The sequence below is a fragment of the Cardiocondyla obscurior genome, linkage group LG27 (genome assembly GCF_019399895.1).
Source record: "Cardiocondyla obscurior isolate alpha-2009 linkage group LG27, Cobs3.1, whole genome shotgun sequence".
NCBI classification, from domain to species: Eukaryota; Metazoa; Arthropoda; class Insecta; order Hymenoptera; family Formicidae; genus Cardiocondyla; species Cardiocondyla obscurior.
In genome coordinates this window covers 450,179-522,267 of record NC_091890.1, presented here as the reverse complement: position 1 = coordinate 522,267, position 72,089 = coordinate 450,179, and the positions used below count along the sequence as shown (strand labels likewise).

The 72,089-nt window shown below is 41.3% G+C and overlaps 4 protein-coding genes across 4 annotated transcripts; all 4 read right to left on the bottom strand.

Annotated features, from left to right (window-relative positions):
• Positions 1-21,279: 21,279 nt before the first annotated feature.
• Positions 21,280-23,223, bottom strand: LOC139112221 (uncharacterized). The gene has a single exon (XM_070673094.1). The coding sequence runs from the start codon at positions 22,251-22,253 to the stop codon at positions 21,330-21,332; it is 924 nt and encodes a 307-aa protein (XP_070529195.1). The 5' UTR covers positions 22,254-23,223; the 3' UTR covers positions 21,280-21,329.
• A 15,285-nt stretch (positions 23,224-38,508) lies between these two features.
• Positions 38,509-38,973, bottom strand: LOC139112150 (uncharacterized). The gene has a single exon (XM_070672965.1). The coding sequence runs from the start codon at positions 38,971-38,973 to the stop codon at positions 38,509-38,511; it is 465 nt and encodes a 154-aa protein (XP_070529066.1).
• Positions 38,974-39,105: 132 nt separating this feature from the next.
• Positions 39,106-39,780, bottom strand: LOC139112149 (uncharacterized). The gene has a single exon (XM_070672963.1). The coding sequence runs from the start codon at positions 39,778-39,780 to the stop codon at positions 39,106-39,108; it is 675 nt and encodes a 224-aa protein (XP_070529064.1).
• A 138-nt stretch (positions 39,781-39,918) lies between these two features.
• LOC139112148 (uncharacterized) lies at positions 39,919-41,862 on the bottom strand. The gene is made up of 2 exons (XM_070672962.1): positions 41,729-41,862; positions 39,919-41,644 (listed from the first exon to the last, which is right to left on the bottom strand). The coding sequence occupies exons 1-2, from the start codon at positions 41,860-41,862 to the stop codon at positions 39,919-39,921; spliced, it is 1,860 nt and encodes a 619-aa protein (XP_070529063.1).
• Positions 41,863-72,089: the final 30,227 nt, after the last annotated feature.

Below are 72,089 nucleotides of genomic sequence, written 5' to 3'. Positions count from 1 at the left end.
AGTAACTGACTTGGACGAGTTTGACCGCTCGTGCATTATTTCGATGCAGCTTTGAACTTATGAACAGTCAGAGAATTTGGAGAATGCGATAACTGGTTGTCTGAGTGTCTTCCGCTGATCGCACGGTGTTGCGAAAACGCTAACTTGATGTCAGCGTAGGCTCATCAGATTTCATGAGAATTGGTAATCTGCTGAGCTTCGATTTTTTATTTGGCATATGATGTGCCAACAATTAATTTAGGAGCTTGAGTTACAACACTCTCAGAGAATAATTTAATATAGAAATATCAATTTAGTATAACTTGATATTTATTATCATTACGATAAAGACATTGCAAAACATGTGCCAGCCTTTACTGTTACTTATAAGTACGATGTTTACTGGAAATAATTTGGATATTAAATAATTATTAAAAACTTATTTAAAGTTTTATATATGCAGTTAAGTTTTAATATTATTTCATTGCACTTTACTATCTTTGCTATAATTAAATCTTCGATATATTTAATTTTTTTTTAATTATTTCTATTATAATGCAGATTATCATTTGTCATAACATATTTATCTTTTAGACTTGGCTTGAACTTTGTTACTATTGCACTTATGATATCTATTGTATTACTTATGTTAAGTTTAATTACGTCTTTCTATGTTAATTATATATTTCGTGACGTCAGTACAGCGTGTTTGTTATTTTGCATAACAAGCTAAGTAGATACATTTGTTAACATTATTATTTCTTGTTTTGTTTATTCATATGTATGTGTGTGCGTGTGTGTTCCGCTATCTCCTCTTTTTAAGCGTGTCTACATGTGTGTTTATCTCTTTCTCTCTTTCTTTCTCACTCCCATACGTACAAACAAGCAACGCTAAGTTTTCTAAATTTGTAATTAAATATCTCTTTGTATTAAAAAATATATTTACATAAAAGTAAACTTTATATTGTGATATTTCCGTTCGTAGAACATATATAGCCAAAAAATAAAAAACACTTTTCTGATATAAATTGACCCCAAGCTACACGATGAACCTATTTAGAAAGCGATAGGTTTAGCTGTTGTTGAGATCCAAAGATCTATGGATTTCTCATTCGCGAGAAACTCGACTTCATAGTTTTTTAAACGTACAATATTATTCTGTGCGTTTATTCCTCTTGCGCACCGACGTGTTGCATCACATTTACATTTCGAATAATTGGTGCGCATAATTGGCTTATAGCATCAAGGATGAAAAAGTCTATATCTCCACAGAATTATCTCTTTCATAGAAATCAGCGAATATAATTTGTGTTGGATTTTTGCCGTTACGTAATTCCATCCACCACGGATTCTGCCTCGTGGTGAAGAGAGAAACGGTACTACGGCACGTGGATGAACCGAAACGAACATCCTTGGCATGTGATGCCGGTCAAGTGGCCGGCAACGATCCACGTGCTTTTGCATCTTGTCATGCGGTTACGTAAATATGCAGCTTGTAATCGCTGACGCACTGCAACTGCATTTTACGAATATTAATTAAAGACTAGTAATAGCCGTTTCTACGTGCGTTTTATTTAATTAATAACGGTAAACAAGAGCGCCGCGCACGGGTTTACCCTTTGTTATGTAATGTCAACGGCGATGGCGTTGACGGCCAACAAGAATTTCACAAGCTTTACTTCGTCGCTTCAGTTCATCTATTAAAACGAGGCCGCTGTTCATTCCGCGCGATTGAGCGTCCATTATTAAGCGTTTTTAGCGTATAGAACAAGCCGCGCGGGATTCTTAAAAGATTCGTAACGCTTAAAATATAAAAAGACGAATGTGATCGAATAAATTGCATAATAAATATGTGGTGGAAATAAAACGCGAAGAGTGATTCGTAATATAATTAATGAACCGGTATATGATTTTTGCGGAAGATGTTATCTCGAGCATTTACTTAATTCCCGAAGTGTGTCTATAATAAATATATGCGATTTAGTTACATAGCGCATTAGAAAGACACGTGAACTGTTTTGATAACCGGATAACCGCTGAATCCAATTTTTGCGGCTCGTATTTGCCTCATATAGCGCGATTAACAATCTGCGTATTTCTAAGTTAATTCTTATGTAAAACGGGCTGCATACATTTGCAAAAAAAAATTCATTATTTTCCTTTTTTGCAGCACTAGAACTTACGACTTATACTACATAACTCTTGCATCTGCAACTCTACTATATTCAATGTTAAGTTTTTTCATATCTTTTTATATTATGTTGATAATTAAAGTATAATTAATAAAAAATGACCGCGAGGGCAAGAGCAAAGGTAACTTACTTCTTATCATTTTTGAAGCTTTAAACGTGCTCTCGATTATTTAATTACTTCATCGTCGTCGCGGCTATGAGAAGTTTGTTATTATAGGCGTAAAAAACATACCTTTATCTTTCAAATAAGCAGCATCCTGAAAATTATTTTGTACAACGCACGTTTCTCGTTGGCCTCATTAGTCCACAGATTTTATAGAGTTACACAGCACTCCCTTTCTTTACAACAAGAAATAAACCCCCGAAGCGATATTTTGTTACACAAGAGTGAGTACACAAGCAAAAGTGGAAGTATAAGCCGTAGGCACGTGCAGAAATATGTTACAATCCTTTATTACATATTCATGATATTCTTGCACAATTTTTTGTAAATTTCAAAAATATATCAATCTGTCTTTCGTTTTGTAATTCAAAAATTATCTTTACCTATCATATATTATTTAATTCAGTCGTTAAATTAAAAGAAAAAATTTTTAGAACTTTTTAGTATTTATAAAAAGTTTCACTAGATGCCAGACTTAAAATCTTTCAGTTTATGAATTTAATATAATTTTAAATTCTGTTAAAATGAAATACTCGAATACGTAATGCATTGTGAGGAAAGGTTATTTTTGCGAAAGAATTTCGATCGCGAAAGAAGCGGTGATAGGGGTAGTAATACGAGATTGGCACTCGGGTGGACCAATAACGAAGAAGGCTGCGCGGAAGTTCGAGTGGTTGCGAGATGTGATTCACAGTTGCAAATGCGACACAGTCGGGACGCATCCCTTGAAACGTTCGCGTATCTTTCCATCTTCGCGGAAGGATCTTAGTTTCAAAAGTTATTGTATGAGTTATGCGCAAGTTCCCAACTCCGTTTTTAATCATTCGTGAAAGCTAATTCACCGACTTTTTAAAAACTGAATTTTTATTTTACGAAAATAACATACTTTCACAAAAGTAAAACTTGATTAAAGTATTTATTTTGAATTAATTTTGTCAAGGAAACAAAAGTGTCATTTATTATTTTGAATCAACATAAACATTTTAGAGATTTTAGTTTTTAGAACGTGTTGTGCACAATATATAGAATTTTTTTTTTTGTGAAAAAAGTTAAAATTGGCTAAGAATAATATAAAATTGTTTTTTAATTGTATTATTTTATGTATATTATTTTACGACATTGATGTAGGCTTTAAAATTTATACTTTACATCTCTTGGAGTTTTAAAAAATGAAGAACTTACGAACGCGGCTGACTAATCCTGAGCTTATACTACTGATGGGAAAACAAACGGAATGATACTGGCAAGTAGATGTATATGGAGCGGTTCTGGATCACTACATGTTAGTGTAACAGTGTGACCTATGGCGAGGGGTAATGACGTCATGCGGGACGGGGGTGGATATTTATAAATCGCCCCTGTGTCGGCGATTCTAGGAATGAAATGTTTAGAAAATAATAATAACATGGAAACTCTGAAATGCAATATTTTTTTTAAATGATAAGCGCGTTGTCGCGCAGCGGTATGTTTATGCGGTAGCAAGTAGCAAATAAACACGGGTTCTACTCCGGAAGCGCCGTGGGGGGCGCAGGGTCGGAGGGGAACCCGTGTTGTCAGTGCACCTGTTATCGGTGCACCTGTTATCAGTGCACCTGATTTTAGTACACCTGTTATCAGTGCACCTGATTTCAGTGCACTTGTTATTATTGCACCTGTTATCGATGCACTTGTTATCAGTGCATCTGTTATCAGGGCACTTGTTATTATGAGAGGAGGGGGAGGGGAAGGAGCACCCATGTTTGTGAGAGAAGGGGTAACATGTGTCACCAGGAGAAGAGGGAAAGGGGTAACAATGCGTTAGACGCAATACGTCATGCGTTCTCCACGTACGTGTCGAGTTACGCGAACGTTATCATCTTGAAGGTAAAAGATGCGACGATGAACTGCATAGAATGCTGTGAGAAGAAGATAACACATCGCACGTCACTGCGAGTGTTATTCATCTCACGATTTTTTTTTTTTTTTCTTGTTTTCCGTGGGTGGAGAAAATGCAACTTACGCACACCCAGAGCCCGATTTCTCTGGGTAGTGTGGGACTCGCCGTAAAGCGGCTATACCGCACTAAAAACTCCACCGCAAATGAATATTGACGATATGAGAAACGAAAATCGCGAATGCTACTCTTACGCGGTCTCAACGCGTACTGACAAAAAATCGCGGTCTCGAAAACGTACTGACAAAAACGCGGTCTCGACACGTACTGATGAACACGTGTGAGGAGATAAGAAGTATCAGATCGCGGACCAGGCGTTGACACCTCATATCTCCTGACACGCGTTCTCACACACACACGCACACATTTATTCAATTTTTAATATTACCTTTTATATACAACCTCCTCCTCCTCCTCTCCTCCTCTTGCTCCTCCTCCCTTCTCCTTCCTCCTCTTCCTCCCTCCTCCCTCCTCCTTCTTTTCACTGCATATTAGTAATAAAATGTGTATGAGAAGATGCGAAAGCGACGCATCTTATCATACACACGCGCACTTACATTTAATGAAGACTGCCCCGTTTTAAATAAATAGTCTTCTTCTAATTCGATGCTCTCATCGGAATCAACATATGATTTTAACTTTTTCGCGAGAGAACCGGCATTATCATCATCAGAATTTTCCACAGTTGTGCATTCCGAGTCTTCTACTGGATCGCGCAACCACCAGTCACCATTTATCGCACATAGTTCACTCTCTTCTTCTCTTTGACTCCAGAGAGAAGAGGTGGAACTAAATGATGAACGTAGTTTAACGTTCATCTCCTCAAGAGGAGGAGGGGACCCTGGAGGCGTCTGAGGTTCACATCTTTCCTCAAGAAGAGGAGGAGGTGAACCAGGAGGCGTCCGCGGCCATATTCTTTGCTCCTCTAGTGGAGGTGAGGCAGGACTCTCAAGCGACGTCAATGAGCGTGGTGGTGCGCAAAATCCCACATTTCTCTCCTCTAGTGGAGGTGAGGCAGGACTCGCAAATGATGATAAGCGTGGTGATTCGCAAAGTATTACACCTCTCTTCTCTAGTGGAGGTGATGCAGGGCTCTCGAGAGGTGGTAATGAGTGAGACAAGTTTTCACACTTAAAATGCTGAAAAATAGTTTTTTTTTTACGTCAAAATTTGTATACACAGTTAATGCGAACTGTATGACACTAAAAACGACGAACGCGAATTACCGAACTGCATGGATCCATAGCTAACGATGTACTACTGGTCGTGAGCTGGAGAACACAAAAACGTTTTATAAAAAAAAAAAAATGTGGTGGGGGTGTTTGAATCATAGTTTGAATTATAGTTTGAATCATGCAACGTAAAAGATAATAGAAGTAAAACGTTTCGCACACGCAGGTAATGTGACCGTTCAAAGAAAAACTGTTACACACCTCCGTGTAGCAAAACAGAAAGATTGATTGCAAGTATGTTATAAAGAATCGTGGGAGCGGTTACAATGTCTGCAAATCAGAATGGGAATAAAAGAACTATTAAATGTGATATAAATGTTATATATATTTTAGAAAAAAGAATCATATTACAATGGTTAATATATATCAGTTTAATCTCTCCACAATGGCTAGTATATAGTATGTGGCAAGGGCTTAGGCCCCGCCACTAGACGGCAGACGCCGTCCCTGAGGGGACCCGGGCAGATACCGACCCGGACAATACCGAACGCGCCAAGCAAGGTTCGTCGGGCGACCACCGGCCCGACGATGGCGCGCGCCGCCGAGGTAAGAGTGGGAATTCCCTCATTCTCATTTCGGCGGCTATATAAGCCGAGCTCGCGGCAGAGCCAGTACCTTGTCTGATCCGAATCCTAAGACCGATCACATCCTCCAGCTCCGATAGGCTTCGGGCGCTCCCAAAGCCCTCTCTAGTACTCTCCGACTCGGGTGCTCCCGAGTCGTCCCCGGGCGCTTCCGGTGAGAGTCTTCCGCTGCTTTGGGCGCTCCCAAGGCAGAGTAACTTCAGGTTCCTGGAGATCTCGGGCGCTCCCGAGGCTCCACCATCGAGGGGACCGGATACCGCCGGCGCCCCCGGCTAGCCCGGGCCACCGAGATCCCCTGGACGGGCGCTCCCGTCCAGGTTGTAGGATCTGTCATACGGCACACCGCCGACAATCTGAAGTACGAGGGGGGCAGTGTTACGCCCGATATGGAGAACGGCGCGAAGCCCGCTATCTTGGAGCGGCGCGAAGTCCAAGCTCGGCGACGTTCGGCGTGAAGAGTTGTGATATGGATATTCCGCGAGTTTCAAGTTAGCTGTCACCCGTTGCTAGGGGACAGCTTGTTGTTTAAAAAGAAAAGTCTTAGTCTTACCCGTGACGTTGACGGGCGCTGTTATTACGTCGAGAGGTTATTACATTAAATCCGTTTTTTTCTTAAGTATTGTGTTCTTTTTTACGGCGGGAGTGACGCGGAGTGAGAGAGAGAGAGCGAGAGCGCTGCAGCGGAATGTGTGAGAGTGTGAGAGAGGCCGCCGCCTGAATCTTGCCGCCGTGCGTAACAATAACATATCGAGGCTTCTCAAGTTGCGTTGCAGCTTTAACTGCCCATGAATGTTTTGTTGTACTCTGCAAAAGAGGATATTCATACAAGTCCCACGAGCGGAAACTCATACTTAAATATTGTCCACGGTCCAAAGCTCGCAGTAACGATAGTTTATTGACATCATTTAATGTAACATGAGGCATCCGCCACTGTACTTTATGTAACTCAATTACAGGCTCAAGCTCAAAATATCCTTTTATTGAATTATTATCATTGCGGGCACGTATCAAAATTAATTCGTGGCGAGCGTTGATAACCACACGTTTATAATCTTCACAGAAGCCCAATAATGCGCGAAGGAGTACGCAAAAATTAAAGAATCCAGATTTAGGTGTTGGGCCATCCCATCCAGCATTTTGCATCAGCATAGCACTATCAGATGTGAGTGATACATAATTCTTCAAAGAGCATGTTATTCCAACATTTCTGTTGCGATCAATTTCAACACCATTGAGTTCGTAACGAAGTTCATCGAACATAATGAGTTTCAATTTTTACAATACTACTGTCGAAGATTAACGCACCTTCAATGGTTAATATTTCAGCCATTTTAAACGTTGTGTACAAGGAAACCTAATGATTTTAAAAATTCAATGTTCGATGTTGTAAGTTTCTTTTTTGGTAAATGAGTTCCTCTGTTGTAAACTATATTACTAGGCTGCTTCACTCGCGGAGTTTTATGCAAAACGAGCATTACTGGCTACACTTGTTTTCGCACATGTAGTCTCACAGTAATTTCTTCACCACGAAAATCTAGCAAGTGTCCGTACTGATCCACAATGCGAATCGTCAAGTCCGTAATGCTTTGTACGATCGGACGGTAAATGATATGTGTTGGTGTTTCCGATATCTTATATCCTGGTGGAACGTTGGGTGAAAACTCATGAATTGCGTGTACACGTGTGGCGTTGCTATACGCACCTCCAGTCACATTACATTCTATGCGAATAATGTTAGTATTGATGATATTTATCGGAGCATCAGACTCATGCCAACGATGAGGTTCGAGTATACGATTAGATGAGAATCCTAGCAATGAACCAATAGTGTGAGATTTAGTGAAATTTAGTCGATATGCACACTTGATTTCACTCTTCAACGTATTGTTATTAGCTCGAATTAATAATGAGTTATCATTATCATCATCAATATTGCGTACTATAGTTTTTTTCACAGCATCAACGGAATGATGTTGTTTGAGTGCCCGCCGCAAATATGTAGCAATGTCATGTAGCTCATACGACCCGTCAGAAATAATTATCTCCGTGTCATTATCAGTTGTAACGACCCTGCGTTTACGTATGCCGAATCGTCGGCTCGAATGCGGGACGCGCCCGTGCGCTCGTCGGTATTCCGGGATTCGGATAGATAGGGTCCGTAAATGCAGCGAGCCTGGTATTTAAATATATGAACAAAGGTTTATTAACTGAGTAAGCATATAACGCGTATTTACAATATGTACACTAGGCGCGAAATGGCCGCGCGAGCGGCGATTGAGGTTTGAAAATAGCGAGCGAAGCACGCGGTGTCGGCGTGTCCGCGACGCGCGAAGTTTCCTACGGCCACGCGCCGTACGGCGGCACGTGCGAATGCGGTATGCCGGCGCGGGAATATATCGCCGATGATCGCGTATTTCGCCGAAATCTCTTGGTATTTCGCGGTATCGCTGACGCGGGAATAGATCGCGGATGTATGCGTATTTTCGCCGAAACCCTTAGGTCTTTCGCGGTATCGCTTGGCGGTTTCGCGGAGACAGGAAGCGAAGCACCGGCTTGGTGTCGCGTACTCGAGAGCGCTCGAGCGAGACAGAGATCTCTCTACCCCGTGGTCGGCGACGGTGCGAGGGGAACTATTAAGTCGTGCTTGGCGATTCCACGCGCCCGGTGGTCGAGGTCCGAGATGACTCGGAGGAGGCAGAGTGCGCTCTACCCCTCGAGCTGACCGTGCCGGTGCGTTGGAAGTTGTGAGCACAAAGTTAGGAACGAGCCCCAGGATCACCTGGTGGAGACAGAGAGCGCTCTACCCCCGGATCGGCTCTAGGATGTCGGAGATGCTGCTCGCAAGCGAGCGGATCGGAGACGGTCCCGCTGAGCTCCGGCATCGCGGTTTTATACAAAAAAACGAGGGCGCCGGGCTTGCGGGGCTCAGCGGGGGTACGGATGATCCTGCCGTGGCGCCGAGGATCTCGTGACGGCGCGATCGCGAAACGGTGGTCCTCGCCGTCGTTGGCGCGTTCGGTGGCGTTCGGCGGAATTCGGCTAAGCCCGTGCGGGGACTTAGCCGCGAGACGATAGCTTAGCGCGTGCTATCGCCTATTTAACATATAGGTAATATAAGTTTGGGGCGCACCGCGCCGGGTCCCGCCAGCGGAGTTCTGCCGACGGCCGGCCGTTGTTCTGGCCGGGACGGTGCATTTCCTGGGTGCACCGTTACATCACCCCCTCCCCTCGAAGTGCCTGAATTTCGAGGCACTAATTTTGCTGCGACTTTTCTTTACACGACCGTAATCGGCCCGCGTTGTCGAACCGTAGGTGCCATCGCCGATTCCCCAGTCGCGGTTTGTACTGCCGCGAAACATGGACGGCAAAATGCGGCACGTCCACCACGATGCCTGGCTCCACCTCGACCGGGATGGGGGGCGGCGGTATTGGGCCCATTACCCGAAGTGGCTCGAGTGTTGGTCGTGCGATGCTTGGCGTGACGATGGCCCGTTTCGGCGGCGGCGGTGGCGGCGGCGGCGGCTCCAGCATCCAGGCCCTTTTCCGTGCGTTGGTTGCGTCGGATCTTTGTATCAGCGTGCCCACGCGTGGTACTTGCGGTTTTACCGCGGTGCTGGTGGTAGCCTGGATTACCGCTGGGGTGGCCGGTGCGTCCGTGGTCCCGTCTGCTGTCCCTCGATAAACGGTCCGCCACTCGGTCCCGATAGCCGGCTCCGCGGGATCGTAACTTTCGCTTAATATCGCGTTTATTTCTTCTAATATGTCTCGCTCCATGGCTGGTTTACGATTGACTGATACAAACGTCGTCGTCGTGAAGTTGCGAGGTTCGGTTATTATTGCTCTGTTTCGTTTGTTATTCCTCCCGGAGGTCGAGGCTGGGGAACGGTTCGGTTGGGCTGAGTTTTAAATCTTTCACGTGTATATGCCGATGCCATTTCCCGCGTTCGCTTCGTAAGTCCACGATTACTGGCGAGATGATCCGACGAACTTCAAGCGGTCCGATGAATTTCGGCGCGAGTTTTGCATTGAACGCGGCCGCCTTACTCGATAACGGGTGGTCGCGCTTCCAGACGATGTCGCCTAACTTCGGTTTCCATGCCCTGCGTCGGAGATTATAGTGGCGTTCTTGTCTCTGGAATGCTCGCGCTAATTGCACGCGTACGAAATCGAAAGCCTCCTCTAATTGTTTTTTTCGCTCGCTCGGAGGTATGGCTTTTCCCGGTGGTTCTTCTGGATGTCGGAGTTCGCGACCGTGTTCTAAAAATGCCGGCGTGTACCCGGTTGCTTCGCTGCTTGCTGTGTTAAATGCGAACTGGAGTTCGGGTAGGAACGCGTCCCAGGTACGATGTTTTTTATCGACGTATTGGGAGATCATCGTTTTCACGGTACGATTTGCCCGCTCTACCGGGTTACACTGTGGTGTATACGTGGGCGTAAGTCGGTGTCTGATGCCTAATTCTTTGAGCATTGCGGTTACTTTCTCGGCTTTAAATTGAGTGCCATTGTCTGACAGGATTTCTTCCGGGCATCCGTGCCTCAAAATAATCGATTCCCGCAATCCTCGCTTAATTTCTTCCGCGGTGGCTCGACGTAATGCCCGCAGTTCGATCCATTTGGTAAATCGATCTTGCATTGTTAGTAACCAGACGTGCCCTTGCCGCGAGCGTGGCAGTGGCCCGATTAAATCTATCGCGATTTGTTGCCCGGGGCGGTCGATCGCGGTGCTATGAAGTATACCCGGTGGCTTGGTTTGTTCTACTTTATGCGCCAGACAATTTTCGCACTTCCGAACGTAATTCGCGATGTCTCTGAACATTCCCGGCCAATAAAAATGCTGTGCGATTCGAGTTATCGTTTTAGCAATCCCGAGGTGCCCGGCGGTTGGCTCGTCATGGTATTGTTTTAATAACGCGAGTCGTTCGTCGGTGGGTACGCATTCTTTCCACTGACTATCGGCCGGTGTATCTTTAAAATCGAGTTTATGGAGCACATGTCGGTATAGCTTCCCGTTTTCGATACGGAAGTCCGGTACTTCTTTCGGTTCCTCCCGTGTTTTTTGCCACATCTTTCGGTGCCAGGCGCATTTCGGGCGGGTCATACTATTAACGTGTGCTTGTCTCGAAAGGGCGTCCGCGACTCGATTTAATGAGCCCTTGCGATATCGGATTTCGAACGAATACTGCTGGAGTTCGAACGCCCAGCGTCCAAGTCGGCCGGCGGGTGATTCAAGTTTTTGAAGCCAGCGAAGGGATTGGTGGTCCGTGATAACGAGAAAATTATACCCCTCAAGGTACCCGCGCATTTTCCGGATTCCCCATACCACCGCTAAACATTCGAGTTCGGTCGCGCTGTAATTTCTCTCGGCATGGTTAAGTGTTCGGCTTGCATACGCTACCACCCGCTCCCCTTCTTCGAAATGCTGTGTTAGCACGGCCCCGAGACCGGTGTTACTAGCGTCGGTTTGTAAAATAAATTTCCGTGAAAAGTCGGGGTAGGCCAGAACCGGCGCGGTGGTGAGAGTTTCTTTAAGTTTGTCAAACGCGACTTGCTCCTCGTTTCCCCATTTCCACTTTGCGTTTTTCCGTGTTAGAGCGGTAAGCGGTGCGGCTACGGTCGCGAAATTTTGTATGAAACGCCTGTACCACGAAGCCATTCCCAGAAATTGCCGAATCTGTCGAACTGTTCGTGGTGCGGGCCATTTTGTGACTGCGGCCGTTTTTTCCGGGTCCGTTCGAATTCCCTCTCGATCTATAATATGGCCCAGGTATTTGATCGTATTGACGCAAAACTTGCATTTCTCGCTATTTAGTTGTAACTTAGCCTCGCGTAATCGCCGAAAAACTTCGCTGAGCGTATTCAAATGTTCGTCCAAAGTCGCGTTGCATACGATAATGTCGTCTAAGTACACGAATACGTTAGGTTCGAGCGCGGGTCCTAATACGGTGTCTAGCAATCTTTGAAACGTTGCCGGTGCGGAATGCAAGCCGAACGGCATAACCTTGAATTGCATTAACCCCCTTCCGGGCACGGTGAACGCGGTAATTGGTCGGCTCTCGATGGCCAGGGGCACCTGCCAATATCCGTTTTTAAGGTCCAGCGTTGAGAGAAATTTAGCGCCCCGCAATTTGTCGAGTGTCGCGTTAATCTGCGGCAAGGGATACGCGTCGCGCACGGTGACCTCGTTAACCCTGCGGAAGTCTATGCAGAACCTCTGTTTGCCGTCCTTCTTCTTTACCAAAACGATCGGCGAACTCCACCCGCTGTCGGAGGGCTCGATAATTCCGTCCGCGAGCATCTTTTCTACCTCTTTATCAATGATTCCTTGCATCGCGGGGTTACGCGGTCGGTATCTTTGTTTAATCGGTTCGTTGGACGTGAGTTTAAGCCGATGCTCGAGTTTTTCGGTCGGGCCCTGGATATTTTGAAATTTTTCTAATTCCTGTTTTAGAAACGCGGTTAGCCGTTCGTTTTCGGTAGCGGTGGTATGGTCCGGTTGATCGGTGTTTTCGGTTGCCCCGGTATATGTCACGCGCGTTTCGGTTTCTGTTGGGGTGACGGCGGGGGGCGGGATGGAGAAACGCGCACGCGTCCATAAATCGACCCCGATAAGTACGGCGCTTTCCATGGTCGGTAATACCTGGACCGTATGAGACAATGAACGTCCCGCAATTTCGAGTGAAATTTCTATTTCCTCCGTGACTCCGGTGGTGGACCCGTCCGCAAGTCGCACCTGTCCCGCTGTTACTCGGCTCGTGAGTCCGGCGGTTTTCAGGCGCGTTGCGGTGTCCGCGTTAATGTACGAGGCCTCCGACCCGGTGTCTAGGAGAGCCTCAAATTCTAATCCGTGAATTCTAGCGGTCAGGTGCGGTCGCGGAAGGTATTTTATTCTGGGGACCGGGGCGCGGCCGCTGTTTCCCCGGCCCTGGCGGCGTTTCCCGTGGGATGGCATTCGCGTGTAAGAACGCCATCCTGGCCGCATTGTGAACAGAATTTTCTCGGGATACGTTTGCAATCAAAACGCGTGTGGCCGCGTTGTTTACATCGCCAGCAGCACTCGTTCCGATCGTAGGCTGCGGCGATGGTAGAGGCGGGGCGGGCGGGAACAATTCGCGGTTGGCGGTCCAAGCTTTTTTCTATTTCCGCGGCCCTCCGCGCTAGTTCTGCTGGAGTACGTATTTTCTCGCCGTTTATGAAAGGACGGAGGCGCGGATCCATATTTTCTAATAGAATCTCGGTTTTTTCTTCTTCCGTGTAGCCCCCTGCCCGGCGCATAAGTGTAGTAATTTCGGTGGCAAATTTTCGGTATGGTTCGCCCGGCTTTTGAATTCGCGCGTCGATTTCTCGCTTCAATTTCGCACGATATCGGTATGGTAGAAATTGCTCGCGAAATTCTCGCTGGAAATCGGACCACGAGTCCCAGCCGGCGCGTTGATTTCTAAACCATTCTAAGGCCTCGCCCCGTAACAATTCCGGTAGCCCACGCAACATGTGCTCGGCCCTAAATCCGTAAACCTCGGTAAGTTCATCGATCCGTTCTAGGAAACCGGCCGGATCTCGCCCGTCAAAATGACACCCCCACTTGCGAATTTGATTCATTGTTTTCGCAATATCTTCGGTCGGCGCGGATTCGAGCGGATACACGGTGGTCGTGCGCGACGTACCCGGGAGGCTTAACGTCGCGGGCGAGGTGGCTTGTGCGGCCGTTATCTCGATCAGTGGGTTAGGCATTGGCTCGGTAGGTGTATTCGGCCGCGGGGAGAAATACGTGTCCGGATGATCTCTTACGTAGATACTAAGACGTTGTCGTAAATCGTCTATGTTCCCGTCCGCGTCGATTTGCAATTCCTCCAGTTCGCTAATTAATTCTGCTTTAGATAACTTATATATCCAGGCTCGCGGCATGATCGGTTTCGGTCTAGTGACCCTTAGGTCCCTGTTCGGGCGCCATGTAACGACCCTGCGTTTACGTATGCCGAATCGTCGGCTCGAATGCGGGACGCGCCCGTGCGCTCGTCGGTATTCCGGGATTCGGATAGATAGGGTCCGTAAATGCAGCGAGCCTGGTATTTAAATATATGAACAAAGGTTTATTAACTGAGTAAGCATATAACGCGTATTTACAATATGTACACTAGGCGCGAAATGGCCGCGCGAGCGGCGATTGAGGTTTGAAAATAGCGAGCGAAGCACGCGGTGTCGGCGTGTCCGCGACGCGCGAAGTTTCCTACGGCCACGCGCCGTACGGCGGCACGTGCGAATGCGGTATGCCGGCGCGGGAATATATCGCCGATGATCGCGTATTTCGCCGAAATCTCTTGGTATTTCGCGGTATCGCTGACGCGGGAATAGATCGCGGATGTATGCGTATTTTCGCCGAAACCCTTAGGTCTTTCGCGGTATCGCTTGGCGGTTTCGCGGAGACAGGAAGCGAAGCACCGGCTTGGTGTCGCGTACTCGAGAGCGCTCGAGCGAGACAGAGATCTCTCTACCCCGTGGTCGGCGACGGTGCGAGGGGAACTATTAAGTCGTGCTTGGCGATTCCACGCGCCCGGTGGTCGAGGTCCGAGATGACTCGGAGGAGGCAGAGTGCGCTCTACCCCTCGAGCTGACCGTGCCGGTGCGTTGGAAGTTGTGAGCACAAAGTTAGGAACGAGCCCCAGGATCACCTGGTGGAGACAGAGAGCGCTCTACCCCCGGATCGGCTCTAGGATGTCGGAGATGCTGCTCGCAAGCGAGCGGATCGGAGACGGTCCCGCTGAGCTCCGGCATCGCGGTTTTATACAAAAAAACGAGGGCGCCGGGCTTGCGGGGCTCAGCGGGGGTACGGATGATCCTGCCGTGGCGCCGAGGATCTCGTGACGGCGCGATCGCGAAACGGTGGTCCTCGCCGTCGTTGGCGCGTTCGGTGGCGTTCGGCGGAATTCGGCTAAGCCCGTGCGGGGACTTAGCCGCGAGACGATAGCTTAGCGCGTGCTATCGCCTATTTAACATATAGGTAATATAAGTTTGGGGCGCACCGCGCCCCGGGTCCCCGCCAGCGGAGTTCTGCCGACGGCCGGCCGTTGTTCTGGCCGGGACGGTGCATTTCCTGGGTGCACCGTTACACAGTAAAATAAAACTTATTATTCGTTGAGTTTACATTAGGTATCGTGTAATACGTTTCAAAATCTGTTAATCCAAGCTCATAGTCACCATTGCTTAAATCCACTGGAGGAAAGTAGCTCACCGCCAGGATGCTACTCTTTCCCGAAAGCGTGAACGTCAGCGACATGTTTGATACTGACTGTAGACAGCCTAATACATGTCTTTAAAATGTTTGTTAGCTGCTCGTAGAAAAAGAAGACACAAATGTCCACAGTTGGTTTGATTGTAACGCTGATATGGTGAGTGATTATATTTGATTCGTGTTGTATCATTACCTAGATAATGTACAGTCATCGGCAATAATGGCCTGTCGCACTGCGGCGACGGCGGCTCCCGTACGTGAGGTGGGGTAGTGTGCGTGAGGCCTCACCGCGGATCGCGTACGTGAGGCGCGGAACGCCGAAAGGAGCGAGAGCACGGGGGAAAATTTGGTGGGGGGCGTTCTCATGCTCTCTCTCGCTCGCGACTCGTGAGTGTGAGAGAGAAAGCATGAGTGAACGCTAAGGAATTATTATAGGCGCACCTTCGCTCTCTCTTTTGCACGCGTTCGTGTTTATACGGATAGACAAGGATAGAAGTATATCGCAAGAGTACGCTATTAATTCTAGCGTATACTTTAAGACATTTCGCGACTTTTAACAATCGAAATTAAATACTCATGTTACTTATATTTTAAATATATATTTTTACATTACGTATAATTTAATTTTGAGATAATTTTCGTTTTCTGTCTTGAGAAAAAAATTGTCTTTCTCAAACAGTTGTAACAGCTGCCTTTTCTCCAAAACTTGAATCTTTCGCGTGAAGACGTTGTAGCGCTCTATTTGCAAGAATATTATCAGCCACGTGTCGTTCAGCGAGTTTGTTACTACGAGCATAAGCTATATCGTGTTCGCGACAGGCTTCATCTAACGGATTAATACCTTGATCTCCCCTCGCGAGACGTTTGTCTAATCGAGTTCCCGGTCCACAAAATCGATAGCCTGGTATATGCAATTCAAAAGGAAGTAAGTTAATCGCGCTGTTTAACAAACCTCGTCCGCATTTCTTTGACATTCGACACAATTTTTTATCAACGGCGCCGGGCCGTCAATATGCGTTTCTTGATTCGGTAAATTATAATGCTTCAAACACCTGCGATATTGTTGAATCTCCACATCAGCTCTTAAATGTTCTGGAAGTTTATCCCACAGATAGTCTATATGTTGGTAAAACTGTTGTAACAAAAGAATCTTTGGAATATATCGTAGGTGTTCCGCGGTTAAGCTGCAAATATTGCTGTTGTCCGACAGGAGCAAGAACATTTTGAATACTGATCGTATTGAATGTAAGCATTACTATAAATTAGATAGCGTATGCATCATTCTTTTCATATTGACGGTAGACCACGGTTCATGCAACACGCGATTGAGTTGCATGATGCGGTTTGCGTGACAAGCGCCACCAATCAAGGTGGCTAATATAGATAACAAATTAACATCTGAGAAAAAAATTTGCAAGCATGGAAGTATGCTACCAAGTTCCATTCGAGGTATCATTTGCGGTCCATCGAACTGTGGTAAGACAAACGTGTTGATAAGCCTGTTGGAAAATCCGCACGGTTTACGATTTGAAAATATTTATGTGTATTCGAAATCACTACAACAACCAAAATATTAATACCTTGAAAAGTTATTAGCACCGATAAAAGAAATAGGTTATTATACATTTTCTAATAATAGTGATGTGATTCCACCGAGCGATGCTCTTCCAAATTCAATCTTTATCTTTGATGATGTGGCATGTGATAAACAAAACGTTGTAAGAGAATATTTTGCGATGTTCCGACACGCAAACGTCGACAGTTTTTATCTATGTAAGACGTATGCAAAGATACCGAAGCATCTTATACGCGACAATACGAATTTAATAATTTTATTTAAACAGGATGGAACAAATATGAAGCATGTATACCATGATCATGTAAACACTGACATGTCTTTTACAGAATTCAGTAATTTGTGTAATATCTGTTGGCAACAACAGTATGGATTTGTAGTGATTGATAAGGATAGTGCGATTTTAAATGGCCGATATAGAAAGGGATTTAATGAGTTTGCACTATTCTAACACAGTCAGACATCGTTGAAACGTTCATCGAGTAAGCTGTAACAATCTCGATATGAAAGACAGAATTGAACGTAAAGATCGGGAGAAGATAGTGAAGCAAATCGCCCAAACGAGTGATGCGATTCGCAAAAAGTATCAAGCTCTCAAAACGGGGAGAATGGACGAGAATATCACGTTGGAGCGACACTTTAAACCTATCATCACACCTCTAAAACAAATTGTTGAAAATACTGGCGGAAATGCTGAAGTCAAATCAGTTTTACCGAAAAATGAATCAACACCAAAACAGAAACGACTAATTACAGCGTCTCCGATATCACTATCTGATTATGAAAACGGATTATCGTCAGAACGCAAACGTCGATTAAACGCCTCAACGTTGATAACAACATCGAGTGATGATGATAATGATGATGAACACGGATCACCGCCGAAACGGAAACGTCAGTTAAACGCCTTATCGCCGATAATAGCATCGGCTCCGATGAAATCTACGGTTAAACGTTTACATACTCAACCGATATCATTATCTAAAGATGAATATGGATCAACACCAAAACAGAAACGGTTAAACGCTACATCAACTCCACTTAAATTGATCGCATACCTCATCGTCGTCATTGAATAAGGCATCAACGAGTAAACATCAACGAAATATAGCACATGATGTTTCGCATGCTCATATCATTGGCGATGTTTTTAATCATACAAACATATCGCTGATAACACTAGTTCAACGTTCAACGCATACATCAGAAGAAGTATCAGCTCTTCAAACGCAGTATGGACCGTTGGGACAAAAGTATTTAGGCGCTGTTTTAAGTGGTACGAAATCTGTCAACATAGATAATGTGTATGGAGTTTATGTCAGTGACGATGGCGCAATGATTGGTAACAAGCGTATTGATGTGGATAAGAATAATAATATATTCATAGATGGTAAAATGTATTCTGGGACGCCAGATCTATTTGAATTAATTTTCATGAAAGTTCCCGATGAGAGCACTTACAACAATATTGATAAAAAAAACTATAAAAATATACTCTTGGCAACGAACTCTCATAAACGTGACTACAACGCGCAGAATCAAGTGAAGAGTAATAAGGGTTACAAATACAAGAGTATAATCGCTCCTTTACTAGATAAAAAATTGGGCAAGGCATACCACACACTGTGACAGTCAACAACAACAGGATCGATTACGTTCATTGGGATGATCCAAACGAGCTTGTCGATCGGCTTCGATTGCTTGAAGCATCGCGTTGCGCTGTTCATAACGCTCACGATAACGAGATTCTATCTATTATCGAGGAACTTCGCAAAGCAGGACTTATCATAAATTAATACACATGTCAACGATTCATTCAGTGTGTACTGAAATGCCGATCAACAAGTTTGGAATATCGCTTACAAGAAGCGATGTGGACTCGCATGATCGATGCAGTGCGTTACTTAGAAATTACGTGCGTGATAACGCTCTGTGCGCAACAGCTACTGATTATGATGCAAGGTCATACAAAATTAAGCATGTTGCAGAACCTTTAGACGATAACGATGCAGTCAATAAACGATATGTTCAACAAAACGTACGCATTTTACAAGATCAACTGAAGGAATTGAATACAAAAATAGAAATATTACAACGTAATGTACAGGATATGCTAAAAACACGCTCCACTGAAAAAACGAAATTTATACAACAAATATCGAATAATAAATAATGTCTGCATCATCAAGTCTCAAAAAGAAGCAGTTGGTAAATGAATTGCATGCTCCAGCGAGAAAAAATTTTCCTCGAAAACATGTCATAGTGTGCGGATATGATGATCTGTGGCAAGCTGATATCGTCGAAATGCGTCCTTACACACGTGTCAACAAAGGCTACCACTATATTCTCACCGTTATCGATGTGTTGAGCAAACATGCATGGGCTATTCCGTTAAAGACAAAGAGTGGTAGCGAAGTTGCTAAGGCGATTGCGAAGATATTTACAAATTACAACAGATGTCCAAAAAATTTACAGACTGACAAAGGAAAAGAATTCTACAACGCAAATATGCAGAAGCTCATGAAAGAACATCATATTAACCACTATTCTACGTATTCTGTAATGAAAGCGTCAGTTGTAGAACGGTTTAATAGAACGCTTAAAATAACATGTGGAAGATGTTTACACTCAATGGAAACTATAAATGGATCGATTCGCTGCACCAACTCGTTTCAAATTACAATGCACGAAAGCATCGAACTATCGGAATGCGACCTGTTGATGTTACTCCGGCAATCGCGAACAAACTCTTAACAACGGTGTACAGTCGTGTAAAAATCGCAGCTCTAACGCGATTTAAAGTGGGCGATTCTGTACGTGTGAGTAAATTTAAAACGATATTTGAGAAAGGTTACACGCCTAACTGGACCACAGAAGTATTTAAAATCGCTAAAATGTTGCAAACTAACCCAGCAACATATCACCTGGTGGATTCTCTTGGAAAACCTATAGCTGGAGGATTTTACGAACAGGAGTTACTTCGTGTGAAAAATCCCGATGTATATCTCGTTGAAAAAGTGTTGCGAAAAAAAGGAAATAATGTTTTTGTAAAATGGTTAGGATTTAACAATTCTCACAATTCATGCCCAGTGAACATGCATGTCTTAAAGATGTCTTAAAGACGTCATTTTTGAGACGTCTTTAAGACTTAACCGAAAGACATCTTTAAGACAATTTTTAGACATGTCGTGAAGACGTCTTAGAAAAGACGTCTTAAAGACGTATTTTCCAAGACGTCTTAACGACACGTCTGTAAGACAACATTAAGACGACTTTAAGACATTTGAAAAATCCGCGCGATTTGTAAGTCTTATAACCTCAAAAAGTTATCACGATCGTTCGTGCAAACTATCATGTCTGAGGTAAGGAAAAATATTAATCACGTATATTACAATTCCCTCGAGCATCTTTTTGTATTTGAATTTTGCTTCCACGAGATGACTATTTTCATTATTAATACAATTTTGTAATAAATATTTTTAAAAAATTGAAGGTTCCTTACATATTCACAAAATATTTGTCAGTAATTTATGTTCTATTTTAATAGGAACGAATTATTTTTACTACGTACAAATATTATAAGAAGCGAAATATTTATAAAAATATAATAATTGTAAAAAATATATGTATAAATTGTTTTATATGTATAAAAATATAATAATTGTAAAATACATATGTATATAAATATATTTTTATACATATGTATTTTACAATTATTATATTTTTATACATATATTTTTTAATTAATGTATTTTTATATTTTTATTTTTTAATTAATGTTTTTTTATACATGTATTTTTCAAGTAATGTATTTTAAAATATATTACTCAAAAAATACATATATAAAAATACATTACTTAAAAAATACATGTACAACATAAAAATACATTAATTAAAAAATACATGTGTTAATATACTTGTATTTTTTAAAAATTGTATTTTTATATATGTATTTTTTAAGTAATTAAACAAATATAAAAACAATATTAATTTCTGTATTTTTTATTGCAATTAAATTAATAATTATTATTAATTATGGGGACGCGTAAAGTTGTCTTAAACACGTCTGAAAGTCGTCTTGCACATGTCTTAAAGACGTCTTAAACATGTCCTAAAAGACGGAATTAAGACTTCTTTAAGACGTCTTAAATGTGTCTTGAAAATGTCCTTTAAGACGTCTGTGAGACATCCTTAAGGCGTCAGAAAACGGGTCGTAAGACGTCTTTAAAACGTCTTTAAGACGTCTTATAGACAGTTCTGAAAGATGTCTTGTAAAATTTAAGACGTCTTTAAGACATCTTTAAGACGTCATAATGTTCACTGGGTGGATACATAAAAATAATGTTGTATAATAAATACAATTTTTTAATTTTACATTCATATACATTATTATATGTAATACACAAGTGTATATAAAACTGAGAAAATATATTAACATTTTTTGTTACAATTGTATTTTATAATGTCCCCATGGTAAAGTTTTCGTAGAACCGGGTACGATATATCGCTTATCATCGTATGGACTTAGAGCAATTTTCTTTTCGCGTATGGTATACACCTCATGCAACTTCGATCTTATACATGTCTGCTGCCGAGTCATTTCGATTTCCTCCCGCAAACATCGCACATAATCATCGAATGCTATCGTCTTTGCTACAATATTATTTTTTACGCCTTTAATCTTTTTCGTATTACTTTTACCATCGACTCGTAAAGCATACATTTTTGATCTAAGTCCTATGAATTCGGTCATAATCGCACCATTGTTCTCATCTTTCATCAAACCGGGCACTTTTTTATTGACGAGTGGAATATTATATACATTGTCGGGTGCATAATCGCTCGTATCAAATCTGTTAATGTCACGTTTCATAGTCTCATACACGTCATCACACTCGATATAATATATGAGACTATCTGTGTCAGTGTACATTACTTTACATTTATCGTGATACAATGGTTGCATATACTCGTGATGAAATTCATATAAGCATGTCTTGGATATGTCAAGAATGCACATACCAACATAAATCGGCTTATTAAATTTTATCTCGAGTTTACGCATTTCAATCGCCACAAGATTTTCAGCAAAAACGCTACGACTGTGAAAATTTGGTTTCCCAATCAACGCTTCAGCACCGAATCTACCTTCCCATTGTGTTATGAGCTTTACATCGACATGATTGCGTACATTTTCCATGGTTTTGCCAAATACTGCATTGTTCATTAATTTATATAAATTCTTTTCAAAATCATTTGTTGCTGCAGTTCTAAATGTTGTGTTAAGCTCAATATATGCGCGAAGCCATGACGATTGTTTAAATTTTAATACGCGATGTATTTTTGTAACGCGAAGACCATGACGCATACATTGCTGCACGTTGCGATAATGAATGATGTAACGTTTTTTATCGCTCAACGTTGCAAGGAGCTTTTCCTGACGTTTACCGGGTGGCTTATCTCGGAGTCGCTGCCGTGTACCGATGTTAAATGTTCAGCATCGACGTGCTTGCTTAGAATATGCGCAAACTTATGTTTATTGGACAGTGCGGCAACGGCAAAATGTGCTCTTCACCGACGAATCACGATTTTCGTTATTCGGTTCTGATGGACGAATTCGAGTTTGGCGTCGTCGGGGACAGCGGTATGACAGAGCGTGCGTCGCTCCTGTAAGAGGATTCAACGGCGGCTCCATAATGGTAGGGGGAGGAATCACTTGGAATCATCGTACTAATCTTGTTGTCCTACCAGCTCAAGAATGACAGTGGTACGTTATGTAGGAGAAATTTTGCGACGATATGTGTTACCAATGAGTCGTCGCATAGAATGAAATTTTATTCTTATGCAAGATAACGCACGAAGCATTCCGCACGCATTACCCGCGAATTTATGGCGAAAAATTCAATTAGACTGCTTCCACATCTTGCAGTTAGTCCAGATTTGAACCCCATAGAACATGTATGGGACATAATGGGTCGTAGGTTGCGAAATTTAACAAGACAACCTGTCGATCTTGAAGATTTATCAGAAACTCTAATTCAAATCTGAAATGACATTTCACAAAAAGAAATTAAAGCCTGTATTAATATGAGAAACCGATTACAAGCAATGATCCAACAACGCGGAGGAAATACATATTATTAAAATTTAAGCACATACACACACGCACACGCACACACTCAAAAACGGCTCTTTTCAGGGCCATATAATGTGCAAAATCCGACCGGCAATTTCCCCGTGGTGCACATCGGGTAATGCTAATGCCGGCGGTATATGCCAAAATGCAAGGGTTACTTTAAAATGCTGTATCTTTGCGAAAAAAAATCGCAGCAACCTTTATTTTTTTTTTAATTAAAGAGAAAGGTTTAGATTTTATGTTTTTGCAAACAGCATCTATCCCAAAAAATGTAGCAAGTCCGTACGTTTCGTTAAACTTTGTAATTTTTAATGCATTAAACATGTTCTTACATTTTGAGATGTTATAGTACTAAAAATAAATCAAAATTAAAATCCAACTACAGCATCTTAAAGTAGGGATTTCAAGCTTTTATTTTAAAAAAAATCATAATTTTACGAAAATTTTTCGCGGAGTTACCGTCGGTCAAAGTTTGACAATTTTTGCATAGAATTTTTCTATGCTATATCACTTTTGGGCAGTGTACATGGAGTCTACGGCATTAACCGGTGTGACCGGCCACCAACTTCGCACCATAGGAATCGCGAAGTTGACAATCCGGTTACGGGACCGATACAACAATCATATCATGCACGTCGTGCCCGATGCATTTCTCATAAATTACGAAGGGATCTTAGACATGGACTTCTTGAAGGCACATCCCACAGTATACGACGTAGAGAAGAGACAATTGATAATTCTGTTGCACCCGGAGCGGTGCACGGGGTCCATCCTCCGAATATTCACCTTCCAGTGTAATCGGTGTACGGGTGTTATAAATAAATATACTCTTAGTTGTATAAAGTATATTGATGGATTTATTTCTCCTTGATCTTTCGGTGATAGAGTTACGAGTCGCTACCTCGAACTCCCGAACTGACTTGCACGAGCTTCGGAGCTCATGCATTATATATTATTATTTTTGGTCTTGTCAGCGAAATAGCAGAAGGAAGTGGCCGCGTGTCCTACTGCCTTCTGCTGATAGCGCGTGATGTCGAAAGGCTGACAAGACGGATTCTTGAGCTCAGCAGATTCCAACAGTTTGGTAATCTGCTGAGTTGTGTGTAAAAATGTGTCGCGCGTGGTGGTCAATGACTAGCGTGCGCTGTCGGGTTACAACAATTCACAAGGTGCCGATCAAGTTACAGCCGTACACGCAAATCACGTTATCGCCACGAATCGAAACGTTTGTACAAGCCGTTACGAGCCACAATCAAATAGGAATAGTCTACGCAAAAGAACCAAAACCCGGAGTTTTATTGGCAGCTGCCTAGTAAAACCGGAAGAAAATACTTGCAAAATTAGCGTATTAAATATTACAGAAAAGCCGATAGAATTAAATACTCCACTCGTACAGATAGAAGCCGTGCCATCCGAATGCTTGGTCAGCACGCTCGCGATACCCGACACGTCGCGAACGGAGAACGTGCTGAGGCGACAGGAATGCGTACGCAAACAGCTGCGAGTAGCGCATCTAAATAAAGAAGAGAAAGATAAGGTAATCGAAATATGCCAAAATTTTTGCGACATCTTCTACCTCGAGGGAGATCATTTATCCTGCACGACCTCCGTGTCGCACGAGATTGTAACAGAAGCAAACGCCCGACCAATCAATTGTAGCCCGTATAGATTACCGGAGAAACATAAGTCGGAAGTAAAGGAACAAGTGAAGAAGATGCTACAAAACAACGTTATACGACCAAGCTCCAGCCAATGCAATGCACCGATACTGGTAGTACCCAAGAAAATTGATGCTTCCGAAAAACAAAAATTACGAATCGTCGTTGATTTCAGGAAGTTAAACGATATTACTATAGGCGACTCCTTCCCGATCCCAAACATGAACGAAATCCTTGACCAATTGGGCAACGCAAAGTATTTTACTACACTGGACCTAGCGTCCGGTTACCATCAGATTCCAATGCATAAAGATCATCGAGCGAAAACTACATTTTCGACGCCTGAAGGCCACTACGAATTCAACCGTATGCTATTCTGACTGAAAAATGCACCGGCCACATTCCAGAGGATGATGAACTCGGTGCTATCGGGTTTACAAGGAATCAAATGTCTCGTATATTTAGACGACATCGTCGTGTTCGGGCCTACGTTGGACGAACATAATAAAAGATTGGAAGAAGTATTTAAGAAATTACGCGAAAATAATCTTAAATTACAGCCGGACAAATGCGAGTTCCTGCGCAAGGAGGTACTATACTTGGGACTTTTAATAACTAAGAATGGTGTCCGATCTGACCCGTCAAAAATTTCCGCCGTAAAAAATTTTCGAATTCCCAAAAAAGTAAAAAACGTACAGTCGTTTATAGGGTTGGCCGGTTATTATCGCAAATTTATTGAAAATTTTTCGAAAATTGCAAGACCGCTATCCGCACTTACAAAAACAGACGAAAAATTCAAATGGAATATCGAGCAACAAAACGCATTCGAATTATTAAAAGAAAAGCTTACGACAGCACCAGTGTTAAGTTATCCGGACTTCACACAGCCGTTTATTATCACGACGGACGCGTCAGATTACTGCATAGGAGCAATAATTTTACAAGGCGAAATAGAAAAAGATTACCCGATCGCGTTCGCAAGCCGTATATTAAATAAAACGGAAAGAAATTATAGCACCACGGAAAAAGAATTATTGGCAATCGTTTGGGCCGTAAAACATTTCAGACCGTACGTTTTTGGCACATCATTCACGATCGTAACAGATCATAAGCCTTTAACGTGGTTGTTCAACGTAAACGACCCCGGATCAAGATTAATTAGATGGAGATTACAACTCGAAGAACATAATTACAAAATTGTACATAAAGATGGGAAAAGTAATACCAACGCCGATGCTCTGAGCAAGAATCCACCGAATCAAGAATGCGAACGTCAGGTGAACACGTGCCAAGAAAGAAGAGAGTATACAGAAGAAAAAAAGACAAACTTATTACGCGAGTATCACGACATATCAACGGGCGGCCACCAAGGTGTCAGTCGCACGTTGCAACACATCAAATTACACCACGACTGGCCGGGATTAAGCAAGGACGTGGAGAACTATATTAAGAAGTGCGAATATTGCCAGCGAAATAAATTAAGTAAAAAGACAAAAATGCCACTGGTAATGACCGACACACCGAAGAAACCGTTCGAAAAATGTGCCCTAGACATAGTAGGTCCCCTATCTCTGTCGCACAACGGGAATAAATATATATTAACTTTTCAAGACGGACTAACAAAATTTAATAAAGCAATTCCCGTACCAAATCAGGAAGCAGTAACAGTCGCGAAAGCATTCGTAACTAAAATTGTTCTAGAATACGGATACCGGAGCGACTTCTCTCCGATTAAGACACAAACTTCATGAGTGAAGTCTTTAAAAATATGTGCAAATCACTAAAAATTCATAAGATTCAAACAACAGCCTACCATCCAGAAACTAACGGAGCGTTAGAGCGTTTGCACCGAACATTAGCCAAATATTTGCGTCACTACATTGAACAAGATCAAACGGACTGAGACGAGTGGCTGCCGTACGCAATGTTCACGTACAACACTACGTCACATACAGCCACAGTATTCACCTCCTTCGAGTTAGTATTCGGACATCTAGCAACAATACCTACAGCTCTAACCACCGCACCAAAAACTACCTACTCATACGAAGACTACGCGCAAGAACTTCGAGAGAGATTGCGGGCCACTAACCACCTAGCGCGCGAACATGCCAAGGGTGAAAAAATTAAAGCTAAAATCACATACGACCGTAAATCCCGCGGACACGAGTTTCAAGTAGGGAATTTAGTTCTTTTATATGACGAACCCGTTCGCCGCGGACGCTCGAAAAAACTGAACGCGTTATGGATAGGTCCGTATAAAATTACGGAAAAGCACAGCAACGTAAATTACAGTATTAAGAAAGGACGAAGAACACTTAAAGTCAATGCAAACCGCCTAAAAGTGTTTATAGAATATTAAAAAAAAAAAAAAAAAAAAAAAAAAGAACAACAACAACAACAACAACAAAGCAAGCAAAAACCAAGCAATACAAAAAAAAAATGAAAAAAACTTATTGGTGAACTCGTCAGGAATAACTTCCACACAACGGGACTCCAAATCCCGACTGGTCTGCATTTTAAGTTTTGGCTCGGTCCGCAGCCAGAGCATTCTACGGGATCTCAAAGCGCTCCTGGAAGCGCATAGAACGCAGTTTCCCGGCTCATAACGAGCAGAACACTCGACACAGTACATATCCACTAAAATATTAAAACACATAATTAAAAAATTAAAGTAACAAAAAAAAAAATTTTTTTTAACCAAAAATCTACGCACTCTGTTAATGCGAACACGAGAGCGCGAGTGCTGGGAAGTTTTTGGCAATTATTAAAATAAAAGAACTGATTGTTTTGTTCTTGTCTTTGAGATGAAATTTATTTTGCTTTAATACACTATAAGAATCTAAGCTGATTTGCGATGTTCGTCGTCGAATTAGCGTAGTGAGACTGACGCTGGGTCGGAAAAGTCGCAGGGATCTGCAGCGAGATCCTTTGTTCTAAATGTTATCTTCGGGGGTTCCCGACGCTCGGGGAACCAGACAGCTCAATTTTCATATGCGTTTGCTATCGCCAGGCCCAAGGTAGGGCACGCAATAAAGATTTAAACGATTTCTTTTGTTAGCGAGATCCTATGCCGAAGATCTCATATTAACGGCGCGTCGCGAAGGCGCCAGAAATATTATACAAAATTTTATGCTCTTTTTCAACACACTCGTTAACCACACAAAAGAAAAAATAATATGTCCGTTATATACTAATTCCAGTAGCAGACTGAAGAAACGTCAGGCGATAGCACCGGCGACTATTCAAGAGAATCAAACCTGACATAAAATTAGCTAAATTGACACATTTTAATAACTTATCAGCGATCAGATTCAGTTCACGATACACTAGCACATAAACCAACTCACATATAAAATTACAAATTCTTGCTCACCATGACAAAAGGGAAGAGTGAAATCGCGCCATTCGAAATAAAACCGTTCACACACGAACCCGAGCTATACTATGAAAATTGCGGACAACTTCAACTTTCGGATTCATCCTGGACAATTGCGATAATAACGAACACAGAAGATTTTACTACTAGATATCACAAAATACAACACAAATGACAGAAGCAGAAAATATGTGTATCAAAATCCGCGAAAAAGAAAATGGTGTAGTATTACAACAAAAATGTCACAATTTATTCTCTATAGTTTGTAAGCAAAATAATAAGGTTACGACCGCATTAAATGCATTAACATCTCTGTACGAAAACCAAGGGTCAAAAAGTGGCCTACTAGATATAATAGGCTCAGCCGCGAAAACATTGTTTGGTGTAATGGATGCAGAAGACGATAAGCGAATTACGGAACAATTACAATTATTAAATGCAAATCAACAGACAATACAACACGTAGCAAAAAACCAAATTAAAATTATCAACAGTACAATTGGTCGAATACAGAAATTAGAAACTATACTCGAGCACCACGATCGCATTGTAATGAATGCAACGACATTCTTGAGTCAGCAATTAGATACAGTAACGCAACAGCTAGAGGTAACCGAATATATGAACAACCTAAGAATACTGACAAATGATTTACTGACCGACTTACAGGACACGATTGACTTCATTACTCACGCAAAAACAGGAATATTAAACGCTCGATTATTACCGATCAACGACATAATCTTAGAATTATTAGAAGCCACTTCGCATTTATCAGGAGGAGCCCATTTCCCCTTCAAAATAAATCAAATAAACTGGAACACCATTGAAAAATATTGTTCATTCAAAACGTATTATCAAAGCTATTATACACTCGTAGCAGTGTTAAAATTTCTAATAGTAAACTACGTTAAATACAGCCTAAAAAAAGGTTACCGTATTCCCTGTACATGACCACTTGAACTTATTTAAAATAATTAAAACCACCGACGAATATATAGCAATAGATAATGATAATAATAAGTACATAATACTAAGCGCAGAAGAACTTAAAACCTGCAGAAATAATCGCGATAACTTCGTATGCGAAAATAGCTACTCATCATATCAAGTATCGAATAATGCACCATGCGAAATCACCGCACTAATAGAACCAGAAATGCAACCAACGTCATGCGAAACGCGATATGTATTATCAAACGTAAGCTTGTGGATAACATTAAATGAACCCCAAGCATGGATCTATTCCACAGTAGACATACAATTAATAGAAATACGCTGTAAAGATAGGCCAGTAAAAAGGGCGAAAATAAGCCACACAGGCATAATTAAAATAAACGACGTGTGCAAATTAATCACGCCAGACGTCACCATACAGACGCATTCCTCGATGAGGGGAAGGGAAATACGCACGCATATTCCCACCTACAATTTCACACACGCATCAATACGTACGAATAACACCGCAGTAATTACTAATGCACTTAGGCAGATTCAGCTTGAACCTGTCATAAGAAATCAGCGCGAATTATTACAATTAAGCGTAGATTTAGACGAAATGAATAAAGACCTAGAAAATAATTACCACGTTGCGAATACAAAAATATTAATATATTATATAACAGGAGCAAGCGCAATATTAAGTGTAATTACGATAATTGTATTCGCCGTTGTATTAGTTTTAAGAAAATGTAAAAAACGCGAACTTCCGGCCGAGCTGCAACCAGTGATGGGAATTTTAGCTCCGAACAACATCGATGTTGCTGGAGTGGGGAACCACGCACACACGCCGACGTCCTGTCGGTGAGCGCGCCTCGCTTGGCCACACTCGGCCTCGCTCGGCTTGCAGAAGAGGACAGATATATATATGTTCCGTCTTCTTTGCACCGAGGCAGCTACGAGTCGTAGCCTACGTCGGCCTACGACTACGATGAGTGCACACATCGCGCGATGCGGCCCGCGTGAATCACGGGCACTAAGATACATGTTTCTCTTTGCAGGTTGTATATTAGAATACGATGTGGTCTTCCGCACTACTCAGGAGGTGCAACTTACAGTGCGTTAGGTTTTTTAACGTGGACCTTCGCCGGTAGCCATATCATACCACATTTCTTAATATCTTTACCAATTTTAAATTGTTTAACACGCAAAGTGTTCGACAAACTTAATATTAAATTGTTAATAAATAAACTGTCTAACACGCAAAGTGTTCAACAGATTGCGTATACTATATGTCGGAAGGATAATTTTTTACGGGAGTAAATGAAAAAGAAGAGCGGCAATATTAGTTATTTAAATTTTTATTTTAATTAGAAATATTATTAAAAAATTGATATTTAACTAGGTGTCCGCCCCGGTCTCGTCTACCGCCTCGGCCTCGGCCACAGTTTATTTATTAACAATTTAATATTAATTTGTTAATAAATAAACTGTGGCCGAGACCGGGACGAACGCCTAGTTATATATCAATTTTTTAATAATATTTCTAATTAAAATAAAAATTTAAATAACTAATATTGCCGCTCTTCTTTTTCATTTACTCCCGTAAAAAATTATCCTTCCGACATATAGTATACGCAATCTGTTGAACACTTTGCGTGTTAGACAGTTTATTTATTAACAATTTAATATTAAGTTTGTCGAACACTTTGCGTGTTAAACAATTTAAAATTGGTAAAGATATTAAGAAATGTGGTATGATATGGCTACCGGCGAAGGTCCACGTTAAAAAACCTAACGCACTGTAAGTTGCACCTCCTGAGTAGTGCGGAAGACCACATCGTATTCTAATATACAACCTGCAAAGAGAAACATGTATCTTAGTGCCCGTGATTCACGCGGGCCGCATCGCGCGATGTGTGCACTCATCGTAGTCGTAGGCCGACGTAGGCTACGACTCGTAGCTGCCTCGGTGCAAAGAAGACGGAACATATATATATCTGTCCTCTTCTGCAAGCCGAGCGAGGCCGAGTGTGGCCGAGCGAGGCGCGCTCACCGACAGGACGTCGGCGTGTGTGCGTGGTTCCCCACTCCAGTAACATCGATGTTGCTCGGAGCTAAAATTCCCATCACTGGCTGCAACCATAAAAAGAAAGGAGTCGGGAAAAATACGAACCCCGACCCCTTTCTCCCCAAGAGAGGAGGAATTTTGTAACCTGAGCAGCATTCTGAAGAATGCGCTCTGGTTGCAAACCATTCCGAAAATCGCCCTGCACTTTCGCCATCGGGCAAGGACCTCGGGATTATCGCCCGATGTCGAAATAGGGCGATAAACCTGTATATAATAATTAGAATAAGCCCGTGCGGTTGACGAACCTCTCCGGTCAACCACCGCGGCCGAAACTCGCTGAGATTGCAACTCGGCGAAGTATATGAGCGACGGCTCGGAAGCCGTCGCGGGCATTCTTATCAGAAGTAACGCGACGCGTATCAAGTGTAACAACAGGAAAATAAAAAGTGCAACACATTTATAAAAGAAGATTTATTTCACCCACACCCGGCTCCTCTCTGGTGTGGCAAATGTTCCGGCGAACGAACCCGCAACCGCACCGTACCACGGTTTAACACAGTGTTCATTATATTTTTTAATGAAATTTTAAAAGAACAGTAAATGAATGTTAATATACAGTGTTCATTACATTTCATTTACGGGAATGAACACATGCTTCCATTACATGTTTATTAAAATCACTAAGAAATTTCTAACAGTGTATAGCACACAAATTGCATAAACCGTAAACTTAAACAGTAACGTAAGAATAAGTTAATAAGAAAGTGCATAGAATAATTCAACCAATCATAAAATATCCGATAGATGTCATCAGTTATTTTAACGCACACAAAGAAGTCAACCAATCAAAAACAATCTTTAGACTCGTAGAAGTCGTAGACTGAATTTGTTGTATGTATGTATGAACATTTATATTTCGGCATTGTATAAGAAAGGTTAACATAATCTCATATACTCTTTTGCATTGTAAGATTTAATAATTTATTGCAAGACAAATTCTAAATAAGAAAATAAAGAAAAAAGAAGATTTTTGAACGATTAAAATTATATACGTATGATATTAAATCCACTCTTTTTATGTACGTTTATACAATACATAGTTAATACATAGTGTATATGTTTTATACATTCGGACTTTCGTCTCCTTACAATCTTTAAATCTCTACAAACTTAACCATACTAATAACATTTCTTTATAAACATCTCCTTACATATAACATCTCTTCCTTACATTTTAACTTCCACCAACTCTTTTTACTTTACATATTTTTTTTTTCTTCCTTCCTTCTCTACCTTCCCCTCACTACTGACTACCTTTATCACCACTATTTCCTTCTATCATTTTACGCTTCTTATCCATTCCATCTATTACATCCTCGCCTTATAACATTTTCTTATCCCTATTTTTTTCTTCTCTTCTTTTTCTTTTATCAACTTTACACTCTTCTGTCTTTTTTTACAATCTTCTCTTACTTCTTTTATCCTGCAAATAAAATAAAAAAAAACAACAAAAAACCACGGTTTATCTCCTAGACGCTTTCTTATTTCTACCTTATTCTTTCTTATCAATCTTCCATCTTCTTTTAATTCCTCTTCTTTCTTATCCTTCCCTGCAAATAACTTACTTCCTATTTTTCGCTTTTCTTACTTTCTCTAAACACCGCTTAGCACACGAGAGAGAGAAAGATACCCATACGTTCTTACACTCACACCGCCAAAAATCATTCTCTTACTCTACTTCTCATTCATTCTCATGGACCCCCGCTTCCGACGCTTTTAAATCTTCATAGTCTACCTCATTCATTCTTCTATTCTCTCCTATCCCTTCCCTTACCCTTTCCAGTATTCTCAACCACTCCTCCCCATTTCCCTCCCCTCCCAATACATCTTCAACTGCCTCCTCCCAACTCCTCCCGTCCCCCCAGTTTACACACTCCTCCCAAACATGTTTCCACGTTTCTTCCTTATCCAAACACATCCTACACTTTTTTATCTATTTCCCCTCATATCATCCCCCACTCTAAACCTCGCCACCCTTTGCTATTTCTTCTCCTTCCATCCCTTCTTTAAATATTCTGGTACTCCTTCCTCTTTTATTTTTCCATAATACTTATTAAATTTCCCCATTCTTATTTTTTCCCATCTCTCTTTTCTTTGCAATTCTTTATCTTTCACCACTATCTCCTCACCTCTCAGTCCCTCTTCTTCTCTTCTTTCTTCTATCCTCTTCAGCGTCCACCCTAATCTTTCAAAAAATTCCTCCCTTTATTTTTCCCATTTCCCACTCGTTTTTCTTTTTCTCGCTCTCCTTTATCTCTTCCCAGCATTCTCTTGCTAAAACCTCCCCTCTTCCTTCTTCCAATCTTTTCTCGTACTTCCAAGCCCTCATTCCCGCTTTCCCAGACAACTTTTCCCTCTGAAATTCCTTTCTCATTATATACCCCGGCACACTTCTACTTACTCCTGTCACATGCTGACAAATTCATTATTTTAATTATTAAACTGTGGGAATAAAACTTTGGAATGTAAAGAAATTTAAAACTTATTCTATTTAAAGAACGACAATAAGCAATTGTTACCGGGTGGGACCTAGCCGGGATAACTATATGAAACTATTGATTTTATCGATCGAATAACGACGGGGAGAACAGTTACTAATTAGCTGTATTTAATTATCGATCGAATAACGACGGGGAGAACAGTTACTAATTAGCTGTATTTAATTATCGATCTTAAAGTACCCTTCCTCCTTGATTTTTGAAAGAGGTGGTGAACCAAGTCTTTAGCGGGGACAAGGAAAACCACATCCTATAAAAGAACGTGCGAAGAAGCGCGAGCAGTTAGTTCATCAATCAGTTATAAATTAGTACGGAGTAATTATTACCATAGAGCATTTATCATTGCGAACAAAGCGATTGATGGTCAGAAAGAGTTGTTTGATTCCGATCGAGTTTAAAGAATAATTGAGCGAGAGAAACGAGGAAATTAAACTAAGATCTTGAGAGATTGAGAGTTGAAGATCTATTGGAAAGATCGTGAGATATTTTATAACTTAATTGGGAATTTAAGGTAAATATTTTATATTAAATAAATTGTTATTGTTAATTTAATTTCAATATTTTATTTCGATTAAATTTAATTTTGGTGTCGGATTTTAAATTAAAGGAAGTTGAGTTAATTTGTTTATTGTCATTATTTATTGTGATACTCCTTGGAGGTGTTTCTGTAGAACCTCGCGGACGAAGAGTGTCGCGTTTGGTTCGGTCGCTTTTTTATGGAGCGCGCGCAGAAAGATTTTCGGAGATTTTCTGCTGCCGTCGCTAAGCAAAAGAACTAAAATTTTGGAGTTTTTAAATGAAGAAACGCGCCGGTAAACGAGTTCAAATAAAACGACTCCGATACCAAGTCAAAAGAGCCCTTGAAGCAAAACAAAATCCTTTCTCCTTAATCCAGAAATTAAATCAAATAATTGAATTTATTAAACCGAAATATAAATTAATTTCAATTGATTCCCAGATCAATTATCCGAATTTTAATATTATTCCTAAAGCAGATCCGCGTTTTGTGACTTATAGAAATTTCTATTTTTTCGGTTCAGACGATTAAAAATAAAGAAATAATTTCACAATCCTTGTTCGGTCCCGGGTAAAATTCTTAGATAAATTGACTCAAAAACGGACTAAATAATTACGTTTATCAGGATGTGACACTCCCATTATCTATCTTAAATACCTCTCATGCACCATTTCAATCTCTTCCCTTTCCTTCCACCCCCATATCTCCACCCCATAGCTCATTACTGTCCATACAAGCCTGTCAAACAGCCATAATCTTCTGCCCCAATCTTTTCCAAATTTCTTTTTGCCAATATTCCATATTTGTCCCATCACCCTTGCTGCTTTCTTTACTCTTTCCTTCACGTTCTCTTTCTGATCTCCATTCCTTGTCATTACATATCCCAAATAATTAAATCTTTTAACCTCCTCTATTTCTTTACCCTTCCATACCCACTTTACCCTTTTTCATCTCCCTCCGCCTTTTCGGCACCACATCACCTTTGTCTTGTCCACATTTACCTCCAATCCCTTTTTTTCCACATATTCCTCTAATGTCTTCAGCATTCCCTTCATTCCTGCTTCCGTTTCTGCAATCAGTGCAATGTCATCCGCGTACGCCAACGAGTACACCCTCCTGCCCTTTATCTTAGTTCTACCCCATCCACCCTTTTTCAATTCCTCGTCCAAGTCTGCCAGCAGGATCGTGAACAAGCTCGGGCTCAGCGGACATCCCTGCCTCACCCTTCTCACCGTCCAAAATTTTTTCCCTTCCTCTTTCTTTACTCTAACTTTACTACTCGTCTCCTCCAATATCTCTTCGCACCTTTTTACTAACCCTTCTTTTATCCCCCTATTTCTCATTGCTTCCACCAATTTTCTTCTGTCCACAGAATCGAAGGCTGCCTTCATATCAATGAAAGCTATTACTAGCTTTCCCTCCTTTCTTTCTATTCTTCTATTTATCAGGTGGTTTAAAACATAAATTTGATCCAACGTCCCCATGTATCTCCTGTATCCTGCCTGTGGCACTATTTTTTTCTCTTCCACTTCTTTTATCCTTCCCTCCAAAACCGACGTATACACTTTATACCCTGTTTGTGTCAGTGTCACCCCTCTGTATTTTTCCACTTTTTCTCCTTTTCCTTTCTTTAAGACTGGCACAACTATCTGTTGAAACTTTTATTTAGGGATGAATAAAAGGAAAGAATGTGTATGAAAAGACGGGATCGAGTACAGTTTCGGTTGAAAACAGTTATATTTAGACTTCATACAAAAAAAATGTTTATGTACGCGCGACAGTGTCGCAAAAACTCAAAACGTGTCGCACGCGATTAAATCGAGACACTTGTCTCACAGCACTCGACGCGTCGAGCAATTGACAGGTGGCAAAAAAAACGGGGAATCCGCACGCTATTTAAGAGACGACTGTGCCGCACCGAAAGGAGCCGCTCTTTTTATACCGCGAAAAAGTCTAGCATTTTCTGGAAAGTGCCGGCGCCGGAAACACGTCACGATGGAGTGATCTAGATCGCTCCAGATGAATTTTACCGGCGTGACGGCGACAAAAATAGGAGTTTAAATTGAGGTGACTCGCTGCTCACCAAGGCGCGCTGAAAATATTGATATCGTGGCTGGCGTCGAAGCCAGCTGTTCGGCACGCGGGCGCGGCGTGATCCACGCAGCACCGGCTCGCTAAGCGGTGACAGCGACGGTTTTTCTCTTCTTTCCGAACATCCCGCCCGCCTCGCGAATTACTAAAGACAATGTCGTATCGCCGGAATGATTTAACTAGAGTTAATTCGCGATTAAAACAAAACGTCATGTGCACTGCACACAGGCTCGGACGACGCCTCTCAAAGCAGAGACGCGATGCACGCGCGGGAAATAAAATGAAATGAATTCACGTCATAATGATGCTGCATCGCAGAGCAGCCCGAACAATGCTGTCATGAAAAAATACAAAAAAAAATGAAACCACAAGGAAGCTCAATGAACCAAGCAAAAGACAGAAGGAAAAGTTAATTGATATAACTAACCGCAAGAAACCCGGAACGTTGCACAATGCTTCAATTGCAAACGCGAGAATTTAATTAACCGGACGGTCCGAAGGCGGTTCGTCGCCAACGGGAAGCAGCACGATCTTGACGACGGGCCGAACCAAGGAAGAGGCCGCGTTGCGGACAGTCACCACGCGGATGTGGCCGTCGTCGCCCGGATGCACCTTCGTAATTCTTGCGAGAGGCCAACGCGCAGGGGGGGAAATCTCGCATCGCACTAGGCACAGTTGTCCCACCTGAGGCGGGGAGACGGGAGTTGCCCATTTTGGTCTTGAAGCGAGTTCGTGCAAATACTCGCCCGACCATCGACGCCAAAAATGATCGCGCATCTGCACGACCAGCTGCCAGCGCGACAGACGGCCAGAAGGGACGTCCAACAGGGTGGGCTCCGGAACAGCCAGTGGAGCAGATTCCACCAGAAAATGGCCCGGGGTGAGGGCCGAGACATCGTCCGGGTCGTCGCTCAGGGGGGCGAGGGGGCGTGAATTCAAACACGCCTCGACGCCGGCCAACAGCGTGGTCATCTCCTCGAAGGTAAGAGTGGCGGTGCCGACCACCCGTCGAAGATGATGCTTCGCCGATTTGACGGCCGCCTCCTAAAGGCCTCCGAAGTGGGGAGCGGCGGGGGGGTTGAACCGCCAGGAAATGTGCTCCTCAGCTAGTGCCCGGTGAATGCGTTGGGCCTCACGACTGCTGGCTCGAAACATCTCGCGCAGTTCTGCCTCCGCACCTGCAAAATTCGTCCCGCAGTCGCTGTAAACGACTTGCGGGAGGCCACGCCTGGACACGAAGCGTCGCAGCGTGGCCAGAAAGGCCTCAGACGTGTAGTCTGACACCACTTCAAGGTGCACAGCACGGGTGCACAGACAAACAAACACGGCAACGAAAGCCTTGTGAGCCTTCCGCCCACGGCCCTTGTCAGCCCGCAGCATTAACGGCCCAGCGTAATCCACGCCAGTGTGCTGGAATGCTCAAGACGGCCTCACCCCTGCCGAAGGAAGGTCCGCCATGAGGGGGGTCGGGGCCGCCGCCCGCCATCGCACGCATGTCACACAGCGGTGAATTGCCTTCTTCACCGCGGCTCGAGCGCCGGGAATCCAAAATTGCTGTCGCAGGAGGCCCAGAGTCTGCTGAACTCCACCATGAAGAGCGCGAGCGTGGCAAGAAGAGAACAGCAAGGCACCCAGGTGCGAACTTCGTGGTAGAATGGCAGGGTGCTTCTCGTCGTACGATAAGAGAGAATGCCTCAGACGGCCGCCCACTCGAAGAACACCTTGAGGATCTAAAAAGGGAGAGAGCTTGTGACACCAGTGAGCCCTAGGAAGCGCAGCGCCAGAAGCCACAAGCTGCACTTCTCTCTGGAGGAGGACGGCCTGAACGCCGCGCACCACGGCTAGTAGCGCCCCGCGCAACTCCTCGGCCGAAAGGCCCGGCGACTCTGCGCGAACATTGTCCCTTCGGCGCCACCGGAAACACCAGGCCACGACGCGAGTCAGCCGTGAATGGGAGGAAAATTTGCCGATCCATTCAGGCTTCTTCGCATCAGAAGCAACGACCGAGGCATGCGCTGAGATCCGAGCCTCGGGAAGATTCCCCTCCGCCACAGCCTCCTCATCCCCCGCTCCGAAGTCCGCGTCCGCGGACAGCCACGCTGAGCCCCGCCACCATAAGGACGAGTGCACCAGCTCGGAAGGAGACACACCTCTGGAGGCACAGTCCGCGGGATTCTCGGTGCCCGCCACATGATGCCACCTTGCCTCGGGCAGCGTGAGTTGGATCTCCGACACACGGTTGGTCACGTAAGTTGTCCACCGTGATGGGTGACGTCAGATCCATCCGAGCGTCACCGTTGAGTCCGACCATAGGTGGATGGATTTGCCCTGAAGGTCGAGAAGTCCCCTCACGTGAGCCACCAACCTCACCAGCAGCACCGCGGCGCAGAGTTCCAATCTCGGCAAGGACACCTGCTTGAGAGGAGATACCTTGGTCTTGGCGACCACCAAGGCCACCGTCCAGCTTGACGCACTGTTGGACCGCGTTCGGAAATAAACAACGGCAGCGTACGCCCGCTCCGAAGCGTCGGCGAAACCGTGAATCTCAACCTCCCGAAGTCCCGACAGCCGCATCCACCGCGACACACGCACCTTCTCAAGCGCGGCGAGGTCATGAACAAAGTTGCACCAGCGATCTCGGTCGTTGTCCGCGAGCGGGGCATCCCAGTCAAGGCCACGCAACCAGAGGCCTTGAATAAATGTTTTCGCGCGAATTGTGGCAGGCGCCAGCCGTCCCATGAGGTCGAACAACCGAGCCGACTGTGACACAACGGTGCGCTTCGTCACGATGTCCGTGGGCAGAGTGCGCACCCGAAACGAGAAAACGTCCGGAACAGGATGCCACTGCAGGCCCAGTGCAGTGTGGCAGTCCTAAGGAGACCACGAGCGAACGCCTGGTCGAGATAAGTCGCCCAACGGTACTTCTTGCAACAAGTCCTCGTTGCTGGCTGCCCACTTTTTCAGCGGGAACCCGCCGGCCATGCACAATGCCCGCACGTCCCTGAGCGCCGCTGCTGCCTCCTCTACAGAATCTCCGCCGGCCAGAACATCGTCGACGTACGTGTCGCGCCTAAGAACCGTCGCGCCCAAAGGGTAGCGCCGTCCCTCGTCCTCCGCCAATTGATTCAGCGTGCGAATGGCTAAAAACGGGGCACAGGCAAGGCCATACGTTACTGTATTGAGCTGAAAGGTGACCACCGGAGAGTCACGGTCAGCGCGCCACAATATTCGTTGCAAGTCGCGATCCGCGCGATGCACCTCAATTTGCCGATACATCTTTTCGATGTCGGCCGTAAACACCACGCGATGCCGACGCCAGCGAAGAAGCACGTCCGAAAGCACAGGTAGTAAATTTGGCCCCGTGAACAGTTTGTTGTTGAGCGATTCACCGCCGCTCAAAGCCGCCGAGCCGTTGAAAACGACTCTTAGTTTGGAGTCCGGACCCTTCCCCTTCAACACCCCATGATGGGGCAGATAACAGACCGCAGCCGGAGCCTCGGCATCGCTCACGCGGGTCATGTGACCCAACTCCTCGTATTCCCGCATGAACGCCGAGTATTTTCCGCTCAAGGATGCGTCTCGGCTGAAGCGCCGCTCCATGCAGTGCAGCATTCGGAGAGCGAGCGCTCTGGTGGGCTCCAGATTCGACAAGTCGTCCGCGCAGGGTAACCGCACAGGGTAACGTCAGTTCGCCTTGCGTCGATGCGTTCGCGCGTAATGTTCCTCGCATTTACGATCATCCGGGGACGCCGCCCCGGCCGCAGGCGTCGTCTCCTCCTGCTCCCAGAAACCGCGGATCAGGGCAGCGAGTGAACCATCCGTTTCACTATGCAAGGCCACCGCTGATGAGGGCGCAACCGCATCGCCCACCGGGCCCGACACGATCCAGCCGAAGATTGTTTCCTGCGCGATGGGATCTCGGGGGGAATCGCGTCGCACTCCCGAGCGCAGAATCATTGCGTAAGCGTCCGCACCAAGAAGAATGTCCGTAGGATCGGCGGACATGAAGTCCGGGTCCGCCAACGGTATCCCCCGAAGATGGGGCCAGTCGCGCGCCACCGTGCTGGCCAGCCCAGCATAAACCGTAATCCGCGGCAAGATAATCGCCCGACACGATGTCTCCGATCCCCCGCACAGGGGTGCCATTCGCAACGTCACCACGCCCCTCGCCGTGTCGTACTGCCGTCCGCCAACCCCGAAGATCGCGGTGTTTGATCGTTCGCGCGGCAAACGCAGTCGTTGCACCAGCGCCTCGGTGACCATCGACGCGTCCGAGCCCTGGTCAATGAGAGCTCTAACGTGATGTTTGTTGCCGAAATGATCGCGCAAAGCAACTCGCGCCGTGGCAAGGAGGACGGTTCTCCTCCCCTCCGCGAAATGACACGAAGCGGTCGCGTCAGTCCTGTTCGTGGCGGACGCACTCGCGCCCGCCCCCGGCTCCGTCGCCTCATGGAGAGCCGTGTGGTGCTTGCCGCTGCACACCGTACACGTGCGGGTCGAGAGGCAATCGGCCACTCTGTGACGTCCCAAGCAGTTCCAGCAGAGGCCAGCCTGCACCACGAAGGTCCTCTTCTCCTTCGGCGACTTCTTCTTAAATGCCTCGCACAGCATGACGAAATGGTCCCTGTGACACAGCGCGCATCTGTCACGCTCGGCCTTCGTCTGCGCCGTCTTCACGAGATGAGATCGCACGGGCTTGGAAGAGCGATCTCCGCTCTTGGTTTCAAGCCGCGCTCTTTCCACCTTGACCGCCTCCAGAGTATGCAGCTGCTTCTCCAGGAACCTCTTGAGCGTGGCGTACGACGGAGTGTCGGACGAGTCGCCAATACTCGCCTCCCACTCCCGCCTGGAGATCGGATCTAGCATCTCCACGGTAGTGAAGACGAAGAGATCCTCGCTCGAGTGTATGGGCCGCCCGATACTGGCTAATGATCCGACCGTGCTCGTCATTGAGAGGAAAAGCTTCCTCAGTCCTTCCGCCGATTCCGTCCTCAACTTAGGCAGCGAGGTGTACGCTGCATACGCCGATCGCACCAGCAAGCGCTGATTGTCGTAGAAGCCAGACAACGAATCCCACGCCCTGACAAAATTATCTTCCGTCGTGGAAAATTCACTAATTAGCGACGCGGCTTCCCCCTTTACACCGACCTTGAGGTAGTGCAACTTCGTTACGTTCGCCAAGGCAATGTCATCCACAATCAGAGTCTGAAATAGGTCACGAAAAGACGGCCACTCCTCGAATCGCCCCGAGAACTTCGGAATCTCGATCTTAGGAATAGTCGTTCGCGGAGGCGCGGGGACCACAGTTCTCTGCGGTCGCTCGACCACCCGATCCGCAGTCAGATCTTTCTGCATCTTGAGCAACTCTGCTCGCTGGTCAAGATACACGCTTTCCGCGACGTCTATAACGCTAGTGAGATGGTAATCATGTACCTTTAACGCGTCCCAGTGCGATCGTCGAAGCAGATCGTGACGCTCCTCGAATAGGTCTCACTTCTTGTCCAAGGCCACAATTGCAGAAGCCAGCATAGGGCCGGTTCTTCTGGCGGCGCCGACCTTTTTGACATTAGCCACTGTGCGGCTCATGCGACCCTGAAGTTCCCGCTGACCTTCAACAAGCGCCTCCATCCTTGCGGTCGTCTGCTTTCACTGCACTTGTCACCGTACCGCACTGTTGTTCTTTCAAATCCGGCTCGAAGGACCATTAAATGTATGAAAAGACGGGATCGAGTACAGTTTCGGTTGAAAACAGTTATATTTAGACTTCATACAAAAGAAATGTTTATGTACGCGCGACAGTGTCGCAAAAACTCAAAACGTGTCGCACGCGATTAAATCGAGACACTTGTCTCACAGCACTCGACGCGTCGAGCAATTGACAGGTGGCAAAAAAAACGGGGAATCCGCACGCTATTTAAGAGACGACTGTGCCGCACCGATAGGAGCCGCTCTTTTTCTACCGCGAAAAAGTCTAGCATTTTCTGGAAAGTGCCGGCGCCGGAAACACGTCACGATGGAGTGATCTAGATCGCTCCAGATGAATTTTACCGGCGTGACGGCGATAAAAATTGGAGTTTAAATTGAGGTGACTCGCTGCTCACCAAGGCGCGCTGAAAATATTGATATCGTGGCTGGCGCCGAAGCCAGCTGTTCGGCACGCGGGCGCGGCGTGATCCACGCGGCACCGGCTCGCTAAGCGGTGACAGCGACGGTTTTTCTCTCCTTTCCGAACAGAATGAAATTATAAGAGTATTTTAATGAACAATTAAGTGTACAAAACAAGGGGAGATATATACGTGCCAGTTGCCAAGGCGAGACTGACTGCCTGTTAATTGAGCGTATGCGAATAAAGCCTATGCAAATAAAACGGGATAGTCCCTCGTAGGATATATGATGCTAAGCGATTATTTCAAGGCCCTTGGCGTCTTGTTACAGAAAAATACTACTGAGAAACGCTCGATAAAATATATGTAAAATAGTATCGCAATTTTATTATTTCAACACTATCCCTTCCCTCCATTCTTCTGGAAACCCTTCCCCTTTCCACACCCTTTTGCATATTTCCCATAGCTCTTCTTTTACCTCCTCTCCCCCTTCTCTCCATATCTCATTTTCAATGTCGTTACTCCCTGCTGCCTTTTCTTTTTTCAGCTTTTTTATTATCTTTTCAAACTTCTCTCTTTCCATCTTCTTTTCCTCATCTTCCTCCTTACTTCTCTCTACTTCCCCTCCCACTCTCCACTCCACTCCTTCCAATACCCCCTAAAGTATTCTTCCCATTCTCTTATTTCTATCTTTTCATCCACCCCCCTCCTTCCCTTCCTTCCTTTGTTTACTAGTTTCCATACATCTCCTTCTGTTTTTGCCTGCTCCACCTCCTTTTCCCATTTTTTTTTCTCCTCCACTTTTTTTCTGTCACATAGCTTCTTATACTCTCTTTTACTTTTCTTATATTCATTCCCACTCCCTCCACCTACTCTCCATTTTTCCAGTTTCTCTTTAACCTTCCTTTTACTCTTTCCGCATTCTTTGTCCCACCAATCCTCTACCGCTTTTTCCTTCCTTTCCCCTTGTTCATTATTTACTTCTCTTCTTACTTCGTTTTTTACTTCTCTTATCCATTCACTCAGATCTTTCCATTTTCCCTCCTTTTTCTTCTCCCCTTCTTTCTTTCTTCTAAACCCTTCCTCAAACAGATTTTTCTCTTTTTCATTCCATTTTAACCTTCCCCTTCTTTCTTCATTCTTATTCCGTTTCCTTTTCTGCCCCTTCCCTTCACCATTACTATTATCGGGTGGTGGTCCGAATTTACTTCTCCTCCCACTTTCATCTCCTTAATTCTTCTTTTTGTCTGTCCATTGCAAATCACATAATCAATCACTGTTTTTCTTCTACCCCCTGTATATGTCCACTCTCCTTCTTCATCCCCCTTTACACATCCATTTAAAATTCCCCACCCCTCCTCTTCCAACATTTTACATAATTTTCTACTTTCCCCCGTTATCTTTTTATCCTTTAATCTTCTTTTCTTCTCCTCTCCCTCTTCCTCCACAAATTCATCCCAAATTCCTCCCTCCTCTCCCGTTCTCACATTAAAATTTCCTCCTATCAAATAATTACATTTTTCTTCCTTCTCCTCCATCCATCCTTTCATCATTTCCGCTACCTCCGCCATATTATCACTAATATAAACTCCTATTATTTTCCATTTCACCCTTCCTCAGCATATCTTTATACCCAATACCCCCTTCTTCTCCTCCATTTCTCTTTCTCTTTCCCCTTCAAACTCCTTCCTCCATTCCATTACCATTCCCCCCTTTGCTCTTCCCTTCCTATTCCTTTTCTTTGCTTCTTTCCATATCCATTTGTATCCTTTTGGTAACTTCCCCTTGATCCTTCCCCATCCTTTTTCCTGCAGCCATGTCTCACACATAATAATCACATCCCACTGTTCTAATTTTTTCCAAAAATCTTTATCCTTATTTTCCACCCCCGCCACGTTCCAAAAACCTACCCTCATTACACTTTCCATTTTTCTTTTCTTTATTCTTACTTCTCTTTTCTTCCCTTCTTCTTCCTCCTTCTCTCCTTCCATACTTCTTCCACTACCCGTTCCACTTTCTTCACCTTCTCTTTTTCCGCTGTTGGACATTCTGCTGCTGCGTGCGGCATCGCGTACAGAGAGTTGACGAGCCGGCGCTCGCTCGTTAATTTTAGCGCCAAGCAGCTGATCGCGACCCGCTGTCAGGCCCCAAGCGCGTGACACGGTGTGTCGAGCGGTGCGCCGTGTTATGATCCAGCGACGTGTTGTGCTGGATCGCGATCGCGCGATCGTTCAAGCAATGACAAGGCCGAGCGATCGCTATTGCCTTTTTTGGGCATTGCCGCGAATTCGCGAGCGGTTTCGGAGAAGGAATGCCCGGGAACGGTAGCTAGCGAAAAGCCTGTATATGTATATCTAATGTTACAAAATGAGTGAAATTTCCTCAAAATTACCTTTTTCTAAAAAAAAAAAAAAATATGGTATAAAAAAGCACCAAATATAGGCGCGCAAAAAGCATACTCAATAATAAATTTTTTAACAAAATAGTACAAATTTAATATTTCTTTACAAAAATTAAACATTACAAGCCCATATGAAACTGTACAATCTAGATTCGCTTCGAATCTGTTATACCATCAACTTCATCAATAATTTTTTTTGAAAAGAATTACTCGTATAATTTAAATTAAGAATACTCAATAAAAATAATGAGATCAAATAATTGCGCCAAAAATTTGTCGAAACTAGAAATTATATTGAACATTACAAACTCATGTAGAACTCTACAAATGTAAACCTAAGTTTGCTCCGAACCAGTGGGAGGTGTGGAATGGTACGAACTTACGCTTGAAACAATAAAAACCCATGTGAAACCGTATAAGCCTGGACTTAGGTTCGCTTTAATATGATATAACATGGTAAGTCAATATAAATCAGGCAATTAAAATATTTTAATACAAATAAATATTAAATTTTTTAAACTTGACACTGCAAAACCAAATATACGTTCCTGGATATAACAGTTTCTTTTATAAATTATATAACTTTTTTCTTGCATACCTATATACAATTTATCATTTGAATCATTTTAAAAGAAAATTATATTATAACAATATAATATTAAATTGTTCTTACTCTAACAATAAATTCAAGTTCTATAATTGTCATGTTTATTCGCGCTACTTGACTTAATATGTATATGCAAAAGTGTTTTTCCATTTAGAGTATAAAAGTCAACGATCAGATAAAAAAAAGCATGTTTTGTGTTTGACAACCAAGGTCATGATAATTTTCTTAACATACTAATGGATGTAAACCTAAAACAATAAAATAATTTTTAAAAATAAAATTAAAAAACAATTTTTTTTACATTAACTTTATTATTGTGTTTAAAAGTTTTGGCAATTAAAACAATTTTAATCTATTTTATTAAAAAAAATTTTAATTTTTAAATTATACAAATATATGTTAATTTTTTTATTTAAAAAGTAAAAGATCTAAAAAAACTACATAGAAGGGAAAAATAATATTCTTAATATTTTTGCTAAGTGTGTATTAAAATAATAACATAAAATTTTTTTACGTTAATTATTTTACAAAACATATAATAACTAAGAATAAACCTAGTATGTGTAAACAGCATATAAATATGTAACAAATTAAGTAACAAATTAAGTAACAAATTAAATGTAACAACACATAAAAGATTTTTCTCTATGTACGTAGTCACATTTTCAACGTGCTTTTTATTTTATACAAAGCCTCTTGTTGCCAAGGCCAACATCGCATCAGCACTGTATCTAATAGCGTAAAACGAAAAGGACATTTTTGAGAGGCGGATGATGATGACGACGTTTTTTAATCTTATTTTACTTTAAAAAAAAAAACTTTAAAACACGATATTTTCGTTCGTAAATTACTGTTACGTCTCCGACTCCGCGTCTCTTTTTTTTGACACGTATTAGAAAATTTAGTTAAGGGGAAGGTATACCGTACTCTATTGTAACACAAAAGAAAAACTTTAGAACCTTCCAGAAAGACAATTCTTAAAATTAACATATTCCGGTACTGGTTATTGCGTGAAAACATAAAAAACATGCAACAAATTGTAAACAGGCGCCAACGAAACCCAGACAAAAGGAATTTGTCTGGACATGACAAAAAAATCAAACCTAAAAGTTCATAAATATTTCAAACTCTGATTAGAATGTCCATCGTAGGAAAGAAAAAATAACTTTTTTTTTAAATGTAATTGCACCGTGGATCCAGAACCTTAGAAAAACCAAGGGCGCGAAAGGCCCGTAATTACCGGAGTATGTCATGCAAACAAAAGCAATAAAATTCAGGCAACACAATGAGTCATACTGATGGTAAAAATTATCCCACCATTTCTCTAAAAATGTTAATAATATTCTGGAAGGTTCGGAAGAGATGACTCGTTGAGGCGGAGCCTCTTATAAACATTTTATTTCCAAAAACCAATGACTCTCGGGAACTCTTCACCAAAATCTAGAAATTAAGAGCGAAAAACTTAGAAGTTTAAGAAACAGAAGGGATGAGGCGCGAGTGCCCAATAATTGTAAAATAAAAAAGTGGAGGAACAAGCTCGGCAAATGAAAGTTTTGAATTTCGGAAAAGTGAAAATTCGGCAATAGTCCTCCCCTTTTCCGAGCTTATAAAATCTTGTGTTTCGGCGGAGCACGCTCTCTTGCTCACCAGATATCAAGCGCACACGTTTATTTTAACAAACCGCGAGTGCCTGTTTGTGCAAGCCTGCAGAAAAGTCTGAGAAGAAGAATCCAGAAGATCTCCAAAAAGTAAGTCTCAACGAACAATTATGTTATCTCGCGAACTAAAATCGATTCTATTAAATGTTTTTTTTTAATTCAAAGTGTTTCTTTTATTAAATTCAAGTAAAGAGGGAAGGGATTGTCTGAGTCGGAGTTTCAGAGATTCGATTATGTCTTTTGGACTTCGTGGTAAATCAAATATGCGAAGAATATTGCTTCCAAATATCGGCTGTGATATGCCGTCGAATAACTAGCGACTTACTGTAGTTCACGCCGCGAAATGTTGCTGGAAGTTTGGCGACTATCCACAGCTTAAGAAAACGGCAAGCGAGCTTTGCTTAAGATGAACCGCGGAGATTCATTAATGAGCGAGCCGAAAGCTTTGGAAATCGTCGGTGACGAGTCTCCTTCGCTCCTTTCTTTGTTAACCTTATAAAATTCTGTTCGAATTAAATTAAAAGTAAATTATGAATTTTAGTGGAATCTTTAAATAAGAAAACCATTAAGAAGAGCCGAGCGCGGCGAAACAAGCAGATTAAAAATCTAAGGGAACTAGTTCGTCGGTTTTTCCTCCAATACTTGGTCGCGGCGGCGCCAAGCGAAGAGATATTCGTGACTCCTCCGCGTCACGAGAAGAGACCGTGGTCCCCACGACCGGGCGCTCCACCACCATCGCCTATCCATGGAGACCCGGAGCCGCTTTTTGGTTATTTCCCGCCTGATGAAACCTTCGACAACAACCTAGACATTTCGAATCAGTCCACGGAGCCAAAATCGGAGCAATTCTACCCCACGACTCCGTCTTACTCCCCAGATTCATCCCTCATCTCCGATTCACAGTTTCCTGGAGGTGAATTTCGCGCCTGCTTCTCTCCTCTCACGCTGCCTCTTTTTCCTTTTGTTCTTGAGGAAGTCGACTCTCTGGGCGAGGATGAGTCTATCTCTCTCCCAGAAGTAGACTTTCATGATTAACCACCATCTCCTGTCCCGAGTATTGAGGTTCTCGAGGAGCATCCAGAACCAAGGAAGGTTATAGACCCTCTCCTGGAGCTCCTTCGTAGGACCTGTACTCCGTGGACAGATCCTATTCCGGAAGGGGCCTACTCTGTCAGCCCTGACCACATCGAGCCAGAGGAGATCAGGAGGCAAGCGAGCCGCTCTCCTCCTAATTTCCACTTTTTCATCTATTACTCCGGGGTGGAAATTCCTTTCCTGGCCCCGATGCGACTGATCGACCTCGTTTTTCCTCGGACAACAGTGAGGGTGTACGAGATCGAGGAGATTACAATTGACTGATTCTGCGAATATTCAACATACACACACACACACACACATTCATATTGTAAATATACACAGATTTTATTATGTTTAAATTATATCTTTTGGTCAGACTCAATTCTTTTTCTTATTTTATTATTTTTTCCGGCAATTCTTTAAATTTGTTTTATACTTTAGATGTATCGATTAATATTAAATTTGTTAATTTTTATTTTTGAAATTCTTGAATTAATTATTTATAAATGATCTTAATATCCTTTTCTTGCGAATGACCACTGCCGGTTCTGTTCAAGAGAATAAGGATTTATTTCCTTTCTCTAAAAAAGAACCAACTACGCGCTCAATCTTAATCCGAAATACTTGACTATTATATTTGCGCGAAAATTGCGTGGTTTCGGATCTCGAATCCCATGCAAAACTCGGTGGTACGTCAACTCCCTATATTACCCACGAATATCCTTCCTGAGGATTTTCTCCGAATATCCAATTAATTAAATAATTATCCTCTTGACGTAACAATTACATAGCAAAAGAATAAAAATATTTTGATGATATAAATTGACCCTAAGCTACACGATGAATCTTGTTAGAAAACAATTAGTTTAGCCGTAGTTGAGATCTAATAATCTGCGGATTTCTCAAACGACGTTTTTCGTAAAAGAGGCACGGTAGTGCCTCGCTGTGTCTATACTTGGCGCAAGGCACTGCCGTGCCTCTTGATTATTATTATCATCGTCGTTCAGTCAACTGTCTTTTTCGGTTTTTTACCAAAAGATTGTGCTTAACAAGGACGCTCAAAGTGAACATGACGTATATAATAATCTTTCAAGAGGCACGGAAGTGCCCCGCGCCACATATAGGCGCAGTGTTCTATTGAGATATTGATATGCTTTTACACGAGACGTCGTTTGAGAAAATCCGTGCAGGCAGCGCTCAATTCGCTTAAAGTTAACATATATAATCACAAATGAATCAAACGTCAAAAACTTTTTTATGAGTATTGATTAATTTAAGACTCTTGTGCAATATATGTCGTGTACAAAAATGTTACATTTTAGATTCCATATTGTTATATCTTAGCTCTTAGACTGCGTAGATTAAACGTAAGAAGAATTTTATTATTTAAGTCTGTTGCACCGGAGCGGTGCACGGGGTCCGTCCTCCGAATATTACACTTTCTAGTGTAGGAGGTGTCACGGCGTGTATACAAATAAATATATTTTTAGTCGTTTAAAGTATATATTTGTGTTTATTTCTCCTAGGTGTTTTCGGTGATATGGTTACGAGTCGCTACCTCGAACTCCCGAACTGACTTGCACGAGCTTCGGAGCTCGTGCATTATACAGGGTGTCCCATACCTCATAACCCACCCGGGAGATATGAGTAGTTTTAATTATTTTGAACAAAAAAGTCCCATACCATTTTTTAATTTGGGCGTTTATTTGCGAGAAATCAACGTTTGAAAATTTATTATATTCGACCGAGAGCGAGACGATGCGACGACGCGCGAGCGAGCGGTGCAGCGATACGCGAGGCGTGGTTAAAGACATCACGCGAGCGAGACGATGCGACGACGCGCGAGTGACACGATGCGATTGTACTTAAATTTGCTCGCACGTCTTCGCATCGTGTCACTCGCACGTCGTCGCATCGTCTCGCTCGCGTGATGTCTTTAACCACGCCTCGCGTATCGCTGCACCGCTCGCTCGCGCGTCGTCGCATCGTCTCGCTCTCGGTCGAATATAATAAATTTTCAAACGTTGATTTCTCGCAAATAAACGCCCAAATTAAAAAATGGTATGGGACTTTTTTGTTCAAAATAATTAAAACTACCTATGTCTCCCGGGTGGGTCATGAGGTATGGGACACCCTGTATAACCGGCAAGGTTCTGTACGCACAAAGCGAAACAGCCGAATCTGCATAGCCTTGCTGAACAGGCCACTCCAAAATTTCCGGTCGGCTGCGACAATTCCAGAACATCGTGGTTGCCACCTGCGAATTGTTAATTGCTATAGTTTTTAACTTAGCAACAGTCAGGTATATTAGCGGCGGCCCGCAAGCCGCCGTGGGCAGTTTTTACTCAATTAATCAACGAGGTATGTACCTCTGTCCGCGAATCTAGTATACGCATAAGTGCATTACAAAAAGAAGGAAGCGCTGAAATAAAAATAACGATTAAATTTCTACTAGATAGATAGAAAAGTTTATTTGATTCCCCTTGGGGTTACAAAGATTATACAATTAAACAAACTTATAACTATTTTTAAAACTACGCGATTATATCTACTCCTTTTCATTTACGTTTTTCTATTCAATTGCCCTCGCTTACTCTCGATTTCCACTCTTTTTTTATTTTTTTTTTTTTGCCAATTATATCTTTCTCCCACTTTATTTTCTCTTCGCTTCGCCTTTCTTTCTATTTCTCGCCGCTCGTCTTCTTATCCTAAATTCTTTCGCTTTCTCTCTCTCTCTCGCTGTTGGACTCCCGCTTCCAAAGCATTCGCGTTTTCAATTTTTATTTCCAATTTCCCTTTTTTTTATAATTAAACTATTTTCCTTTTTCTTTCCCTCTTTCCCTTTCTCATTCTCTTTCTCTATTCTCTTATCCGTCTTTATTCATCCACTCATTGGTTTCTTCTTTTATTGTACTTCCTCCTTACCATCTCTCCTGAACTCTTCTAACTTTCTTATTTATTCCTCTCCCTTTCACTTCTCATCTAGTACTTCTTCCATCTATTATCTTCCCAATTTTCTTTCGTCCCCTACCTTCCACAACTCTCTCATACATGCTCCCACGTTTCCTCTTCATTTTTATACTCTCTCTATTTCTTTCGCTTGCTCCTCTTAGCCACCATTTTTTTCAGCATATACTCTAAATACTTATGTATATACCCCCACTTTTTCCATTCCTTTTTCTTTCCATTTCCATTGTATTTTCTTTATCCTTGTATAAGAGGTGAAGGAAGCTTCACTTCTCATACATTTCATAATCTTAGTTTTTTCCACATTTAACTCCAAATCTTTCTTTCTTAGACATCTTTCCAATCTCACCATCATCGTCTTCATCTCTCCCTTCTTTTCTGCCAAGAATACAATATCAACTTGTGCTAAATTCATTTTTTCGTAACAAAAAAAAAATATATGTTTCGAAATCAAAACGTACTTTACAAATCGAGAAATTGAATATCGGATGTTACCGACGTCGGGGATGAACCCGCGACTTATACCATAAACGCAACAATAAAAGAAAATTAATTTCCAGTCGAAACCAAAAAAAATATTTACACCGGCTATAATTTAGCACAAAGTAATCGGTTCAAAAACGAAAAGAAGAAAGGTATCAGACCACAGCCGCAGCTGCCCGACAGGTCACGGTGCGACGCTATACGCAACAATACAATACGTGATGGCTCGCAATGCCTATCGCTACGCAAAATACGGACGCGAAATTCCTGAGCGCAAGCTACGGGGGCAAGATACGGAACACGGAAAAATAAACGGGACGCTAGGAAAAGTAACCAAAACACAAAAAAAGTAAACGGAACGCAAGAAAGTCAACGTAACGCAAATAACGGAAGCAAGGAAATAAACGTAACGCAAAACGGAACGCAAGAAAATAAACGTAACGCAAAACGGAACGCAAAAAAATAAACGCAACGCAAAAGCGGAACGCAAGAAAGTATGAGCTGCCGACATACGGCGATACAAGAAGTACTTCGCGGTACGCTAACGAGAAAGGAACGATTTTAGAATCTTCCGTACACGCGCGCGGAACGTGTCGCGGTACTCGCGAATTGCTGTTTGAAACCCCCCTTTTACCTCGGGGCTTCACGCTACGCGATCGTAAATACTCACACCACGCCGTCTTCTCGTGATGGCTGCGACTCGACGTCCCACGACGTGATGAACACGGCACTCCGCCGATTGTAGATTTTTTCCTCGGTGGCTGAACGCACCAGGAAGTCCGGTATGGTCCCACGGCGCGGCGGTATCCGTCGTCGCCGTCCTCAAACCCGTTCTGATGCGGTGCTCGTGCCGGCACCCCGTGCCAGTCACGTGATCAACGGGTGGTCAGCAGCTCCTCGCCGCTTTCCTCAAAATTTCCACGGCCGATACTTGCCAGCCCCTGGCCGGAACCTGTTTGCTAAAATACGATTACTTTTACGATACCAAGGCGACTCCCGGCCCTCCGTCACGAAACGGGCACTCACGGTACGGCACGTGAAAACTGCGTGCAAGGCCGGTCGCCGGTCACTCTCCCTCGTCGTCGTCAGTCCCGCCGGGCGAAAAATTAATGGTGGACTCGGCTGGCAAAATCACTAAAGCCTTCCCTCGCGGGCGGAAAATCCATGGAAAGTCTTCCCTGTCGGCGGCAGCTTCTGCACCCTCTTCGTCGTCGTCGGTCCCGTCGGCGGAATTCCGTGCTTAGACTTGGTCTTTCGGCGACTGCCCCGAGGCTCGCAAACGGACCCGTTACCAGGCTAACCGCGTCGACGCAATAGCTTATTACGGTGTCCGCAATCATAATATTAAATAAAATTAAACTCAGTGGACATCCTTGTCTTACTCTCTTACCTGTTCAAAATTCTTTACTCTTTTTTTCTTCTATTTTTATCCTGTATCTTGTTTCCCTCATGAACTCTTTGCATCTTTCTATCAAACCCTTTCTCACCCCTTTTTTTTCCATAGTTTTCATCAGAATTTCTTTATTTACCGTATCAAAAGCCGTTTTAAGGTCCACAAACAATATTACCAGCTTTCCCTTCTTTTTACATTCTGCCTGTTTATCAAATAGTTTAACGTGTACATATTGTCCAATGCGCTTATCCTTTTCCTAAAAGCTGCCTGTCCTTCTTCCAGCAGCTTTTTTGTCTCTAATTCTTCTACCAATCTTTCTGTAAGTATGATTGTGTAAATGTTTTATATTGTGGGCTTAATGGTTATTCCCCTAAACTCCTCTACTTTGCTTCCATTTTTTTCTTCATTATCGGTATCACAATTCCTTTCTCCCATTCCTCTATCCATTTTTTCCTTCCATACTTTATTATATATCTCCCATACCCACTCTTTTATTTTCTCTCCTCTATATTTCCATACGTCCAGTTCTTTAATATTTCCCATTTTCCTTCCTCTCCATAAATTATATACACTCCTATCACTTTTCAATGTATTCCTTGCATTTTTACCTTCATTGTCATAATTCCTTCCCATTTATCTTTTTCTTTCTTCTTTCACTATTTGTATATTTTTTCTTATCCCCACCATCATTCCTTCCATTGCCCTTTCTTTCTTGTTTTTTTCTCGTGACTTACTGCTTTTTCCATATATATTCACTTGGTAGTTTCTCCATTTCTTTCTTCCATCCCTTTTCTTCAATCAATGTTTCTATTAAAAATATTATATTCAACTCTTTTATTTCCTCTCAAAATTCTTTATCTTTATTACATAAACCCGCCATATTCCAATATACCATCCTTATGCTTTTTTTTCTTACTATTTTTCTCTCTTTCTTCTCTTTTTTCTTTTTTTTTCTCTTTCCCTTTTTTTCTCTTTTTTTTTCTATTTCTATTTCTCTCCCTCCCCAATCCTTTCTTTTCCTTCCTCTGTTTTTCATTCTTCCTCCTGTTTCCTCTTCCATCTAAATCTTCCTTTTCTTTATTCTACCACGTCCATTTTCCTTCTATATTTATTCTGTTTTTTCCAATCCGTACTTTTTATTCTTTTTTTATTTCTTTCCTTGCCACCTCTTTTAATTTCCATCCTATTTTTCTCTCCTACGTTCCATCCTCTTGAATCTATATATTACTTCTTTTTAACTTTTTCTTATTTTGCATTATCTTTTCCTTTTCCTTTTTTGTACTCATTTTTACAATTATTATATCATCTATTTTTTCATCTTTTGTCTGTACTTTTTTAATTCCTTCAACTTTAGCTTCCACCTTTAAGTCCTTAATAATTTTTTCACTCGTTTCTCAACTTCATCTGTATTTCTTATTTTTTTCATTCTTCTTATCACCATATTCTTTCTTCTATTTTGACTTTTCTTTTCTTCTACCTTTCTCTCCATTCTCTGTATCCTATCATTTATTACTTTGCTATTCTCTTTACTTACCTCTTCTTTAATCTTTTCATCTTCCTTTTTTATTTTTTCAATTCTTTTTTCTAAATTTTTCCATTTCTCTTCATTATTTTTTTTTTTTACCTCTATCTTTTACTTTATGTGTTTCATCCTCTTCTTAATTTCATCTCTTTTTTTTTTCACACTTTTTCCCTCTTTCTCACTTCTACTAATTCTTTTCTCATATCCTTATTTTCTTCTTTAATCTCTTCTATACCTTTTTAATTTTTATTCTCATTTCTTTTATTAATTTTACTAATTCCTTTTTTTCTCCCTCTGTATCCATAGAGTGATTCAAAACAAGTAGTTGGTCATTGAAAGGACGTTTTCTTGAACAAATTCTAAGACAATTTTTTCTTTTTGAAAAATTTGTCTGAGTCTTCGTTTTTGAGTTATCTAATTAAATCATTATGCAATGCACCGGTCGGATAAATTTGATAGGCAGGGACGGCGCGACTATTAGTAAGACGTGGAACGGTAGAAGACCCGCGGCAGTAATCAGTTGACTTCCGAATTGATAATTGTTTATTGATTTAATTATTTTATTGCCTTGAAAAAAGCAGATTATTTGTTTGTCTTGAAAAGGACAGATTGTTTTTAATTTACAAGAGTTGCTCAAAATGACCGCCGTCCATTGTGATGCACGCTCTTATTCTTTGTAGTAAATTTTCTTTTATCCTCTCCAATGTTTCTTCCTCGATTGACCAAATGGCGTAATGCAGTTTTTCGTACGGTTCTTCTTCGGTTTCCGGTAGTTGCCTGTACATTTTTCCTTCAAATGTCCCCATAGAAAAAAGTCGAGAGGTGTTAAGTACGGTGATCTTGCAGGCGAACGTATCAACCCGTATCGACCTATCTATCTTCCAGGAAATTGCCGATGCAAGTATTGCGTCACAACTCTTGCGTCACAACTCTTGCGTTGTGCGGTCCTGCACCGTCTTGTTGAAAAACAATTTTCTGTCTATTTAACAATGGAATTTCTTTAAAAAAATCTGGCAAAATTTCTTGTAAAATTTTCAGGTATGATGCGCCAGTTGACGTTGGCGGTAAAATAATTGGGCCTTATATTCTGGTACCCATAATACCGGTTCAGACATTTAATTTCCAACGCACTTGAAAATTATTTACGCGTTGTGCATGCGGATTTTCATTATTCCACACATGCCAGTTGTGTGAATTTACAATTCATTCACGTGTATATAACGATTCTTTGCTAAATATCACGTGAGAAGAAAATTCTTCATCTTCTTCTGCTCTTTAGAGGAATTCCTCGCAAAATATTCTTCTTTGAACGTAATCTTCTTCACGTAAATGCTGTACGCGAGTGTAGTGGTAAGCGTGCAGTTTTTCTTCTTTCAAAATTCGCTGAACCGACGAATATGAAATTTCTTCGTTTCGAGCAATGTCCCGAATACTTGTTTCGGGCACATTCTCTACAGCGCGAAGAACTCGTTCGACATTTTTAACTGTTCTAGCGATGCGAGGTCTACCAGTGTCCTTCTTCATAAGCAAGACACTTCCGGTTTCGTATAGTCGTTGCGCTACCCGAAGAATAACGCGAGCATCAGGATGTCTTGCTCGGTTCGGATACAGTTCGGCGTATCTTCTTGCAGCAAGGTAATGTTGCCCTTGACACTCGCCGAGTGCCATCAGTATGTCGTAGTACTCTTTGTTGGAGTACGTTGCCATCTTATTTTCGAATTTGTGCTTCAGGTTATCAACCAGAAAAGAATGATTGACAGTCTCATTGTCTCTTCGTATTTATGCAAATTTTCGAGCGGCCTACACCCCCCACTGCGTCTCACCCGCGAATCGCGTCGCGAATCGTTATCTCCGCGTAACACGAGCACGCAATTCGCGGGTGAGACGCAGTGGGGGTTGTAGGTCGCTAATTATTTAAACAGGCAGAAAAGAAGTCGAGACACGTCCGAGCCTGTCCGAATCGATTGTCGTTTTATTTAATAATTGAAGATAAACCGAAAGACATTATAAATGAGGTCATTTTGAGCAACTCTTGTAAATTAAAAGCAATCTGTCCTTTTCAAGACAAGCAAATATTCTGCTCTTTTCAGAGCAATAAAATAATTTAATCGATGAACAATTATCAATTTGGAAGCCAACTGATTACTGCCGCGGGTCTTCTACCGTTTCATGTCTTACGGAGAGTCACGCCGTCCCTGCCTATCAAGTTTATCCAACCGGTGAGTAGCATAAATATTTAATTAGATAACTCAAAAACGAAGACTCAGACAAAATTTTCGAAAAGGAAAAATTGTCTTAGAATTTGTTCAAGAAAACGTCCTTTCAATGACTAACTACTTGTTTTGAATCACCCTGTATATCTGTATCTGTCTTATCCGTCGGCGATCTTGCCATCATTTTATTCTTGCTGTACGGACTAAAATCTCCCTCATTTCCCATTCCATAACTCTCTTTTTTTCTCTTAAAATATTCTTCGATTTCTCCCAAACTTTCACTTCTTTCTCTTCTCTCCAAAAATCTCTTTTCTCTTTCCTTATCCATACCTCATTCCTTTGCCTCTTTACTTCTCTTCTCTTTTGTCTACTATTCCGCTGTCACTTTTTTTACTTTTGTCTGCGTCTATACTTACTCTTATACTTACTATCTTTATTCTCTTATTTCGCTGTCACTTTATTCACCGACATCCTTGTTTCTATTTTTTACTTTTTACATCCAATCTTTTTCTGTCTCTTCTTCTTTGCTCCCCTTCTCCTTCAAATCTTCTCCAAATCTTTATCCTTTTCTTCAAAATCTCTCTTTTTTATCCTTACTTTTCCTCCATCGCTATGTTCTTTCTCACATACGTTACCTTTCAATCTTACTCTCTCTCTATTCCTTTATCACTCTTTCTCATTCTCTCATTTACTCCTTTCTCACTCACTTCTTTATTCTTTTACTTCTAATCTCACTCTTCCTTTTCCGCACACTGTCTTTCCTTTTTTTAATCTTTCTCCAAAACCTGCACCCTTTCCGCCACTTCCTCACCCTTCCCCTCTTTCTTTCTCCACTTCCTAGCCCTTTTTTTGTCCCTGAGCCGATTAAACTGCTACTACTAAGCGACTACTTTATTTTCCGCCTTCATTAATATTAAAATCTGGAGAACGGACCCTACAGCACCGGCTGTGGTGCAACATTTTACAATTAGCCATATAGGGTTACTAATTTCTAATAATAAAAAAAAAGTTTATGACAGACAAATTGTAGGAAAAATATTCTAATAATAGCTTATTAATCGTGTAACCTTTAATTTAATTTAAAATTACAAAGTCTATATTTCTATCGATGAGTAATAATAATTAAGATATTTATAATAATAGTAAGAATAATATTTAAAATATTAATCAAATCTTGTTCAGTCCGTCACGCCGTCCGCGTGACTCGCGATGGATTTGAAGTAAAATCTACAAACGTTTAGGATGATGTAGTTACCAAACTCGTTTTTATTTTCTCACAATCCTCGCCGTGGAGTTTTACAAATGCAAGGACATGGTGCGATCCATGTCTCGGATATAGTTCGGTGGTCGTCTCTCGCGCGTTTCGTATAACAAAAAATATCGCTGACCGATATCTATTACTTTCGAAGAAATGCCGCCGTCGCGTGCAAATTTCGAGTTTTTATACGCGCGAGAACAAAGGATTCGTCCGTTTCTTTTTCTAGAATATTCGGGTGCGATGACCCGTCGTGTTTATCGTTGTGTCAAAGACCCTCGATGTTTATTCGCTCGTTCTTTTATTGTTGTCAATATTACAAATGCATCGTCGCTTTGTATCGTGTATAAAATGCCTTTGCTCGAAATATATATTTTAAATTAATTTATTAACAAATCTTTACAGTTAATTAAAATAAAAAGTTACTTATTTCTAATAAGTTTTTAATTAAATATAAAATTATAATATTACGAGATAAATGTCTTTAGTTTAAAAACCTCGTTTTTTAAGCTACGTTGTTTGTAGATGCTGCTCGATATTATTTGCCTTCATCGGAAAATTGAGGATGAAGTTGCCATTTAGATAAGCACATCCCATTTGTTCTGATAAAGCGGCGACGTTCTTCTCGCTCTCGTATTTTCCCACTCAGAGTGAGAATGAAACTGCTGCAAAATCGTAGTCAAAAACCCTTTGAAATTTGCACCCATACCTGTTGTTTAACGCCTTCATAATTTGATTATGTCTCTCTATTTGCCTTCTAGGAAAAGTGGGTTTTATTCCCTTAAGATCGCATGGTATAGTTTGCCATCGCAGTTTTTTGAGTCGGTCTTCTAGTTGAAGATAGTTTATTTTGGACCAGTTGACTACACGGGCTCAATCTCTCAGATAGATGGTGTCGTCCGAATGAGAGGTGACATTTGTCACTTTCCCTCGTTGTCACCACTTTCTCTCCTTAATAGCCATGAGCGTACCAATGTTGATTTGATCTGGCGCGAGCATTAAAGAACCCCGCACATATCTTATGGAAAATGGCTTTCAGTTAAATTCGCTTAAATTTTGCTATCTTCTAGAATTTGTTATTCTGAATAAAAGTTTCCATGGCCGCAACAAGATCTGACGAGCCGTTTTTGCTCTATAAGGATTCGAGTATCGGTAATAATAGTTTAATCGTATATGTATATGAGACTATTTTTACTATTCTTTTCGAATTACAGTACTTTTTGAGTTAATTGTTAAAGTACAATGAAGTTCCCAGCTTTTAGCATTATCCAAGATCAACGACATGGACGTGGCGGGAATCTGATCTTTCATGTGTATAGTACATGTACAGGGTGTCTCAGACATAACGAAAGATACTGGGAGGATAGATAGAATTGATTGAGACAAGTAGAAAAGTCCCGTACCATTTTGCAAAATTCTCAACCGTTATTGAGAAAAAAATTTAAATTTATAAATTGTATAGGCGTAAGAGCGACAAGGATGCTGCGCGTGAGTGAGCGCGACAGGCGACGGCGCCATTTCTAGCGATTCGCCTGTCGCGCTCACTCACGCGCAGCATCCTTGTCGCTCTTACGCCTATACAATTTATAAATTTAAATTTTTTTCTCAATAACGGTTGAGAATTTTGCAAAATGGTACAAGACTTTTCTACTTGTCTCAATCAATTCTATCTATCCTCCCAGTATCCTTCGTTATGTCTGGGACACCCTGTATATGGCTTTGGTATATTTCGAGGACAATTTTTCATATAGATGGTACATTTTGAGGACATTTGTCACTTTTGGGGTCCAACCTCAATATTTTTTTTTGGAAATGATACATTTTAAAGACCGTCCTCAAAATAACAACTTTTGCCGTTGGTAACTTTCAAGGACATGAAATGTCTTGAATTGACATGTTCCCAAAATAGACCAAAGACATATGCATAGTATTATGTCTTTGGTACATTTTGAGAACAGTTAATAAATAAATTAATTTCTTAACACATATTCACAAAAAATGACTGTAAATTGTATTTTACCACTTTTAAATTATTACGACACAAAGAAAATAAAAGAGTTTTTCCGACTTTTAATAATAATTTTACAGTTAAAACTAATGTATTCAGTCCTCAAAATGTACCAAAAACATTTTAGTAGATATACGTTTTTGGTACATTTTGAGGACCAAAAACAATAAATCTAATAACTTGATCTTTATAAAAAAAAAAGCTAAGAAATAAAACTTTCAAATTTATAATTGTAATGGCACAGAAAATAACAACAAAAAAAATTATTCTGCAATTAAAACAATCGAGTCAGATAAATGTCATAATAATACAATATACAAGAGTTTTTCGGATTATGTTATACATTCAACATGTGAATTTGAATTGTTTCTTAACTACATTTTCATCCCGTACATTGACAGATGTGCAAATTATGTTTTTCGTTAGAAATAATCGAAAACGTCAATTTAAGCAAAATGTCCTAAAAATATACCATTCGTAAAATTGTCCGATTATTTTATCCCCCGTGCTTGTAAAATCTCATTGTTTTCGGATTATATCTTCTTCCCCTACACTGAAGGATGTGCACACGTAGCTCGTCCACAGAAATAACCGACAACGTTCATTTTAGCAAAGTGTCCCCAAAATTTTGCTAAAATATACGTTATCGGTTATTTCAATCGACGAGCCACATTTACATATTTTTGAGTGTACGAAGATAAAATATTTTTTGAAAACGACGAGAATTTTTAAGTATTTAAGAATAATTAAATGTACGATTTTATAAATGGTATATTTTGGGGACATTTTGCTAAAATAACCGTTGACGGTTAATTCTGTCGACGAGCCACATTTACATATTTTTCAGTGTACGGAAATAATAAATTGTTCAAAAACGACAAGGATTTATAAGTAGTTAGGCATTAATTAATTGTACGATTTTACGAATGGTATATTTTGAGAACATTTTGGAAAATAAACGTCACTAGTTATTTCTACAGACAAGCATAATGTGCACATTCGTCAGTGTATGAGAAGAAAATATAATCCGAATAAGATGGGATTTTATAAGCAAAGAGAATAAAGTAACTTTACGATTTCACAAATAGTATAAAATGCGGATATTTTGCTGTAAGAAACGTTATCGATGATTCCCATCTATGAGCTACATATGCCCATTTGTCAGTGTACGGAAAAAGGATATAATCTGAAAATGATGAAATTTTACAAACAGAGAAGACAAAATAATCATACGATTTCACTAATGGTATATTTTGAGAACATTTTGCTAAAATGAATGTTATCCGTTATTTTTATCGACGAGCAACAATTACACATCCTACAGTGTACGAAGAAAAAATGTTTTCTAAAAACAACGAAAATGTATAAGTAGTTGGGGATTAATTAATTTTACAACTTCTCAAATGGTAAATTTTGGGAACATTTTGCTAAAATTAACGTTAATCGTTATTTTTTTCGACGAGCAACGTGTACACATTTGTCAATGTACGGAGAATAAATGTTTTCCAAAAGATACAAAAATTTATAAGTAGTTGGAAATTAATTAATCGTACGATTTCACGAATGGTATATTTTGAGGACATTTGTTAAAATGAACGTTATCGGTTATTTTTATTGAGAAACAACATGTGCACATCCGTCAATGTACGGGAAAATGATATAATCCAAAAACGATGAGATTTTACAAGCAGAAAAAATAAAATAATTTTACAATTTCACGAATGGTATATTTTGGGAACATTTTGCTAAAAAAAACGTTATCCGTTATTTTTATCGACGAGCATCGTGTGCACATCCATCAGTGTACGGAGAATAAATGTTTTCCATAAACAACGAGAATTTATAAGTAGTTATGAATTAATTAATTAGACGATTTTACGAATGGTATATTTTGGAGACATTTTGCAAAAATGAACGTTATTGGTTATTTTTATCGAGAAGCAACATGTGCACATCCGTCAGTGTACGGGTAAAAGATATAATCCGAAAACGATGGGATTTTACAAACAGAGAAAATAAAATAATCGTACAATTTCACAAATAGTATATTTTGGAGACATTTTGCTAAAAAAACGTTATCCGTTATTATTATCGACGAGCAACGAGTACACATTTGTCAGTTTACTGAGAAAAGATATTTTCCGAAAACAAAAAGAATTTATAAGTTGTTGGCGATTAATTAATTGTACGATTTCACAAATGGTATATTTTGGGGACATTTTGCTAAAGTAAATGTTATCCGTTATTTTCATCAACGAGCAACGTACACACATTCTTCAGTGTACGGAGAGAAAATATTGTTCGAAAAAGACCAGAATTTTTTAGTAGTTATGGATTAATTAATTGTACAATTTCACGAATGGTATATTTTGGGAACATTTTGTTAAAATAAACGTTATCGGTTATTTCTATAGACGAGCCACATTTACATATTTTTCAGTGTACGGAAATAATATATTGTCCAAAACCTATGAGGATTTATAAGTAGTTGAACATTAATTAATTGTACGACTTTACGAATGGTGTTTTTTGAGGACATTTTTGCTAAAATAAACGTCATCGGTTATTTCTATAGACGAGCAACATGTGCACATCCGTCATTGTAAGAACAAAAAATTTTTTCCGAAAGCAACAAGAATTTATAAGTAGTTGGGGATTAATTAATTGTACGATTTTACGAATGGTATATTTTGGGGACATTTTGTTAAAATGAACGTTATCTATTATTTTTATTGAGAAACAATATGTGCACATCCGTCAATGTACGGGAAAATGATATAAACCAAAAGCGATGAGATTTTACAAGCAGAAAAAATAAAATAATTCTACAATTTCACGAATGGTATATTTTGGGGACATTTTGCTAAAAAAAAACGTTATCTGTTATTTTTATCAATGAGCAACGTGTGCACATCCATCAGTGTACGGAGAATAAATGTTTTTCATAAACAACGAAAATTTATAAGTAATTATGGATTAATTAATTAGACGATTTTACGAATGGTATATTTTGGAAACATTTTGCAAAAATGAACGTTATCGGTTATTTTTATCGAGAAGCAACATGTGCACATCCGTCAGCGTACGGGAAAAAGATATAATCCGAAAACGATGGGATTTTACAAACAGAGAAATAAAATAATCGTGCAATTTCACAAATAGTATAGAGACATTTTGAAAAACGTTATCTGTTATTATTATCGACGAAACGAGTACACATGTCAGTTTACTGAGAGAAAGATATTTTCCGAAAACAAAAGAATTTATAAGTAGTTGGCGATTAATTATTTGTACGATTTCACGAATGGTATATTTTGGGGACATTTTGCTAAAAAAACGTTATCCGTTATTTTTATCGACGAGCAACGAGTACACATTTGTCAGTTTACTGAGAAAAGATATTTTCCGAAAACAAAAAGAATTTATAAGTTGTTGGCGATTAATTATTTGTACGATTTCACGAATGGTATATTTTGGGGACATTTTGCTAAAAAAACGCCCGAGTAGAAAAATGATAGGGTCAACTTCATTAAGCGTAAGGCCTCCATAAGGATTATATTAGGATGCCATAAAAAGAGATACCTTACTATTACTACATTAGGGCCTTACAAGGAAATCGTAAATACGCTTTAACTATACGAAATAAGTTTTTGATGAGGAAAAGCTGATAAGGGCCTTACAAGGAACTCGTAAGGACGCCTTAACTATGCAAAATAAGTTGTTGATGAGGAAAAGCTGATGAGGGCCTTACAAGGAACTCGTAAGAACGCCTTAACTATGCAAAGTAAGTTGTTGATGAGGAAAAGCTGATGAGGGCCTTACAAGGAACTCGTAAAGACGCCTTAGATGTATGAAATATCGTATATCTAAGGCATTCTTACTAGTTCCTTGTAAGGTCTTAATTAATTTTTCTATATCAATATCTTATTTCGTATATCTAAGGCATTTTTACAAGTTCCTTGTAAGGTCCTCTTCAGCTTTTTTACAACAACAGCATATTTCGTATATCTGAGTCATATCCTTGCGAGTTTCTTGTAAGAATATCTTAGATATGCGAAATAAATTGTTGATGTGGAAAAACTAATGAAGATTTTAGATTTAATAAAAGTTGTAGTAGGCAAAAATATATATATATACAGGGTGTCCGAAATATTATTAGCAATATTAAAACTGTGGGTAAAGAATCAGATTTGGAGACAAAAAGTCCTTTACGAATTTGTAAAATTCGTAACCATTGTTGAAAAAAAAATTAATTTGTCTAGCGCAAGAGCGACAAGGAAGCCACGCGTGAGTGAGCGCGACAGGCGACGGCGCCATTTCTAACCATTCGTCTGTCGCGCTCACTCACGCGCAGCTTCCTTGTCGCTCTTGCGCTAGACAAATTAATTTTTTTTTCAATAATGGTTACGAATTTTACAAATTTGTAAAGAACTTTTTGTCTCCAAATCTGATTTCCTACCTACAGTTTTAATATTGCTAATAATATTTCGGACACCCTGTATATATATTACATATAATACATCTTTATAAAATTCAATGAAGAAAGGGATTAACTGTAATTTGTTTACACGATGGAAGTTGAAGTCGAACTAACTTGTTCAACACATTTCTTAAAAAATATTTTTCTGTTATAATAGGAGATGTTGTAGAAATACAATTCTACAACATCTCCTATTATAACAGAATGTTGTAGAAATACAATTCTACAACATCTCCTATTATAACAGAAAAATATTTTTTAAGAAATGTGTTGAACAAGTTAGTTCGACTTCAACTTCCATCGTGTAAACAAATTACAGTTAATCCCTTTCTTCATTGAATTTTATAAAGATGTATTATATGTAATATATATATATATATATTTTTGCCTACTACAACTTTTATTAAATCTAAAATCTTCATTAGTTTTTCCACATCAACAATTTATTTCGCATATCTAAGATATTCTTACAAGAAACTCGCAAGGATATGACTCAGATATACGAAATATGCTGTTGTTGTAAAAAAGCTGAAGAGGACCTTACAAGGAACTTGTAAAAATGCCTTAGATATACGAAATAAGATATTGATATAGAAAATCTAATTAAGACCTTACAAGGAACTAGTAAGAATGCCTTAGATATACGATATTTCATACATCTAAGGCGTCTTTACGAGTTCCTTGTAAGGCCCTCATCAGCTTTTCCTCATCAACAACTTATTTTGCATAGTTAAGGCGTTCTTACGAGTTCCTTGTAAGGCCCTCATCAACAACTTATTTTGCATAGTTAAGGCGTCCTTACGAGTTCCTTGTAAGGCCCTTATCAGCTTTTCCTCATCAAAAACTTATTTCGTATAGTTAAAGCGTTTTTACGATTTCCTTGTAAGGCCCTAATGTAGTAATAGTAAGGTATCTCTTTTTATGGCATCCTAATATAATCCTTATGGAGGCCTTACGCTTAATGAAGTTGACCCTATCATTTTTCTACTCGGGCGTTTTTTTAGCAAAATGTCCCCAAAATATACCATTCGTGAAATCGTACAAATAATTAATCGCCAACAACTTATAAATTCTTTTTGTTTTCGGAAAATATCTTTTCTCAGTAAACTGACAAATGTGTACTCGTTGCTCGTCGATAAAAATAACGGATAACGTTTTTTTAGCAAAATGTCCCCAAAATATACCATTCGTGAAATCGTACAAATAATTAATCGCCAACTACTTATAAATTCTTTTTGTTTTCGGAAAATATCTTTTCTCAGTAAACTGACAAATGTGTACTCGTTGCTCGTCGATAATAATAACAGATAACGTTTTTTTAGCAAAATGTCTCCAAAATATACTATTTGTGAAATTGCACGATTATTTTATTTCTCTGTTTGTAAAATCCCATCGTTTTTGGATTATATCTTTTTCCCGTACGCTGACGGATGTGCACATGTTGCTTCTCGATAAAAATAACCGATAACGTTCATTTTTGCAAAATGTTTCCAAAATATACCATTCGTAAAATCGTCTAATTAATTAATCCATAATTACTTATAAATTTTCGTTGTTTATGAAAAACATTTATTCTCCGTACACTGATGGATGTGCACACGTTGCTCGTCGATAAAAATAACCGATAACGTTTCTTTTTAGCAAAATGTCCCCAAAATATACCATTCGGGAAATTGTAGAATTATTTTATTTTTTCTGCTTGTAAAATCTCATCGCTTTTGGATTATATCATTTTCCCGTACATTGACGGATGTGCACATATTGTGAATATCGGTGAATCGACGAACGTTGCGTATTCACTTCCATTCCGTCGTATGCGTAACGTCGATAGAGAGAGAGAGAGATTGTCATCGTCGTCATGAAACCATCAAAGTATCAACCGTCTTGTTGGTGCGAGAACGCGAGTTGCATGAAGGAAGATAAAGCTACGCAAACGGATCCTAGATCGACGGATCACTTATTGAACAGAGGAATGACGTATCGAGTGACACCCTCGGGAAACACAGTGGTTGATGCATTCACGCAAACGGATAAAAAGTCGCGAACCGAACGACTTCAGGAACGCGTGACGGATTTTGTCTCGAAGCATTTAAAAAAGTAATGCGATTTGTAAAAGGAGGGGGAAATTAACAAGACCAATGAATTTGCTCGCGCGTATTCAGTATTGTAACTTCCTTCGATTGAGTCGCATCGTCAAACGTCATCATCATCATCATCATGTCCACACCAACGTTCGTCGATCTACAAGGTTATCCCATTGGACGACGTTTCGTCGTGAAGGAAGCGGCGGTGCTGCGAGGTGGTGCCGTTCTCGCGCATTACGTCTTTACGACTTCCATGTCGTGGGGTGCAGTATCGCGAGATGACAGACGTCTCGTTACCTGGCTGGTACGAAATCATCACGGTATAGCGTGGAAAGATGGGGACGTTCCATACAGTCGGGCTAAACGCCTGATCATCAGAGCCCTACAGAATGAGGAGGACTGCTACGATCACGCCATCGTATATGTTAAAGGACTAGAAAAACGCGATTGGCTACAAGATATGCTCGAAGAGGATTACTACGGCGACGACTATGATGATATCAAATTCTACACAGACAATCTGATCGTCAGGAACATCGAAAAGGATTTTGAAAACATTGAATCGCTCAACGATTTGGACGATTCGAATACTTTCCGCTGTAGAAGACATTGCAAAAATTGCGCCGTACAAAATGTATTTAAATTGTACAATTGGTGGCGTAACCATCAAAATGATGACGTATAATTTTGAATAAAACTTTTTTTGTATCACATACCTATACATGTACGTCTTTCGATTATTTTACCCTCTCCCCAATCACCCCCTCTTTTAATTACCCTCTCCAAAAATTTTTCTAACTGCGTTTTATAATTCCCCACTCTATGCAAATTTTAATTAATGAAAGAGGGGATTTTTCGCAACCGTCCTCGACTCGAGGTACCCTCAAATCGTGCGATCAGTACATTCTTCGCTTTGGCCGCAGCAACGACTGCACACAACGCACAACGACTTCCTCTACGACTACGACTGCGAATACGACGATGTATTACAACGAGAGAAACTGTTACGAAGTGCGTCGATATAATTGCGGTGCTGAAGCCTCATCAAGCGAGAAAAAATTTAACGAGTAAGTTTTTTTCATTCTTATAAAATTAATTACTTCCAATTAATATATTTATATTCATAATTGCGTTTATTTAATTTTCAGCATTTCGCCAAAACGATACGTGACGCGCTTACTCTGCCGGCGATACCCACTGACTCAAACGGGATACAAATATCTCGAGATCGGCGTAAACGTTGGCACGCGTTGTTTTGCGGAAATCATCATAGGTGATAATCGAGGAGATGAATTAACCATGCTCGACACCTGGAAAGAACTGTGCGAGCATCGATAGACAATTCTGAATATGCTTCACGATCGACCGAAGCAACCGTACGACGTTGCGAACATAGGTTCGCTCACAGTACGAATTTGCCGCATGAACGAAATGAAACTTGTACGACTCGAATCGATCGACACACGTATGGCCATGACCGAAGCTATGTTCACGCGAATGCTGGATTTCGATGATTGCGTCTCTTTGACGTTCAACGTACTTAACAAAGTCCTACCGAAAATCGACGATAAATACGAGCGATTTTGCAAAATCGCTTCCGCATCGAGAAATCGCACCGAGGCGGTGAGCGCTATACGCAGCAGCGATTCCTTCGACGAACAACAAATTGTAGATTGCAAACTACTTGCGCTTGTAATAAATGTATAAAAATGTGTAATATATTGTAACGCATATTTATAAAATAAATATATACTTTTGTAATCGGCACGTATCATTTTTAATCGCTTCTATTCCATCCTTCATTTTATTATAATTGTGAGTCCGCCTCGTTCGTATGCAACATACGTATCTGAGTGAGAGAGAAATAAGATAATAAGGAGGAGCGATTAGCCGGGGGTGTACGTGCAGCGTCACCCGCATTCGAATCGTATGAGCGTGTACTAAATTGTTGATAAACAATAGGCGGCGCGAACGGGTGCGAGCGAGTCGTAGTCGATGGTGACGAACGCGTGAACGAGAGCGAGAGGGAACGATAGGCGGCGCGAACGGGTGCGAGCGAGACGGAACGATGGGCGCGCGATCCTTTGCGATCCGCCGCCGTCCCGCCACTCGCCGCCACCGACGCCATGACTAAGACTCGCGTGATCACCCCCAACACCCCCTCCCTTTATCCCCTGTAAAAAATAAGACACCCCCCCCTTTTCCCTTTTGAAAAAATTCCAACCCTTTGAAATTCGCGATGCCGCAGGAAAATACCGCGGCGCGATAACACACTTATCTATTTTTAAAAATATTAAATTACGTAATTAAAATATCAAATTTCATAACTTTTATGTTATTGTTATATTTATAAACAATCTGTTCCGAGAATCGCAGACAAAGGAGCGATTCCTGGAAAAACACCCCTCCCCGCGTGACGTCATTACTCCTCGCCGTAGGTCACACGGACACACTAATACGAATTGGTCTAGAACCGGCCTATATACATCTACTGAAAGGCCAAATAATGGCAATTCTGTATATCGATACAAAATTCGTCAATTTCTGCGCAAAGAGCCTAATTCGAAATAGCAACTTTTCACACGACAAATGCAGGGTCCGTGTAAAAACAGCGTTTTGAGTGCCGTCGGATAGAGAAAAAAGACAGGCACACTGTCTGTCCTATTCTTTCGCGCCGTCGAATTCATGGAAGCATGGTACCGACGTCGCGAAAGAGTAAGACAGAGTGTATCTCTGTCCTTTTTCTCTATCCGACGGCACTCGAAACGCTGGTTTCATATTCATACGGACGAGTCTCTGCATTCGTCCGTGCCAAGATTCGATTCCACGTAGTCGACACGCGCGTGTTTTGTTTTTTTTCCTTTAGTGTGCATCCATTCTTTGTAGGATATAAGGCACAATATCATACGCGTGTGAGCAGTGATAACGTTACGCGATCTGTGATATTGTTTATTATAGTGACAATATTAAAGTGATAATATTGAATTAATATTAAAAGTGACATCAGACTCACAATCAGTGATATCAGAAGTACGTGAGTTAATTTAATATATATGCTACATAATCTTGGAAGGACGTTTTCAAGGTTAAGATATCTTTGGAATGTTCTTCGAATGTCCTTACTTTATGAAATATTAACAATTTATATCTGTAATTGTTTAATTTTAAATAACAATTGTCACTTGGCTATTGCAGTGAATATCAAAAAATACCAAATTGTTGAATTCATTAATGAACACGAAGATGACAATGTTTCTCTAGATTATGTGCCGTCCAAATGGGTAACATACGATGAACAATTGCGTTCTTGTGTCTGAAAATTCATGCCTCCTCCATACACTACAAAAACTCGGATAAAATTAAATAACATCATTAATGAGAATAATGAAGCACCCGAATCTTGGCCGTCATATCCAGTATATTTGAGAGGTGAAGCAGGTAAAAATGATTATTTTAATATTATTTATTTCAAAATTATAGTTTATGGATTTAATCTGTTATTTTATTTTTGTGTTTTTTTTTTCTGTAGAAACGATAGAAGAAGCGAACAAAAAGTTAAGGGCTATCAACAAAAAACAAAATTTTTATTCAACCGATAACGACAACCACGCTGAAAACAACGTAAAACGTTGCACGAAATTTTTTAAGGAAAAGGCAAAAAGGAACAGTGAAAATGCTATTGACAAGATTCAGTATAATAGTGACATAAGGACACGTAATTCTTCTAATGAATCCAATTCTTCTACAACAACTAGTAATATACATTTATCTATTATATATCTCTCTTATTATAAATCTATTATATAAACTATATCTGTCATGCATCAATTGTATTAATTTTATTGTATTTATTTTCAGCAAATGATCAAAGTGAATATACTAATAAACAAAGTAAAACTTTATTAAAAAAAAAAAAACAAAAAGAAAAAAATAAAGAAGAATAATATTGAAGACACAGAAGCAATACTAAGCACTTCGGCAATTAGTAGTAATATAAATAATACTGTAGCGTCCAACATTACCAAACAATTTTTCACTGAAAATGTGCAACATATAGGAAATGATAAAGATGTAACATTTCTTGCAGGTATATATCAATTATTTTAATGATAATTAACGTAAATAACAAGCATTTATCATAATTAATAAATGATTTAATATAGAAATGGTTTATTTTAGAAATTCTTTTGTTGCATAAAGCAATTAAGTCCTTAACTGTTGAAGTATCAATGTAAAATGAGCAGCTAAGACAATTAAAACTGTGTATTGAAAACACATTAAAAATAAAAGTGGATGCAATGACTATTGAGAAATTTATAGAAAAATATAATATAATGCTTAAATTTACAAATTTAGAAGAACTTAAAGATTTTAATGAGAAATTATCTGCAGGTGGAGAATTTCTTTCAGATTTTGTAAGTTAATATTTTCATAATTTTTTAATAATGAACTTTAAAAGATATACATAAAAATTGATCAGATTTACTGTGATTTGTTTTATCTCGGTCTATCATAAAACAATAATTAAAAATAATGTTTAATTTGCAGAAATCTAGTCTCAAATGTCTAATACAAGAGAATATGTATAAAACATTACTTATAATTTTAAAGAAATTAATGGATAGAAGACTGGCCGTACAATGTACTGCAGTTTGAAACGACCTGTCCGCGTGGTCCTCGATTAATGGGCCAGCGAGCCCGGGACGCTCGTCGGATTACAGGATTCGAGATTAAGGTCGAGAATGTACCGAGACTGGATTAAGTAACAAATTAGAATTTATTTCTTAACAATGACGCTCGCTTAGTCAAGCGACGCCGATCGATAAATATATGTACAATGAAGATAACAATGAATATGCATACGGTGGGCGGCTATAATGTGCCGGTGGGTGCGTCGGCCCTTTGATCGCGGATCGATAAAACGCGTGCGCTACACGGATATTCGCGGATGGTCGCGGATGCACCACGTGAGGCGTGGTGGGTGGCGCGAGATCGTGGGCGCGGTGTTCGGCGCGTATCGATAATTTCGGGATCGGTCTTGACGGAAGGACCGGCGGTACGCGGGCCGCGGGCGCGGAAGAGTGGGCGCGGTTACGCCGCGGATCGTCGGTGTCGCGATCGATCCTGCCGGGCGGACCGACAGGATGCGGGGTGCGGGCCGCGTGACGGGCGGGGCCCGTCGTGCTATGGATCGCGATACAATGTATTTCGTGCGGTGGTCGAAATTTACCGATGCGATGGTGGATCGCGGGGGGGCGCGATGCGCGTGGTCAAGATGCACCTTGCCAGGTGTCGTTTAGCCAAGAGTCCTTGGCCGAGGCGGAGATCTCTCCACCCCGTGGATCACGACGGTGCGACAGGATCTTTTATTTCGTTCGAGCCTTTCCGGAGCGCAGATCTAGGATCGAGAGTCCTCGAAGGAGGCGGAGTTCGCTCCACCCCACGAGCTAGTCGTGCGTTCGGTTAGAATCGTACGGAGAGGATGCTGAGCGCCAGGATCTCCTGGCCGAGACGAAGTTCGCTTCACCCCGTGGTTCGTGCTCTAGGACGGATGTTCGCTCGAGAGCGAACGGATCAGGACGGTCCCGCTGAGTCCTGGCGTC

Coding starts and splice junctions, on each gene's coding strand:
- LOC139112221 (XM_070673094.1), bottom strand. CDS start 22,253: ATGCGTCATGGTCTTCGCGTTACAAAAATACATCGCGTATTAAAATTT.
- LOC139112150 (XM_070672965.1), bottom strand. CDS start 38,973: ATGGGACGGCTGGCGCCTGCCACAATTCGCGCGAAAACATTTATTCAA.
- LOC139112149 (XM_070672963.1), bottom strand. CDS start 39,780: ATGCGGGAATACGAGGAGTTGGGTCACATGACCCGCGTGAGCGATGCC.
- LOC139112148 (XM_070672962.1), bottom strand. CDS start 41,862: ATGGAGGCGCTTGTTGAAGGTCAGCGGGAACTTCAGGGTCGCATGAGC. Junction 41,645..41,728: donor ATTGTGGCCTTGGACAAGAA/GTGAGACCTATT, acceptor CCATCTCACTAG/CGTTATAGACGTCGCGGAAA.